The 70044-nt window shown below is 51.2% G+C and overlaps 2 protein-coding genes across 12 annotated transcripts in view; one reads left to right on the forward strand and one right to left on the reverse strand.

Moving 5' to 3' along the window:
- Positions 1-19335: 19335 nt before the first annotated feature.
- TCF7 (transcription factor 7) lies at positions 19336-52852 on the forward strand. 11 transcript variants are annotated; one of them, XM_054488563.2, is made up of 12 exons: positions 19336-19795; positions 19961-20027; positions 20549-20673; positions 42694-42799; positions 43586-43673; positions 45423-45515; positions 46812-46931; positions 47347-47509; positions 47619-47726; positions 48219-48267; positions 49426-49498; positions 50370-52852. In XM_054488563.2, the coding sequence occupies exons 1-12, from the start codon at positions 19532-19534 to the stop codon at positions 50401-50403; spliced, it is 1290 nt and encodes a 429-aa protein (XP_054344538.1). In that variant the 5' UTR covers positions 19336-19531; the 3' UTR covers positions 50404-52852. The 11 variants fall into 11 exon arrangements, with proteins under 11 accessions (XP_054344538.1, XP_054344536.1, XP_054344541.1 ...); XM_054488561.2 differs by having other exon boundaries at positions 50830-52852; XM_054488566.2 differs by having other exon boundaries at positions 50807-50943.
- Positions 52853-60938: 8086 nt separating this feature from the next.
- The window catches only part of SKP1 (S-phase kinase associated protein 1), a 21959-nt gene continuing 12853 nt past the window's right edge, over positions 60939-70044 (reverse strand). The window contains exons 5-7 of the mRNA XM_054488574.2: positions 65530-65673; positions 63002-63142; positions 60939-62326 (exon numbers count right to left, since the gene is read on the reverse strand). Of these exons, the coding sequence (XP_054344549.1) occupies positions 62291-62326; positions 63002-63142; positions 65530-65673 (321 nt within the window). The 3' untranslated portion in view covers positions 60939-62290. The remainder of the gene's footprint in view (positions 62327-63001; positions 63143-65529; positions 65674-70044) is intronic.

A 70044-nucleotide genomic window follows, 5' to 3' on the forward strand; every position in this document is an offset into this window, starting at 1 on the left:
ACCCCATCTCTACAAAAAAATTTTAAAATTAGCCGGGTGTGTTGGCACGTGCCTATAGTCCCTACTACTCAGGAGGCTGAGGTGGGGTGATTGCTTGAGCCCAGAAGATTGAGCCTGCAGTGAGCTATGATTGCATCACTGCCCCCCAGCCTGGGCAGCAGAGTGAGACTCTGTCTCAGTAAATAAATAAATAAATAAATAAATAAATAAATAAATAAATCCAAGAGGAAGACAGAGTGGACTGTTTGCCAGATGTAATCTAACTTTTTCTCATAGACTATCAAAAGACTGGGGTTTATTGGAATCCTTGGGTGGCCTTCCTCTATACCTAACGCTGCCATCCCCTCCCACTGCCCAATGATCCTAGTGAGCTGGGAGAGGCGAGCTGAGGCGCAGGACTCTAGGACTGCACTGCCCAGTTTAGCAGCCACCAGCCACACGTGGCTATTTACATTTAAATTCACTGCAACTAAATCAAATGTAAAGTGCAGTTCCTCGGTCACACCAGCCCCACTGTAAATGCTCAATGGCCACATGTGGCTAGTGGCTACTGTACTGGACAACACAGAGAACATTTCCGTCACTGCAGAAAGTTCTGGAGGAATGGTGCTCGTCTAGCTTCTAGAGAGGCTGGGAGACAAGCCCAGAGCCATAGAAAAATTCTAGGAAAGAGCCAGACCAGCTTCACCCTCCCGCTCTCGGCTCCAGAATCTGAGAACCAAGCTCCCTTGAGACCGATAAGCCATGGGTGCCAGCCACCCAGTCAGACTCTACCCCGTGCGCCAGAGGAGTTTTACTGAAACTGCAAGGAAGTACGTGTTTCCTTTCCCCAGGGCCCGGGATTGTGAGGGGCAGCCCTGACTCCCCCACCTCGGTTCCCTCCTAGGGGCTTCCTCCTCAGCCCTCCCCAGGCCCCACTGACACTGCCGAGGGCAGTGAGTCCTGGAAGAGGGAAGGGAGGGGTTGCGCTCCTCTCTCCAGTGCTCCTTTGTGGAGTCCCAGTCCCAGAGTACCCTCACGCTCCATGCAAGGTGACAAGGCATCTAAAAGATTGCCTCTGCCCCCAGCCAGGGACCGGGCCCACAGCTTGACTGAGCAGCCCCGGCTGCAGGATTTGGGACAGCTTCTAGGAGCTGTCTCTGCCAGGGCTCTCGGCATTATCCAATCCCAGTCTTGGGGAAGGGGGCTGTGGGCCACACAATCTCTCCTTTATCTAGCCAACTAAGGATGATCTGCTCCCACACCCCTGCCTTCCTCCTTTCTATGCTTATCTATATTTTCTTTTCTTTTCTCTTCTTCTTCTTTTTTTATTTTTATTTTTATTTTTTGAGACAGGGTCTCACTCTGTCACCCAGGCTGGAGTGCAGTGGTGTGATCAACCTTCACCTCCTGGGCTCAAGCGATCCTCCCACCTCAGCCTCCCAAGTAGCTGGGATTACAGGCGTGTGCCACCACATCTGGCTAATTTTTGTATTTTATGTAGAGAGAGGGTTTTTCATGTTGCCCAGGCTGGTTTTGAACTCCTGCGTTCAATCTGCCTGCCTCTGCCTCCTAAAGTGCTGGAATTACAGGCATACACCACCGCACCAGCCCCATCTTTAGATGGACAGTTATGGGCTCTCCAGCAGGCAAACTAAGGCCTAGCTAAGGGTATTGCAGCCCCCTCTGGGGAAGCTGTGGATTTCCTGGGACTTAGCCTATTGCTAGAGACTCGTGGTCCCGGCGCACATCCTTACCAGCGTCTCCAGTGTTGCCTCTCTCAAACACGTGCCTGTCTCATAAAAAGAGATCAGCATTAGTGCTATCAGGACCCTTCACATCACTGCAATTAATGAACGCCACAGTCTCATACATCCTGTTTCCAACATTTTGATAATAGCATCCTGTTTTCTTTTGGAAGGAAACCCAGGTTGGATTGATTAACAAATACAATCATTATTTAACCTCAGAACTTGGTTTTGAAATTAATTTACAATAAAAGAAAAAGTCCTCACTAAATAATCTGTCTAATTACATGTTAAGGACTCAGAATGGAAAACATTCAGGAACACAAAAGACCCAACCAAGCTCATTAGCTCTGTTTGCCTCTAACTTATCTCTATGGAAACTCACAGAGGGTCCAGGGAAAAAAAGGTTTTTAAAATTAGATCATCAAGAACTTCATCCAGAACAGCCACAACACAAAACTCTTTCAAAAAGCCTTTGGTTGTTGAAATGGTGAGGGCATGTTTCCTGATCACAGATGAGCACAGGCAGAGGGGAGCCTCTTCCTGGAAGCCCTCGGCCACCTCGGTTCACCCTGTAGAGGTCATTTCAATGGCTGGAAGGTGCTTGGTCCCGCAGCCCACACCCACGGTGGAGGGGCTGCTGGTGAAGGTGGTGAAAATGCTCGTTTGGACGTGGCAGGGAGAATAGGAGAGTGTGTGTTTTCTCAAAATGAGGCCCACAGACATAGAAGGAGCCAGACGTCTAATTTTGCCTGCAACTGCAGCTCAAGATTCTGAAGGTTTTTGCACTGGGACCCTCACAGGACAAGTCTTGCCAACACAAGGATTCCTTTTTTCTTTTTCTTTCTTTCTTTTTTTTTTTTTTTTTTTTGAGATGGAGTTTCACTCTAGTTGCCTAGCTGGAGTGCAATGACAAGATCTCGGCTCACTGCAACCTCCGCCTCCCAGGTTCAAGCGATTCTCCAGCCTCAACTTCCCGAGTAGCTGGGATTACAGGCACCTGCCAGCACGCCTGACTAATTTTTGTATTTGTAGTAGAGAACAGGGTTTGACCATTTTGCCTACGCTGGTCTCAAACTCCTGACCTCAGGTGATCCGCTAGCCTCAGCCTCCCAAAGTGCTCGGATTACAGGTGTGAGCTACCATGCTCTGCTTATTATTATTATTATTATTATTATTATTATTATTTTGAGACAGAGTCTTGCTCTGTCACCCAGGCTGCAGTGCAGTGGCATGATCTCAGCTCATTGCAACCTCCATTACCTCTCGGGTTCAAGCAATTCTCCTGCCTCAGCCTTCCAAATAGCTGGGATTACAGGTGCCCACCACCATGCTGGGATTACAGGCACCCACCACCATGACCGGCTAATTTTTATATTTTTGGTAGAGACAGGGTTTCACCATATTGGCCAGGCTGGTCTCAAGCTCCTGACTTCGGGTGATCCGCCTGCCTCAGCCTCCCAAAGTGCTGGGATTACAGGCGTGAGCCACCGCGGCCGGCCAAGGATTCCTTTCTTTCGGACCAGTCCTCTGCTAACCTCTGACAATGCTCCCCTCTCAACCTCCTGGACAGGTGGTGGTGTCCTGGTGGCCCTGACCACCAGCTCCATCTTTATAACATGAAGACCCTTGGCCCCAGGCCTCTGAGGCCTTCTGCATGAGCTGGGCCTGATCTTTTCCTTGGGGCTGTCTGCAGCCTGCACAAGTGAGGGGACTAAGGCCACGGTGACCAGGGCAAGCCCAGCTCCTACTCCTACCCTGAGGGGCCCTCCCAGAGGGCTGAGTCACTTGGGGAGGGAGCAAAGTGCAAAAGGTCCAAGTTCTAGTCCACAATGGGTAGGAAAACAAACCAGCTCAGCTGCACCAGATCCAAAGTCATGTTTGAAGGCCTGTAATTTTGAAGGCCAAACCTGATCAGGAGCAGTGGGCAAGCCAGGCTGGACTCCAGGCTCTGATCCTGAAGGAGCAATGAGAAGGGAGACCAGGTGCCGCTGGGGCTGCACAAATACTGGGTAAAATTCTGACACAGAGGAGAAACGGAGACTCATAGAGAGACACTGTAGGAGAGAAGGAAGGCGGGCAGAGAGGCAGACAGGCAGGAAAGGCAGAACTCATTGAAACTTACCAGCTCACAGCCTGTGTGCTTCAGGTCGAGCACAGCCTCTTAGAAGTAGGGCTTTGGGTGGACTGTGATTTAGGCCATCAAAAAAAGCCAGCATCTGGTTGGGTCTGGCTTGGGGAGGGTGGCTCTGGCTTAAGCTCTGTCGCTGCAGAACTGCCCTTCAATGGGACCAGGCTTTTACATTCCCAGAAAGCCCCTCTGCTTCTCAGGGCCCTAAAGGTGCCATTTGGGGATGCTAGAGGAGGCTGGAGCCCATGGGGTCCCTCTCACCCCCTCCCTTTCCACTTCCTCCTCTGGCTCATGCTCCTTATCTGACCAGCCTGGCACAGTCCGGCACAGCTGCAGAGGGTCAGAGCATCACGTCTGGGGAGTGATGATGAACATGCTGCACGGCCTCCTGGAGGCAGCCTTTCTCACCTTTCTCAACCACCTTCTTTTTTTAACTTTTACTTTTTGAGACAGGATCTTGCTCTGTCACTCAGGCTAGAGGGCAGTGGTGCAATCACAACATGCAGCAGGCTTGACCTCTTTGGCTTAAGCAATCCTCCCAGCTCAGCCTCCCAAGTAGCTGGACTACAGGCGTATGCCATCATCCCCAGCTAATTTTGTTTTTATTTTTTGTAGAGACAGGGTCTCCCTAAATTGCCCAGGCTGGTCTCAAACTCCTGGGCTCAAATGATCCTCCAGTCTCGGCCTCCCAAAGTGCTGGGATTGTGGGTGTGAGCCACCACGCCTGGCCCCAACTACCTTCTTTATCTCCCCAGAATCTGTTGTCCAGGCCCAGGGTTGAGACAGAGTGGGAAGGGGTCCATCCCACATTCCCCAGGCCTCGCTGGTACAGCCTGGCCCCTTGGCTGGTATGCGGTCAATCCAAACATGCCCTGTGAGCCCAGTCTTATGTGGCTGGCCCTGTGCATAGGCACAGGCAGAGAAAACAGAAGCAGCAGGATGTTTTTTATTTGTTAATCTAGCTTTGATGCCTCACCTCCTTCTCACAAGGAGTGGAGGCCCCTCAGGGAGTACTAAGTGCCAGGAGTATAGACCCTAGCAGTGGCCTGGGCTGGTCTCCAGGAGGAGGAGGCAGTCAGGGCTCTCCCTGAAAGCAAGCTGGGGTTAAATATTTTTAGGGCAGAGGAGGCACAAACCAGCTAGAAGTACCTTCCTTTCTAAACTTACCCAGCCATTAAGCTTTGAGAGTATCCCCCTCATTTACATACATTCACATTTGATTTGCATATGATGTAAAGAATGGAAAATTCCCCCAGTGCTTAGCCCCAAGATTACAGTCTCTAATACTTTATTCCCACAGCTGCGGCACCCCGTGACAGACAGGGGGTCCTGCCTGTGATCTAGATCTGGGCTCCCTGCAGCCTGGGACCCAGCCTGCGGCCTCCTGCCTAGAGGTAGCAGCTCCTGTGAAGGGGGTGGCAGCAGCAGACACAGGCCTAGCAAAACAAGGTACTTTCACATGTGACTCACACCAAGGACCAGAAGCAGAATTACAGTGTGAAAAACCAGAGCCGGCTGAGACTCCATCGGGGAATCCCCTCCAGCACCCTCTCTGTTTCACTCCTTTAAAAAGCCCTGGCCATGGCCCAGCACTCTAGAACCCTCCAAGAAAGTGCTGTGCCTCCCATCCAGGATGGGCAGGGGCCATGGCACTTCAGCCAGGCCCCTTGACTTTCTCTCTGGGTTCTTGGGCTCAGAAATTACATCTAAGCAGAGAAAGAGGCAGAAGTGGATTCATCCCAGGGGCAGAGCTGGAACTGGACCTGGGAGCAGTTGCTGCCTTGCAGGCCCCAGGGCTCCATGCTCATATTTTTCTTGGCCTGGCTTCCTCCTTCTGATCCATTCTCTGAGCTACCCATACACATGCAGCAAACTATTCTGCAAGACCATCAGAGCTGATTTCTGTTGCTTGCAAGGAGTAATCCCAACAGAAACCAGACATTCTCTGCGATGGCAGGATGCCCCGAAGTCCTTGACAAAGGCCACCTTCAGCTCCTGACACATGTCTGGATTTTCTGCCACCCTCAAGGGACCAGCATGGCTTCAAATCCTGCTCCTCTCAGTTTCCAGGGGCCTGACCTTGGGCACTTCCTTTCTCCGAGCCCCTAATTCTCTCACCTAGAAGATGATGCTGTTAATTAAGAAACACAGGATTGGCCAGGCACGGTGGCTCATGCCTGTAATCCCAGCACTCTGGGAGGCCGAGGCAGGCAGATCACCCGAGGTCAGTAGTTCGAGACCAGCCTGGCCAACAAGGTGAAACCTCATGTCTATTAAAAATACAAAAAAATTAGCCGGGCATGGTGGTGCATGCCTGTGGTCCCAGCTACTCAGGAGGCTGAGGTTGCAGTGAGCCGAGATCCACCACCGCACTCCAGCCTGGGCGACCGAGCGAGACTCTGTCTCAAAGAAAAAAAAAAAGAGTCCTGGCCTGTGAGCTGTTGTGAGCTTCACCAGTGTCAGCACAGGAGGTAATCCGTAAATGTGAGTTAACGTTGTTCCTGTCACCATTGTTATTGCTATTATCCCACCAGCCTGAGTACCTGAGTCAGGGTAGGGTCGGGACTCCTGACTGCTGGATCACTCTCAGGGACACCTTGTGCCATCCCTCACGGGGGTCCTCGTCAGCTGTGTGTCACAGCTGTCACCAACACTGACATGGGGCTCCAGCAGGAGTTTCAGAACTGCTGAACAGCTGCCAGGGCTCAGATGCAGCCTGGCCCTCCCATTAGGCCCCGCGTTAGCGACTTCATTCCAAGACACCCTTTTAGGAGTCATGGGAACCAACATGCTGGCCACTAGGCCAGCTTCGGAGTCCAGGCGAGAACGCTGTAGCAGCTCCCTGGTGACTAGAACGAGACCGCGTGCCCATCCTCCACTATTCAGCGGCAGCAGCTGTGATGGGAGGCACAGGGAAGCGGTTTCCTTTTGAGGGTCCCCGGCTGCAAACATCACCCTCGTTACTTCCCACTCCTGCAGTTGAGAGGCACGGCCCCTTCCAAATCCAGCCACCAGGGGGGGTCTGTGAGCAGCCCCCGCCGCTCTGGGGGGACTCTGGGCCTCACCTGGGCTGAGAGGGGAGGAGGCTGAGGAACGGGCCACGGAGTCATCGGGGGCCAGTGCAGTGAGTGCACTGGTGGTGTGAATGGAGCAGACTCCCCAGCCCATCCCCCCACCCCAAAGCTTTTATTTCCACCTGCATTTTAAAAATATTAGGCCTGGCGCGGTGGTTCACGCCTGTTATCCCAGCACTCTGGGAGGCCGAGGTGGGCGGATCACCTGAGGTCGGGAGTTCGAGACCAGCCTGACCAACGTGGAGAAACCCCGTCTCTACTAAAAATACAAAATCAGCCAGGCGTGGTGGCGCATGCCTGTAATCCCAGCTACTCGGAAGGCTGAGGCAGGAGAATCGCTTGAACCCGGGAGGCGGAGGTTGCAGTGAGCTGAGATCATGCCGTTGCACTCTAGCTTGGGCAACAAAAGTGAAACTCTGCCTCAAAAAAATAAAATAAAATAAAAACATTAAATAATATATTTTTAATTCCAAATCAACTCATGGTCAATTCATGACGTGGGTGCTCTGGGTTTTCTGGTTTGTTTTACTTAGCTGCATGTTTCAAGATTTCCTGAGTTTGTGCTATGGGGCAAAGGAGGGTCCCTGCCTCTGGGCCTCAGTTTCCCCTGGGTGCATGTCTGGAGGTCCTAGTGTTCTCTTGAGTCTCCCTGAGTTCTCAGGGAGTTCTTAGAGTCTCTTTCTTTGGTGTTCAAGGCTGGTCCCAGAGAAGGTGGGACAGGGAGGACCAAACTTCAGCCTCTGCTCCCAAGGCTTCTGCCCCTCCCACAGGAGCCCTCACTGTCCTCCCTCCCCTCTGAGGGCCGGCTCAGCTCAGAGTCTCTGCTATTTGGGGCATATCATGACCCCATGCCCTGTCCAGATGGTGTCATTCTTTTATTTATTTATTTATTTGAGACAGGGTCTGGCTCTGTCACCCAGGCTGGAGTGCAGTGGTGCAATCTCAGCTAACTGTAGCCTCCACCTCCCAGGCTCAAGCCATCCTCCCACCTCAGCCTCCCGAGTAGCTGGGACTACAGGCATGTACCATCATGCCTGGCTAACTTTTGTATTTTTTGTAGAGATGTGGTTTTGCCATGTTGCCCAGGCTGGTCTCAAACTCCTGGGCTCAAAATGATCCGGCCACCTTGGCCTCCCAAAGTGCTGGTATTACAAGCATGAGCCACTGTGCCAGGCTGGTGTCATTCTTTAACTTCATACCAATTGACACCTTTCTTTCTCTGGGTGCTCTGGCACCTCCCATGGCAGGAGAGATCGACTCCCCTCTGCAAGGGCCTCATAGTTTAGCTCTCCACCAGCCTTCAAGCTGGTGCCCTGAGTACTTCGAGACTTTCTGTGGGCGCAAAGGAAAGGCCCAGACAGCATTTCTCACGCTTGGAAATGCAGACACACTGTGAGCCTGTCTCAGGTATGAGTCCCAGCAGCCAAAGGGTTGTTTTTAAGTGCTTCCCCCTGCAGATTTGAATCTCATCCTCAAACATAAAACGAAATGTTTACCAGCACAGCCACACAAGCGTGAGTAGTTCAGGCACAGGCCAGAACACCACACTGTCTTGTAGCAGGAGGAGCGGGGGCAAAAAGCCTTGGGACTTCTGTCCCTCCCCAATTTGACGTCTTAGGAGCAGGGCTGAGTAAGGGGCACTAGGAGCGCTGCTCGGTTCCTAGGTGGAAGTAGAAAGGCAGGCTCATCTCTGAGGACCTGGGGCTTCCTCAGCTCCTCAGTTCCCACCTTCTCAGAACCAGATGCTAGGCACCAGCCCCAGGAGCAGATTGGAGGGACCCACCCGGCCCACCCTGAGCCCTGGCCTGGGTCCCGAAATCCACCACAATGGGCAAGTTACGTCACTAGGGCCCAGCCTGCTGCAACTGAGGAAACCCCCGCCCCAAACAAGGGGCTGTGAATTTCAGAAGGGGAGTTTTTGGCCACAGAACCAGTCCCACAATGAATCAGGGATGAGCAGAAAGGCCCCATGAAAGCCATTCCCCTCGTCCCTCATCTGTCTCTGCCATGTACCCATTTTCCCAGGCCACTACAAGCCCCAAGAAGGGAGGTGACTTGCTCACAGTCAGCGAGTGCAGGGGTGCTGGCGGCTGCCCACAGTGGGTGGGTGTCCCTGAGCGGGTGAGAATCCCGGAGGGAGGGAGAATGGCTGGATCACTGCACAAAGGGTCTTGTACGTGCAGGGCGAGAGGCACCAAAGCTCCGCATATAACAGGAACAAGAATCTCCAGTTTATAAGGGTGCCCTCTCCCCGAGATGCTGCCCTCTGAGCTAGGTCCACCCTGGGGGCCCCTCAGTCCTGCTGGGGGTAAGGAGAGGGGGGCAAGGGATGCAGGTGGGGTTGCTTTTAACCTCCCTCCCCCACCTACCTCCTGCTTCAGCTTTTTCAAAAACCATGGGCCAGGAGGAGAAAGGGGAGAAAAGGAGAGAAATTCTAAAATTCTAAAAACAAAAGACCAACTTGACCACGATGGGGAAACCCTTTAAGATGTCGGTAATAACAGAGCAGTGAACAAAGACTAAAAACAGCAAAGCTGACAAGGAAAACCACAGGGGCCCACCAGTGACCCCAAAGCGAGGGGATATACTTTCACCACTCACAACGGATGCACTCGGAGGAGCTGCCCTGGCACGCCCAATCCCAGACAGCTCTGAAGTCTGCAGGCATGGGGGCAGGGGGTCCCAAGCAGTTCCTTGATACTGTCTCCCGTAAACAGCATGCTATTCCCTGCAAGTGAGGCAGCACTCTGATGCCCCTGCCTTGGGACAGTGACTTGGACCCATCTAGCTTACCTCCTGAGAGCTCCTGAGAGCGTGGCCCTGTCTAGCCCTGGCACCCAGCAGAGGCTGGGAAAGAACTCTCTCCGTGAATGGATGACCATCAGCAACGCTGAGGTGCCCCACCTCCACCAGAAGCTCTGCAGCCCCAGGCTCTGTCCCTCTGCTGGCTGATAACACCACCCCCATTGATCTCCCAGGAGCTCCTCTGTGTTAAAGGAGGCCAGGGGAGGCCTCCAATAATTTGGGGTTCCTGCTGTCCCCCCACTATCCTCACAAAAGGAACAGGGCAAGCTCTCTGTAGGCTGCAGAACTAGAGTCAGTTTGGAGCCCCAAAACTTTGGAGCCCAAAAGTTTGAGTTGTATGACCTGGGCGAGTCACTTCCGCTCTCTCAGCTGCAGTTTCCACGTCAGTAAAATGGGGTTAAAAGACCTACCTCTCTGGGCTGCTGTGAGGATGAGATGAGATAACACATAGGAAGGTGTTCTCGCTGCATGAGTGTTCCCAGTCATTCTTAGGGCCAAGAGGTATTTACTGGACATCTGCTCTCTGCCAGGCCCTGGCTCTGCCCAGGGGACCCAGTCATGAGCAAGACGGAGGAGTCCTGTTGGGACAAAACTGAAAATGAGAGTGAGCAAAACACCCTAGGCTGCAGCCACCACCCACACCCAGGGAAGCTGCTCGGGCCCCGGGTCTCCCAGCTCCTGTGCCTTGCTCCTGGAGGCCATCTGGGGTGGCCCTGCTCCTTTGGCAGTGCCCCTGCCCAGGCAAACACAGCCAACCCCTTATCTGACTTTGGGAGCTGCCCACACCAGAAACCCTCTTTCTAGGACCCCACGATGGAGCTTACTCAGCTGGAGGGAACAGGGCTGCAGTTTGCCATCGAAGTCACGCAGCAAATTAGTCAGAGGAATCTCTCCGGCCTGAGGGGGAAGGGGCCCTTCTTGGCCCACCCCTCCTCCCTCTGCCGGCTGATGTGTCGTTGGTCAAAAGTGATCCAATAGACGCTTCACCTCCGTAGAGAGGCTGCCAGCCCTGGAATAGGCAGGCCCGAGTGGTGGAGAGCCCCGGTCCTGGAGACAGACCATCCTGAGTTTCAACCTTTGCTCTGCCTTTTACTAGCTGTGTGACCTCAGGCAAGGAACTTGACCTTCTTGGGTCCACTTTCCCTAATAATAGTCATTCCAAGCTCATGTGGCCGTGGTGAAGACCAAACAAGGTAATTGATGTGAAGCCCCTTGCATAATACTAGGCATGAGTGAGCTGGGCATTTAATTTGTATACATTTAACAAACACAGGACCACAAACTCTTCCAACTAGTTAAAAACAGTAACCAGTTTAATCTTTACAAGAATCCAGTGAGACAGGCAGTGTTGTCATCCTATCTTTTTTTTTTTTTTTGAAATGGAGTCTCATCCTGTCACCCAGGCTGGAGTGCAGTGGTGCGATCTTGGCTCACTGCAACCTCCGCCTCCTGAGTTCAAGCGATTCTCCTGCCTCAGCCTCCTGAGTATCTGGGATTACAGGCGGGCGCCTCCATGCCCAGCTAAATTTTTGTATTTTTAGTAGAGATGGAGTTTCACCATGTTGGCCAGGCTGGTCTCAAACTCCTGACCTCGTGATCCACCCACCTCGGCCTCCCAAAGTGCTGGGATTACAGGCGTGAGCCACCGCGCCCGGCCCGTCATCCCATCTTACAGATGATACCAAAGAGGGTAAGTGACAAAGAGGGTAAGTGACTTACGAACCCAAAAAGGGTAAGTGACCTGCCAAAGCCACAGAGCTACCAAGTGGCGGGAGCAAAATGGAAACCCAGGCTCTCTTCTCTCCTGTTTCTTCCCATCTTTCTCCTTCCAGTTCCTGGTTTTAGAAAAAGTTGAAGCCTGTGAGGGGTGGCTGGCTTAAGAATAATCCCTCCCTCTGGTCTCTGTCCTCCCTGGCCCCAGAAGGCCTAAGGTTACCAGCCACTCCACTAGGCTGCCTCTCCAAAAAGAAGGTGATGTTGTTGGTATGAGGCCCCCTCGAGATCAGACTCTTACAGAGACCACCCCTGCTCCAGCCTCCAGCCCCACTTTGGAGCCAGAGGTGTCCAAACCTTTGCCCTCACACTCACCTCAGAGCCTGCAGCTGGTCAGATGCCTGCAGTAGGCTCAACCGGGCCAAGCGATGGGCAGTGCCACAGAGGAAGTAAAAGGGACTGCTCACAGCCTCAGAGGGGCCAGGAGGGCAGACAGCCCCTCCATGGCTTCCCTCCCTAGAGAGCCCCCAGCCTCTGCTCATACACCTCTGGTGACAGGGAGCTCACTGCCTCTGCTGCAGCCCGGGCGGGCCATGGCTGGCCAGCTCTGACTGCTAGACGTGCTTCCTCAAGCCGAGATGAAATCTCTCTGTGTAATTTCCTCCCATTAGTCCTGTTTCTGCCCCCAGGCCCCTACCTGGCCAGCTGGCTCCTCCAACCTGCAGACATCTGGAGATGGCCATCTCTTGGCAAGAGGAGTCACCACTCAGGCTGAACATCCTGGCAGCCTCAGCCTGGCCTCAGAAAGCAGGATTCCTGGTGCCCTCCCCACCCTAGTCCCCACTCTCCACCCGTGACCCCTGCAAGATTGCAGGATTGCAAAGGCAGCTGCTTGCTCAGGCAACAGATGCTAAGCACCATGACAGACCTGGTCCTGAGCTCAGTCCTGCTGCCTGGGAACAATAATTATAAGTGACAACAGTCACCACTCAGCAAGTATCTACTCTGCTCTACACATTGGGCTAAGTACTCTACAAGCAGAAACTCATCCCATCTTCCCAGCTCTTTGAGACAAGTATTACTCTTACCCCCACTTAACAGATGAGAAAAAGAAGGCTCCAGGAAGGAGGTGGCTTGCCCAAGGTCCCGCTCACACTGAGTAAGTGGAGAAGCTGATTTCACAGCCAGGCTGTGAGTTTCAAGCTCAGCTCTTGACCAACAGAAAACAAAGACACAGCAGCAGAGGGACAGGAGACTCACTCACAGGAAACAGAGGCCAACAGCTCAGGATATGATGGTGGCTTCAATTCTAAAGGCAATGGGACTCCTGAAAGGAGAAAGGAGCTCTGCAGACCTGGAGAGGTGGGGAGGCTTCCTGGATTAGGGAGAGACCAGGAATGTGCCTCAAAAAGAAAAAGACGCCTCAGACTGCAGAATGCCCAGCTAACAAACGAACTGGAAACCGGTCCGTCCCCACTCCCAACCCCCACCCTGGGAGCCTGAGGAAACACACTGGACCATTATGCAACAGCCCCATCCCCTGGGCAGAAAGCATTTATTAAGTGCCACAGTATGCTTGGCCCATGTTCGTATTCAGCAAGACCACAGATGAAGCTGCCATGATCCCAAGAAGGGAGAATCCATTTGGGCAGGCAGGAGGCCTGGTTAGAGCTGTGGTGAGCAGTGACTACAGGATCTGGTACAGGTCCTCTGGGCTGGAGAGGGGTGAATATGGACTAAGAGGGTGAGCTTTCCCTGGGGCACTGAGCCAGGAAAGTCTTGAAGCCCCATGCAAGGCAGTGGGTCATATACTGGGAGGCAGTCTATTCTAGGAGAGAGGGCAGACAGGGAGAGCCAGTGTCCTGGGGAGGGAATACTTGGAGGAATTGTCCCAGGTGGCAGGGGTTGGAGGACTGCAGGAACTGAGACATGAAAAGGTGCCATTCTAGGCAAGGCTCAATGGACGGCCAAACTCTCCCCCAGGACCTAGTTCACCTAGGTCCCAGGGACCCTATGGGGTCAAAGTCCACCATCACCCAGAGTGTGGCTTACTGCCCCACCTGGAAAAGGCCACATCCTCTTTAATCCCTCTTCTCTCCTAAGCTGACCTAGGACCTTCTTCCTCCAGGAAGCCCTCCCTAACTGCCATGTTGTGTGCCATGACATTCATAAAACAGCCAGGAGGGTTTCTGAACCCCTGGCTCCCAGAGCCTCTTTTGCACCTGATGTCTTCCACAAGATGGTGAGTTGCCTGACGGCAGGTATGGGGCCTGCTAACTACTCCCTGGATTCTAAGTGATCACTGCTATGGATGATCCATCCTTCCATTCAGCCATCCATCCAAAAACTTCTGAGCACTGCAGGTTGCCAGTTCTGTGCCAGGCCCTAGGGATAAGCAACAAAGCCCTGTATAGCCCTGTCTCAAAAAGCAATATTGAATAGTTCTTTCTCAATAAGACACTCCTCTCTCAATGTGTCTGAGGCTGTCTCCCCAGGCCGCATAGCATTTAGTGCGGGCGCATTCCTCTGTGAAGCTGCAGGTGACTCCCAGGTGAATACCACACCTTGGTGTGCTCCACCCTCTGCTGCATTTGTGACACCTCTTGTCTCTCACCTCTGGTCTCAAGGCCATAAGCTCTTCATGGCATCCTTAGAACCTAGAGGCACCTGGCCGGGCGTGGTGGCTCACACCTGTAATCCCAGCACTTTGGGAGGCTGAGGCCGGTTGAATCAGCTGAGGTCAGGAGTTCAAGACCAGCATGGCCAACATGGTGAAATCCCATCTCTACCAAAAATACAAAAATTAGCTGAGCGTGGTGGCGGGCGCCTGTAATCCCAGCTACTGGGTAGGCTGAGGCAGGAGAATTGCTTGAACCTGGGAGGCAGAGGTTGCAGTGAGCTGAGATCGTGACACTGCCCTCCAGCCTAGGCAATAAGAGCGAGGCTCCATCTCAAAAAAAAAAAAAAGAACTTAGTGGCACCTGCAGCTTCCAGGTGAATTTCGGCCCAAAGAAGGCAGAGGACTGACTTGACTTCACTCGGCAAGCCTGTGTTGGGTCAGGGATTAGGACATAGGCTGGCACTCCCAACCCCTTGGACAACTGGTACACCTGGCAGCCTAGGGCCTGGCACACAGTGGCCACTCCACGTTTGCCTTTGCTGTCGCCACCTTGGTGTCTCTGACTCTAGACCCCTTCCTGGGGAAATTCAAGCCTAATGTTTCCTTCTGGTGAGGGAACCCCAATCCCATTCATCAGGAACAATGGCTGGCACAATGTGGGAAAAATAACCCATGGGAAATAGTCCTAACAAGCCCTGTGAAGCTCTGGGGCAGCTCTTCTCATAATTTGCCCATCACCTCTCAAGCCAATTTGGCCAAATTTCCTTAGGATTTCATCAGGAAATATGAACTGCCAATTTTGTTATTAAGTCTTTATTTTAATAACAATTCTTGGTTATCGTATGAAGTCTAAGGGATGGAGCAGGATGGGGAGAACCCACAGAAGAATCCTTCCTTCCTTATGAAGAAATAACTGACCCCAAAGCCCCCTTGCTTCATTTTAAGGGCACCTGCCTGGTACCTGATGCAGAGTAGCAGCATCCCAGCAATTGTGTGTGCTTGCCTTTCTGTAGGTCACAACCACCTACATGCACACACATGGACACACACGCCTCAACAAACAGTGAAACTACACAGAGTTTCCAGAAAGCAAACTGTGTTTCTAGTAACAAACCACAGTCTACCTCTAGGACCTGTGACCGGGTTTTGCCCTGAGAGGATGCTCCATGGGAAGTGCTCCTGCCCAGAGCCAGCAGCCCAGCCTCCAGGCTGCTTTGGGCAAGCCCCAACAGGATGCCAGGCCGGCTGGTGAGCAGGAAGAGATGCCGCTCACAACCTCTCCTTGCTGTAATTTACTAAATCCATCTGGGGCTCCTTTGAGACGTTTTCTGGAAATGCCACATTTCAAGGGGCTCCCTGTTAGAAAAGGTCAGAGTTCACGCGGGCCTTTCATGTTAAAGGAGCTTGAAAGAAAAGGAAAGGAAATGTATATTTTCAGCTTTAGCCATGATTAAGTGGGCTCAGGCCATGAGAACATTCAGATGATTTACATGACGTTACATGAAGAGCCAATTAGCCTAACAACTTCCGAAAAATATCTCGTTAAAGAGCACCCATTAGACACTTGGAATGCACCAGGCTGCTGTTCTAAGCTCTTCACTAGGGTACAGTGATTCCTCTCGACTGCACTCCAACAGAGCAGGGCAGGCCCGCGTATGACACCCATTTAACCTATGGGGAGACAGAGGCTCAGAGAGGGTCAGCAATCTGCCTGGGGTCCCACAGCTAGTAAATGGCAGGGCAGAGATGGAAACTTAACACTGCCCAAAGCTAAAGCTGGAGCTCTCTTGCTCCAACAACCCTCAAGCCTTGGGAGTCCTGACTTAGTCCTGTTTCCAGCATCTGAGTACTGCAAGTTCATTTGCATGAAGATGAAGCCTTATTAAATCACCAGCCCTGGCCTCGTCTGGATGAATCCAGAAGACTCTGAGGCCTCCTTGCAGCTGGTCCTGGTCCTGAAACTCCCTGGTCACCTCCAGGGGGGCAACCACAGCAGATTGCACTCACTACCCTGTGAAAGAATCCCAGTGTCTATCATCTCTGTATGTGATCTGAGCCAATTCCCAGAACAGGTGGCCTCGGGTGGGCTCAGGAGAGAGATGGTACACACTGAGATCCGTCTGGCTCAAGGGAGAGATTCTAGGCCCTCTCTGCCAGCAAAGGTCTTGGGCTCCCTATACAGACCACCAAGATGATTCCCTAATCCTGTTGATGGCCCCCTTCATGCAACATGAGCCACCCAGAAAGTCAGGGTTCCAGATTAGTGACAGCTCATTTGTCAGCATTTGTCTGCCAAGACCACAAAGCAAATAAGGACTTCCTCTGGAATTTTATAATGGAACACTAGAGTGTGATAGTTAGGATGTGGGCTCAGGAATCAGACTGCCTGGGTTTCAAATTCTGACACCTTCATTTTCAAGCTGTGAGAACTTAGGTGACTTCATCTCTCTGAGCTTTAGTTTCCTCATTAGTCAAATGGGGATGCGAGTCCCTATGTCACAGGGTTGGTGTGATGATTAAATGAGATAATGTGTGTGAAGCTCTTGACAGGATGCCTGGCACATAGTAATCACTCAGTATATGAGGTTGGTCATTGTGTAGACGATGGTGAAGGAATCAGTGCTGACTAGACCAGGGGCTCCTGTGGGGATGCACCAACTTCTAGGGAACTAATCAGAGCTCTTGTTCCTTTCCAGCTTTCCAAACCCTCCTAAGCCATCCAGGCCCACATGAAATCTACCTCCTTCAGGAAGCCACCCTGACTACTCTAGTCCACATTGATCTCACTATATCTGAGCTCTTTCTGTCCATTATCTGTATAGACTACTCTAGCACCTAAATCGGCTCTAATAACTCTTCAGCTTCTCAAAGCAGCCAATGGCTCCTGGAAGGCAGACACCTCTAGCCCTTCCCTCTCCACAGCCTGAGCCGGGGCTAGGTACACAGTAGATGATCCCTTAGCAAGCCTTCAGACTGATTTCAGTGTGGCTGTGGATGCCTGTGACTCAGCCCTTCTCTCCCTCACTCCTCCTCACAGTCCCACTCTCCCTACTCACCCACCCTCTCCTCTGGTTCCAGCCAGCAGGGTGGGGAGTTGGAGCTATGACCCTGTAGGACAGTTGTTCCCAGACTATAAAATGTCCAAAGAAACTTGAGGGTGGGGGAGTTAACAGATGGGGAAAAAAATGTTCCTTATGTTCCTTCACCAAATAAAGACATGAAAAAAAACACTTGTCCCACCACCATTTTAGTAAAGAAAGGATGTTTTCACACCAATAAAGCAGTAAGGGCATAATCCTTGATTAAAGGCTAATACGAAGCTGGAAAGTTTTAACCTTATTGAGAAAACAAAACAAAACAAAAAGAACCTCACTGTTGTTCTGACTTTTCTCCTTTCTCCAAGGGCTGGAGAACACTTCAGCCTCCACTGATCTGCGTCGGGGGAACTCATGGGTCTGGGGACAGCTATTCTGGAGGAGGTTCCTGCTGAACCAGGGTTCCCTACAAACACATGAGGACCCCTAAAGCCATTGGGTTGGGCAGATCCGGATTCCCTTTCAGCTGCCCCAGAGGAGGCTCACCCCGAGCCAGACCCTACCTGTAACCTCAGAAGCTGAGGTGGCGGAGGCTCTGAACTCCTGCCCCTGTGCCTCTCCCCTCCGGGTAGGGCCGGGCCCCCCCTTCCCCGCCAATCCGGAGCAGATGAGGCGAGACTGAGCGGCAAGCCCACCCTGGGAGGAGGCTGGGGAGACCTAATGGGCAGGGTACCCCTCATCTCCATCACCAAGCTGAGCACTTGTGCCCATGCCACCCCCAGCCCCAGCCTGGGGAAAGGAGGAAAAGTGGGCACCCTAGCCCGGAGGTGGCAGGGGAGGGGGCTGTGGGGGCTGGTGTCCGAGGCACCCCGCTGGGCGGGCACAGATAGGATCTGAACACAGGGAAGCATGCCCTAGCTCTTTGATCCGCAGCCAGCCACGCCGGGCCTGGACCCGGAGGGAGGCACGGCTGTCTTCCGGCCCGGCTTTGCACCGCTCCCAGGGGTCCTGTGGGGCCCTCAGCGGGAGAGGCGTCCAATACCCGGCCCTCCCCCAAATACCCTCTATCCCAGCTGCTCTCAGAAGAGGCGTGAGCGTCTACAGTGAATCCAGCACAGAAACCTGCTGGAGGGGCTGTTGTTGACTGCATCGCGATCCAAAGGACTAGCGTCTTTTTTAGATGCAGGGGCTGAGCCAGGCCAAGCGTGCCGTGGAGGCCCGCGTGGACGCAGACCCGGGTGCCATACAGATGCGCTGGAATCCAGGCACTTTCCCGCGCTTCGCAAATCTAGATGTTTCAGCCTGGATCGAGCGAGGGTTAGAGGGTTCGTCAGGCCAGGGTCAACTTCAGAGTCATGGGCTCCCTAAATGCGACTTCTAGGGTTGAGTTGCTGTGGACGAGGGACCCATGTCGGAATCCTGCGCCCACGTGGCTGACCAAAGTTCCGAGTCTCCGGGCTGCAGATTCTAGTCACGGAACTGAGTTGGGAGAGTCATAGGGGCTGGGACTTGGAGGATCGGCTGAGGTCCGGTGCTCTTGGCTGTGTTCGCGGCTCGGAGCCGTCGCCTGGCTGAGGGGCCCCTCACAGATGTGTGATGTATAAGCTCTGCACGCAACAGGAGCTCAACAAACGTGCGAAGGGGGATACGCTTATGTTCGCGCCGTAGGCAGGCGGCCTAGAAGGAAGTCCCTGATTGGCACAGGGATGGAGGATGGGGCTAGAGCCGCGACAGCGCCGCGGAGTTCCAACGCTGCCGGTTCCCTGGGGTACGAGCACAGCCTCAAGCAGCCTCAAGCTCTAGGAAGCCCCCAGTTCAAAGCACAGGGCGCACTGGAGCCTGGGCACGATACAGTTCACACCATGGCTGCGATGGTAAGCCACGCCCAAGTCCCAAGGGCCTAGGGGACCCCCGCCCTCCACAGCCGGAGAAGAAACCTGGGCGCAGGAAGCAGGGGGAATATCTGGTTGTAGGTGAGTAAGCAGGGTCAGGAGTTCCCTTTAGAGTCTCTGCGTTTCGGGAGAAGGGTGATCATTCTCAGGCTTGTCCGACGTCTCGCTCAGGGTGCGCTCCGGAAGAGCGAGCCCTTTAAGGCTATGCCGAGTGGGCGCGTCCGGCCTCTCCCGGGAGAGGAGGGGCGGGGCGGACATGTGTCCCGCCCCCGGCCGGGCCCGCCCCCAGTGCCTGCCCCGCCCCCGGCACTCGACCGGCGGCGCGTTTGATGTTCGGACCCGCCAGCTCGCGGAGCCGCTCTGCCTCGCGCCCTAGCCCGCGCCTGCAGCCCGCCCAGGTGGGGTCAGCCCGCGCTCCGCCCGCCGCGATTCGGGCTCGGAGGTTCGGACTCCGGGCTCGCCGCCCCCCGGGCCGGCTCCGCGCCCCGCACTCCCGGCGCCCAGCGCCCCGCGCCCCGGCGGGCGGAGCGCACCATGCCGCAGCTGGACTCCGGCGGGGGCGGCGCGGGCGGCGGCGGCGACGACCTCGGCGCGCCGGACGAGCTGCTGGCCTTCCAGGATGAGGGCGAGGAGCAGGACGACAAGAACCGCGACAGCGCCGCCGGTCCCGAGCGCGACCTGGCCGAGCTCAAGTCGTCGCTCGTGAACGAGTCCGAGGGCGCGGCCGGCGGCGCAGGGATCCCGGGGGTCCCAGGGGCAGGCGCCGGGGCCCGCGGCGAGGCCGAGGTCCGGGCCGAGGTGAGCTCCCGCCGGCGCCAGCTCCTCCCCCTCGGTCGCCGCGCCCCGCCGCCCCAGCTGCGCGCGGCCCTCGGGGTCTCCAGCGCGCAGAGCGTCCTTGCCCCGGCGTCGGTCCCGACCCCCGCGGTCCCACCGCCCCTCACTCCCCTCCGGTTCTCCCTCCAGGCTCTCGGGCGGGAACACGCTGCGCAGAGACTCTTCCCGGACAAACTTCCAGAGCCCCTGGAGGACGGTGAGTTTCTGCCCGGCCCGGCTTCTCTTCCTCGCGCTCAGGCCCTGGCCTCGGTGGGACGGGGACGCCGAGGACCGCGGGGAGCCGGGTGCCTCCCCCACCGCAGCTCAGGAGGCGGCAGAACCCAGGGGTGGGGAGTGGGGGACGGGCTTCCCGGGCGCCGCCGGGTCGAGTCACTTCCGGTGCCCTGACCTTTATAGGAGTAAACAGACCCCCACCATCCCCGCCTCCCCTCCTCCCCAGGTGACTGACTAATCCGCCGTCTTCAGGAGACAGAATTGGCCAAGGTTTCTTGGTTGGAGGGCGGGGGGTGGGAAGTCAAGTAGGGGCCACCTCGGGGAGGCCTGCACTCCAGGTCCTTCCCCTAAAACTTGGCACTGCGGATACTCCCAGCCCGTTCTTTCCCAAGTCAGGAACTTGCAGGGGACCCCTTGGCAATTCTTTTTCTCTCAAAAGCAGACAGCCTTCTGTCCCAGCCGCTGCCAGGGCTGGTGTGTCTGACCCAGCTGTGGTTTTTCCAGGCCTGAAGGCCCCGGAGTGCACCAGCGGCATGTACAAAGAGACCGTCTACTCCGCCTTCAATCTGCTCATGCACTACCCACCCGCCTCGGGAGCAGGGCAGCACCCCCAGCCGCAGCCCCCGCTGGTAAGTGGACCCCGCAGCCAGTGCCGCCCTGTGCTTGCAGCCTCCTTGACCACGTAGGTGAGGCACCGGCAAGAGACTTCTGCCTGGAACAAAATAGACGAGACTCCTGTGCTGGTCTTTTTTCCCATACACACCCAGTGGGATCTGAACCAAAAGGAGAACTTTGCTGAAGGAAGGAGGGGCCGTCCAGGGGCACCCCCCTGCCCTCTGGCTCTTGGCTTTTGTCTTCCCAGCTTGCTCATAAGCAGGTGCAGGCTCTGTCCTGGTGCTGGGTGATGCCAGGGTGGGGTCTTCTTAGAGAACTTTTGAGCCGAGACCACTCTTGCTCCTCGCTGCTCTGATCTGAGCTCAGAGCTTTGCAATTAACTTTCTAACTAGCCCAGGAAACCCTGAGTCTCCTTGGCGCTTGGAGGAATGGGCAGGAAAGCTGATCTGTTCAGGTCCCCTGGTTGTGCACGAGAAACGTGCTGTGTTCGGTCGGCTGTGTCCTTACGGGCGTGAGTGTACCCTTGCCAAAGAAGGACCCTGAACACCATGTGTGGAAAGTGGGTTCTTAGGAAACCGGCTTGGTCTCAGACATACCAGGAAGGGTTGGCAAAGGTGCTACAAATCAGTGATGTTGAGAAGGGACCAGTTTAATTAATTCGTGAATTAAATATTTTTAAGTCCCAGTGCTTTGAAAAGATTTCATGATCTTTACAAACCATGCCCATTGGTACAGATGACCTAAAGTGTGAAGAGCCTATTCTGAGTGCTTTGGAGCAGTACAGCTGTGCTTTTAAAGAAATTCCTATCCGTGTTTCACACTCTTCTCAGTTGGTCCAAGTTGGGGTGAAGATACGTGGAAGGTTTGGAGGACTGTGGTAAGCGAGTGTTGGGTGTGAATGTAAGCCCAGTGCAGGTGGGGCTGGCAGGCTGGAGGCTCACATGGCTATGGTGGGGTTACCAGCGGGAGGAGAGTAACTGCTAGGCTGTTTCAGACCAGGAGTGAAGAGGGTGGTTCTGAGAGCTGCTGCATGCCAAGCCGGTGGGAATGAGAAGACGTACAGGCTTCTTTCCAGAAGCCCAGGCTGGAAAACCTATTCTATGGCCAGCTCTAGAAATGAGCTCCTTGCCTTTTGGGCCCCTATTTCCTCGTCTGTAAAATGAGTGTGTTTTCCGAGTAGTCTCTGTATCCGACTTTCTGCTCTGGGGTCGCTTGGTATATGAGGTGGTTCACTTCCTTCCAAGTCTGTGAGATGGGGGGGTGTGCCCCCCAGCATTCCCCCGCTGATGTAGTGACTGTATCCAGAGAACTCACCCTGTGTGAGCCCATGCTTAACAAAGATGCATTTTGGATCCCTACAAGATGTAAATAAACCCTTAGATTTGGGACCAGGTTGACATAACCCACCAGTGCCAAACTTCCAACAGGTGTGCCACTTGCATAGGGGCTGGGGTCACTGTGGAACCATGATTAGACAAAAGGCCTAGGCCCAAGGCTTTACTCCAGCCTCCCGGGGCTCCACAGCAGCACAGGGAAAAGGCCTCCTTTCAGAGGTCATCTCGTGGTGTGGGCAAGTGCTGGGAGAGTATCTGGAGCAGGGAGGGCTTTGTTCTGCTGTCAGGGTATGGGTGATGGGACCATTTGGTGTCCTTTGGCCCACATGGTTTAAGAGTAGGTTCTAACAGGACAGTGGGGGAGGCACACCACCACTGGCCTGGGTCATTTATTTTTCACCTTTCAGTCTTTCTCAAGCTACAGCAGATACATTTCTATGTATCGCACCTGCTCCTATAGGTACAAATCCCCTTGCCCTCCTCCCCACGCAGCCACAGTCTCCACTGTCTGGCTTCTGGCCACACAGGAGGAGGAGAAGGACGGGCTGTGACACTGGCTCTCTGTGCCCTGGCCTCAGCTGCTCTGTGGGGCTGCAGAAAAGGACAGAGGCAGAGGTGTAAGTTGGAGTGACACTAGGTGAGGAAGGTGTATGTGAATGTAGGAGAACCTCTTTTAAGCAAACCTGCCGGTTATAAACACATAGCAAGTCAGAGTATTTGCTTGCATTACCTGAAGACGTGTGGGCATTGAAAATGTGGTTGGGTTTTACCACGCAAAGTGAATCCACCCCCACATTTTAGAAGCATATTTATTATTGGATTCAGGGTTCATGTGTCTGGAACCAGGAATGATCTTCTTTTCTTGGGTCAGGAGCCCCTTGCAAGGGCCCTGAGGAAAAACTGCCTTTGGAAGATTTTTCCAAAGCTGGTCACTTTCCCAAGCCCATCTTTAAAGGACAGACAGCTTGCTGCTCGGGCCCTGGCACAGGCCTTAGATCCAGGCCCCCTTGCCCTTTGCCCAGCCCTCTCTGAGGGCCCCATGTGGTCAACACTTACGCTGAGAGGCTTGAGGCCAGACATTGCACCTCCCTCAAGAGCAGGGAAAGCCTATACCAGGGACCTGCTCTGCCCATGTGTGGGTGGGATGCCCATGTGGCTACTGTGTTAGAGACCTCAAAACAGGCCAGCTTGAACCTTGCCGGGAGCAATAGGCAGAATGACCACCCCACAGCCAACTGCCACAGGACACATTTTTTTTTTTCCTTCCAAAAAGGTTCCTTCTTTTTGGTAGTTGGCTTCTTTTAAGCTTGTTTGAGGAAGAAAAAATTAGGTCAAAGTTTATTCCATGAACACCGTCAGGCACCTGATGTAGGCTTGCAGGCAGTTACTGGCCTAGACCAGTAACCAGGGTTTTTTTGTTTTGTTTTGTGTTTGTGTTTGTGTTTTTTTAGAGACAAGGTCTCACTCTGTTGCCCAGGCTGGAGTGCAGTGGTGTGATCTTGGCTCACTGCAGCCTCAAACTCCTGGGCTCAAGCGATCCTCCCACCTCAGCCTCCTGAGTAGCTGGGACTACAGGTATGCACTACAATGCCCGGCTAAGTTTCTTTTTGTTTCTGTAGCGATGGGTCTCACTGTGTTGCCTGGACTTTGGTTTGGTTTTCTCTGCTCTGCTCTGAGATCTGAAAGTAGGTGGAGGTGGTAAGTGGGGAGATAGTGAGCTGATCTTAGGCTGTACTTTGGGGGGATTCTGGGATGAGTAAGGCATCATTCCTTAGGCAAACTCAGGCTCAAACTCAGTGTAGTCAGTCTTGTCATATCCAAAATTGATATGAGGCTGCGTTGAGCTGTGGCTTCTTCTATGAGCTCCACTTGGAGTCTGTAGCTTAGACAGATGCCGAGCCTTTTGCCATTTTGATGAAATATCCAGAATAGACACATCCATAGAGACAGAAAGAGGATTAGTGCTTGCCAGGGGCTGACGGAAGAGGGGCCCAGGGAGCGACTGCTAATGGGTATGGGGATACTTTCTGGGGTGATGAATAGGTTCTGGAATTAGATCGTGGTGGCAGCTGCACAATGTTAGGAATATACTAAAAGCCACTGAATTATATACCCTTTAAAACGGTGTATTTTATGATATGTGAATTACATCTCCATTTAAATAAAAAGGCTGAGGCCTTTGGCTGTTGCAGACTTGGGGCCATGTGTCCCTGTCCCTGATCTCCACAGTTGTCCAGGTGCCTGGGGATGCCCCAAGCCAGGGGGTCAGGCGTCAGGTGTCAGGTCCAGCAGAAGGAGCCTCACTGAGGCAGTGGACTCATGTTGGGGCTCCCGGCAGGTCCAGAGCGTGCCTGGGGGAGCAGGAGGTGAGGGTATGAGCAAGGCTCCAGCAGAGGAAGGAAGTGCTGCTGATGCACGGCCAGCCTGTCCGAGGAGCTTTGCAGAGATGAGTAGGTGCAGGAGCACCCACCGGCCTCCACACGCCCCAGAGCGAGCTGTGGGCCTTGCTGGGAAGCGTCTGTTGGTGTTGAGCACCACCCTGGTTGCAGTGAAGCCTATTAGGAGAGAATTTGGCACCAAGCTTGGTACCAGGTACTGGGCCCCCAGACTGGAACCAGGCTCTATCCCGGGAGTGCCCGGCTGAGCCGAGGAGACAGATAGAGACCTGAAGCAGAGCTGGCGAGAGGAGCGCTGTCACTGAGGTGTCCCGGGCAGAGCCAGCCTCAGCCCTGGCTGTGAGGGAGGGCCCACTGAGCAGCAGTCTGAAGGCCATAGGGCGTCCAACAGATGAAGACAGATTAGGGACTGGCAGGCCCCAGGCTTCCCTTTGAACACTTCCCAAACCTCCCCACTTCTCTGCAGTCAGCACCCGAAGCCCCAGTCGTCGCCATCTGTCACCCAGACAGCAGCAACAGCTTCCAGGGGACCTCTCCCTCACCCCCTAACCCCCATCCTAACCCACCGTCCAGGCTTCATGCAGAAGCCAAAGGGGTCCTTTAAAAACAGAATCAGATCACATCTCTCACCTGATTAAACCCCGCATTAGCTTCCCATTGCTCTTGGAGTAAAGTCCAAGCCACTCATCACAGCTGAGTGCCTGGGTGGCCCCCGCCAGCCGCCCCTCATCACCTGCACCAGCCTCTTGCTGTCTCCCTGACAGCAGTCCCCTCCCTGTCCGAGGGGGTCTTACAGCCAGCAACTTCTTTCAACCCCAGGACTCTTGCACTAATTCCCTCCGATCGGAAGTTTCTTCTCCAGCCCTGCACATAGCTGCCACCTTCTCATTCCTCACTCAGGGCTCAATTCAGATGTCTCTGCCTCAGGGAGCCTCCTCTGACCATTCCCAGTAGGACCCTCCTCATCCCTCAGCTCCAGCTGCCTTGCCCGCCCTGGCAACTCTTCGGGCTCAAACAGTTGGCACTGCTTTACAATGCACTCACCATGCTTAACCCTAAGAAAGCCCGGCTGTTCGTTTCCTCCTCTGCACAATGGGAGTGGTGAGCCCTCCTCCCAGATTTGGAGTGAGGACCAGCAGCAGTGCCAGGGAGGGGCCCAGGGAGGTGCCAGTGCGGCCTGGCCAGGGGGAGTCAGCCATGACTGAACCCTTGTCCCTTGCTGGCCTGGCTCCCCTGGGGCCAGTGGTGGCTCAGTTGTGGGCCCCACGTGGACTTGGGCACAGAGGGGTCTGGAGGTCTGAACCCTGGGACTGGGGACTCAGGTGTACACGCCCCCTACTCACTGCCCTGCCTGACCCAGGATTCTTAGGAGGGGAAAGTGCTATCCCTAGGGCCAGGCAGGGAGCCACAGCCACTCACTCCTTCCTCAGAATTCTCTCCTACCACCCCAAAGATTGACCTGAAAGAGACTCCCGTTCCTCAGTCATGTAGAAGTCCTTTACATGAGATGTTAGAAGCTTAAGCTGTTTTGTTTCAAAAAAAAAAAAAAAGATTGGCTGGGCGCGGTGGCTCATGCCTGTAATCCCAGCGCTTTGGGAGGTCAAGGTGGGTGGATCACTTGAGGTTAGGAGTTCAAGACCAGCCTGGCCAACATGGTGAAACCTGGTCTCTACTAAAAATACAAAAATTAGCCGGGCATGGTGGCACACGCCTGTAATCCCAGCTACTCTACTCAGGAGGCTGAGGCAGGAGAATTGCTTGAACCCGGGAGGTGGAGGTTGCAGTGAGCCAAGATCGCGCCACTGCACTCCAGCCTGGGCAACAGAGCCAGACTCCTTCTCAAAAAAAAAAAAAAAAAAGCAAAAAACCCTCATGGCCATCAGCCTGGGAAGCCGTGGCCACCCTGTGCGTGCCCCTCATTCTTGCCACGATGCCACAGGTGTGGGCAGCCTCCTTGCTCGCAGCCTCCTCTGTGGCTCTGGCTTGCTCCCGGGCTGCCTTCTTTCCCAGTGTGAATGATGTTCTGTACACATCACTCTTTCGTTTCCACCTTGACTATTTTCCTGAAGCATAATACCCAAACAGAGTTATGGGGTCAAGAGGCAGGAAGACTCGAGGCGTTTTGCTTCCCTGGTGCCCCAGTGCGCTGTAGGTTCTGAGCTGTGAGTGTCCCATGCTTACAGTGGCTCAGCACAGCTGATACGGAGTTCTGCCTTTGTTGCTCTGCATTGAATAGGTTTGTGGTGGGCAGTGCGACTGTGAGCTATTTTGAATTATCTTTCTTTCCTTGGAAGGCTGCGTAGTATTGGCTATCATAACATTTGGAAAATCTGCAGCCTCTTCTCCGCTGCTTCCAAGGTGGGACTTTGAGGGTGGCTCCCTCAAAGCCTTGATGCCTTTCAAAGCCAGGAGAGCACCATGAAGGGGGCCGATCCTGCACACCCCTGGTTAGAGCCAGGCTTCCTGCCCCACCCTGTCCTGGGGTCAGGGAGGGATGGCTGGGAATTTAGGGCGGCTTGCCCTTCCTCTGGAAAGTCAGGGTGAGTACTAGCTCAGCAGGGTAGAAAAGACCTTCCCAAGGCCCAGGGCTGGCAAAGAGCCCTGGATTGGTTGCTGAGACCTGGGATCCTTCCCCCAGCTCTACCAGGTTCCACCAAGCCAGTGTCCACGGCAGCACACGGGAATATTCATACCAGCACTGCCACCTCCTCAGCTACTCTGAGACTCAAGTGAGTGGGGCTGAGGCAGATGAGGGTGGCCCCCTTTCTGGGTCTCTGGAGACCATACCCCATCCCCAGCCCCTCCAAGGAGGGAGGTTTAGCTGAGCTTAAGCAGGGCTCCGGGGGTGCTGTTTAAAGTCGCACAACTGCTGAGGTCAGGCGGGTCAGGGGTGGGCCCAGAGCCTCCTGGAGGTGCAAGGCAAGCCGCAGCCCCCCTGAGCCTCCGCAGGCTGTTGCGGTCCCAAAGCCATACAGTCACACCCCTCACACCTTGTGACTGGTGCTTCCTGCTGCTGTGTACAAACAAGGCTCTGGTGGAGGAAACAGGTGTTTTATCAGGTCACAGGGGCCCCCACCCCCAATGGTACAGTGCACAGATCCTCCTGCTGCAGGTGGGGACAGGGAGGCCAGATCAGGGAAGGGACTTATCCAAGGCCCCTTAGAGGAGTGGTCAGAGGGAAGGCGTTGAGTCTGTACGATGCACCCTCTGACACTGTATCTGCCATTCTTTGGCTGGGTGGCCCTGGGTGAGTTACTTAGCCCTCTGGGCCTTAGTTTCCTTATCTAAAACTGAGGATGACGAGGGTTCTCACCTGTATGGGTCAGTGTGGAATGGAAAGAGACAGTGTATGTGAAACACCCAGCACACAGTAGGTGCCTCCTGAGTGGCAGCAGTGGTAGAGGGAAGGCCTCTACCAGGAGTGTGAGTGCTCCAAAAGCTGAGGTGGGCTGGGGCCTTGGCTGCACTTTCCCTTCCCAGCTCCCCCGGGGCAGTGCCCTCTGGCCTACCCTACCCTTGGGCCCTCAGCCTGTCTATAGACTACACATTCTCTGCTGCAATCTTGGGTCCACACCCCGACTGAGCCTCTTCTCTATACTTGGCCTGGCTCAGCATGTGGCAGGCTCCCTCTGCCCTTCCAGAGCTCAGTCCTGGGAGACAAAGAGACTTTCATTGGGAGCCTCTAAATCGGCTCTGAGGTTCTGCTGGAGTTGGAAAAAGGACACAGAGGAGGGAGAGGCCAGTGGGGGCAGCAGGGGAGGCTCCTGAGAGAAGGGCCTGCACAGGTGGGAGGGTGGGGGCCCCACTGGAACAAAGGAGGAGAGAGGCAGAGGCTGGCATGCTCCATCAGCAGAGGGACAGACAGAGGCCCAGGGTCTATAAGGGATGTGCGGTGAGGCTGGAGAAGAAGGTCCCAGCCTGTGACCTTGGTGCTGGGGCAGCGCTGGTTCCAGAGCCTGGGAGAGGCTGATGGGCACATGCAGCATGTTGGCATCATGGTAGGGCAAGGTGGTACCCACCCTCAGATGGTGTGAATTGGACATGGCGGACAAAGGCGGGGAGATCCAGCTGCTGGGACAGGGTGGATGCCAGGAGGCATGGGGATCATGGGAGGAACTCGAGCAGAGCCAACGGAGGGGCAGGCTTTGGGTGGAGAAGACCCAAGGGTGTTGGGCAGTGCGAGGCAGGGGTACCTCAGAGATGAGAAGTTTCCATTTTCCTATCCTTCCATGTGATCCTCATGCTCTCTCGGGGTTCGGGATCCTAGGGTCTGGCTCCCTGATTACTGAGGGGAACTCTACCCCAGAGGTCAGTGGCTCGCTCAGGTCCCAAGGCCCATTGGTGACTCAGCCAGGGTGTGGAGAGCATCTCTGACCAGCTCTGTCTCTAGCAGAACTCCAAGGTCCCAGGGGCTTTGGCAGGGGTGGAGGGTGGGCATCTCTGAGAAACCAGGACATTTTCAGCTTCTTGGTTCAGGCAGTTTGCTGCCCTGTTTCGCAGACCTGTCATGCTTGGGGTCTGGACCTGGGAAACCGCCTTCCTCCCTTAAAAATGTGTGGCCTGCTTCTGCTGCTGCACACAAGCTGTCTACAGCCTGGGTGGGCTTGTCCTCCTCAGAGGGTTCCCCCTTCCCCTGCTTTCTGCTGGAACATGGGACTCCTTTTGGCCAGTTCCCCAGGGAGTAGAGGGGCTCTGTCCCTTGCTGGATAGGGACTCTGGCCTGGGGTATAGCTGAGGTGAGCCTGAGTCTGGCCCTCTCCTGGGAGGTCACCTGCCTGGGCTCTGCTAGCAGACTACCCTAGAGCCGGAGCAAGCCTGGGGACACGTAGCCATCACTCCGCAGCCCCGACGCCACAGCTAGAACTCCCTGGAGATCAGAGGAGCAGACACTGCCAAATAAGCTTCCTCCCAACCCCCCGCCCTGCCCCCCATTAAAACCACCAGCTTGCTCTTCAAGGGCAGGAAAGCTGTCTGGGCCCCACACCATGTGCTTCCAAATGATGAATGTGCGGCAGAGGCTCCAGGCATGGATGGGCAGGACGTGGCCCCAGGGAACGGTGGGTGTGGACTTTGGGGGTTTACACGGTTAGGGCTGCCCCCACTCCACCATGTCTGAGCTGGTTTGGGTGCCAGTGGTGGCAAATCACCTCCTCCCAGGAAACCCAGTTTTCCCATGAGGGCAGGGAGCTGTGATGAGAAGGAAGCCATCCCTCCCCCCGCTGTGTGACCTCATGCAAATCTGTGAACCTCTCTAGGTCTCAGTTTCTTAAATGGGGTGGGAATCCCTGGCCACGCAGAGGCCTGTGTGCTGGGTGGGCCTCAGCCAGGGTCTGCTGGGCAGCTCCTTGCAAGCACTGCTCCAGAGCCAGCCCCCCCACCAGGCAAGAAGGGGTCATGGGGACGGAGGGACAGGTGATGGGAGTCTAGGCCGAGGGATTCTGACTAACTCTGACCTGGCTCTGGTGGCAGCGGGCCCAGCCTCCTGGCCTGCTGGGCCGCCATCTGAAACGCATTACTGATGCTTTGTAAACTCCACATCATTTGGCCACATGAAAGCCTGGGACTTAAAAATAGCTGCTCCCAGAGGACGCCCCGCATTGGTGGGGCTCAGCTGACCTCTGCACGCACACCCACCCACCACCAGGCCACCTCCCTTGCCAGGGAGCCCCGACTGGCAGGGCCCCACCCACTCACCCTCCCAGTGTGGGCAGCCACTGCCTGGAGCCAATTTATCTGGGCACAGGTCTCACTCAGCTGGTCAAAGCTTCAGGCCCTGTGGCTGTACCCAGGGCAGAATGTCTGGGAGAGCCAGGAGGAGGCTGCTGAGGGTGAGGTGGTGGTCTCAGGACCCTTCCCCAGACTTGTCATGCCTGAAATGCTGGTAGGAACCTTATTGGAAAGCTAGTGGAACCATCTTACAGAAGAGGACACAGCAGCCCCAAGGAGGGGGAGCACTGGGAGGGTGCTAGTCTGATGTTTACTTGGCCACTGTCCAATGTTGGACGAGAAAGTCACTGCCAACATGCTTGTGAGAGTTAGGGCAGGGCCTGCCCGGGAGACCCCGGTGTCCGGTGGAAAACCCGCCAAGCAGGAGGCAGGGCAGCACGGCCTCTGAGCTGCTAGGGTTGACTCTTTGCCCTGCTGTCTGTGGGTTCCCTCTCCTTACGGACTCTATGACCAACTGCAAACCACTCTTTTCCCTAAAAATAAACATGCTTATGGGATTGGGGGAAGCTTTGTAGCTATCAAAGGAAATAATAGGGTGTTTTAGAAAATTACATTGTGTTTTAAATAACCAGCATGAAAGTCATTAAGTTTGAAGTTTCATTCAAATCAGATGGCTCTGTGGCTGGTGTGGTGGCCAGGCAGGCAGAGGTGGGTGGGCCCTCTGAGATGCCGAGAGGCAGCCTGTGGAGAGCCTTGCGGCAGTGGCAGCAGTGAGGTCTCTGCTGGCTGCGTACAGCCAAGGTCCAGGCGGGCTGGCCACCGAGTGCGTGCCTGGCTGCAGCAGCCACCCCAGAGCTCGCTGGCAGCCTTTGAGGCAGTGGGCAGCCCCATGGGCGGGGGTGTGGGGACAGATGAACCTGGGAGAGCTAAGGCCACAGGGTTGATGGCCATGTTGCAGGGGGTGGTGTTAGGGATGGAGTTGGGATCAGAAAGGGCCAGAGAGGATCTGAGCGGCCCAGGCCACATCTGTTCATTTCACCACTGGGTTCTCAGTGCCCACCCTAGGGCCTGGCACACAGTAGGTGCTCAGTAAGCAGTTGTTGAAAGAATAACAACAACTAGGGTAGTTCATGTGTCAAGCACTTCCCAACCGCCAGGCCTGTGCCAGGGGCTTTTACTCATATCAAGATTGTACAAGTCGGTAGGGCGCAGTGCCTCACGCCTGTAATCCCAGTACTTTGGGAGGCCGAGGCAGGTGGATCACGAGGTCAGGAGTTCGAGACCAGCCTGACCAACATGGTGACACCCTGTCTCCACTAAAAATACAAAAATTAGCTGGGCGCGGTGGCACACACCTGTAATCCCAGCTACTCAGGAGGCTGAGGCAGGAGAATCACATGAACCTGGGAGGTGGAGGTCGCAGTGAGCCAAGATTGCGCCACTGCACTCCAGCCTGGGTGACAGAGCTAGACTCTGTCTCAAAAAAAAATAAAATAAAATAAAAAGATTGTACAAGCCAAGAAAGTAGGTACTATTGTGTATTGTGGCCTCCCTTTTGCAGATGGGGAAACTGAGGCTCAGAGAGGATAAGGAATGTGCTAATACCTGGCAGAGTCACGATTTGAACTTTGGTCTGTTTTACCCTGAAACCCATGCTCCTCCCTGCTGTATCCCATTTGCTATACAATGTGTAGATATGGGGGCACTGCAGGCCAAGAAGCTGGGTGGTACCCCCAGCACACTGCCAGGTTCATAAACTGGACCCAGCTGGATTCCTCTGACCCCAGAGAAAGGCCATAGTCCTCTCACTGCCTCTCCAGGGGCACCTCATAGCTCTGGGCCTGGGTCAGGGATGACCCCCTTCCTCCCCATAAACCTGGCAAGTTCAGGGCTCCCAGGGCCAAAAGGGCTGTCTTTCTTACTTGAAAGGCAGGTGCCCAGGGCTTCCAGAAGAAATGTTACATGGAAAAGTATCCGTAAATGACATTAGGATTGATTCCGATTTGGTGCGTGATGGAAGGACAGTTAAGACCTGTCTACAGGTGGATCACTTCCTCTTTCTAGTGTTGGTCCTGATGCAGCTCAGTGCCTGCTGTTGGACTCCTGGGCCAGGCACCCTCCTCTGTGTAGTCCCAGGCTGGGCTAGGGGGCTTCCTAGGCTCTGAGTCATGGGAAATGGCTGGACTGAGGCAGCTGAGGGAGTCTCAGGGTATGGGTGCGCCCGCCCACCTTATTCCCCCATGGGAAAGCCGCTTAGGAACCAGAGCTGCTGCCAGCCCCACTGGGGCACCTTGAGGGCAGTTTCTTCTTCTTTCGCTGCCCCGCCGCCTCCCATCCTCTCTGGTCATTGCGGGCCAGCCAGGAGCTCAGTGATCTGGACTGACAGGAATCAGGCAGTGGTCCAGAGGAAATCAAGGGCTGGCGGCCCCAACCTGGCACAATGCTGGCGTTCCTGAAAAGCCTTTGTCTTGGGACATACTTGCTTTTAATTGTTTTCCTTTTGTTTCATTTTGTTCTTAAATAAAAAAGGAATATTAAGAAAAAAAAGCACAAATATTAATTCATCTAATCCTCACAGCAACCCCATGAGACCTGGACGTTTTACAGTGGAGACCCCCAGGCATAGAGAGACTTGCGCCTAGTGGGTACTGGAGGAGGGATTTGAGCCCAGACATCTGACTTGGCGTTCGCTGTCCCTCCCCTTACACTCCGTTGAGTCTTTGGCCGCGCACATGTGTGTTGCAGCCACAGCTGGGTGCCTGGCTCCCCCGTCCCATCCCTTCCCACTCCTCAACCCCAGGAGTTTGGTATTTCACTCTCTGCCCTGTTTGCGTAATGCTACACCCAGGTGTGTTTCTGAGAGTTGTCTGGGGCAGTTTTGTGTGACCCTCCCTCACTCGCCTCATGAAGGGCTCTCCTGAGGCTCCCATGCAGTTGGCACTGCCCAGCCTCCTCCCTCTGCTCACACTGGGTGTGAGGGCTCGGGCAGCAGCACCCCAGGGCCTGGTGCCTCCAGGAGCTCCTTTCCACGCCTTGTTTCCCTTTGGATAAATGGCTAGACAGTCCAGACAGAGCCCCAGGGGCCTTGACTGGCCATAGCTAGGGGAGTGAGCGCTTCATGACCGTGGCCTCAGGGCAGGACTGTCATCCTAGGGCTGGTGCAGGCTGCGGGACAGAACACATGACTCGGAGACCCCTGTCTTGTCTTTGCTCCTCAGAGGCTACTAGATTAAATTGGGGCAAGAATGCAGGGCCAAGGCTGGGGAGGTGATCTCCAAGGCTCTCTCCCTCCGCCCTTGAGCCCCTGCCTTTCTGGGCCTTGCCTGGGCTCTCAGCTCTCACTCTCGGGCTTGGAGCTGGACAAGCTGTGGCGAGAGCACCCCAGCCTCCGGTGGCTGTCCCACCCCTCCACACACATGGGGCCAGGGAGCACCAGCCAGACCCGGTGGGAAGGATGACCTCTTGCTTTTCTTTTGGTCATTTATGACAGAATCAAAATCACCTCCTTCAAGGACAGAGTGCCCTCACCTAGGGCCAGGGGGAGGTCAGAGCCACACTGCTAGCCAATTTGTTTCAAGAAAGATTCTTGGCAGGCTGCTGCCAGCAGAAGTGCTGCCTGTTGAGGCCTGTCACTGAATGGTAAAGATCTGTGGCCAAGAACCCCAAAGGGCCAGATTCTAACCCAGATCCATCACTGCTTGCTGTGAGACCTCAGGCAAGATTCTTAGCTTCTCTGTGCTTCACTTTCCTCGTCTGCAAAGTCTGTATGCACAGCACAAAGTGGTTGGGAAGACTGGTGGGATTCCAGCAGGGGTGGAGCTCTGCAGACTGCGAGCCACTCAGTTGGCTGTTACTAGTGGGAGCTGCCATCTCTAAATCTGCACCTCTGGTATTTTCCTGCCTTTTCTGCAAAGCCCCCAGGGAAACAGCCTCAGAACTCCTCAAACACCTCCCTCCCCAGATCCCTGTTTTCCATTCCCTACTGCCAAAGACAGCGGAGCTATGAGGTTGTGCCTTGCCTCGGTCCACGGTGGGCTCCTGGACGGCTGGGCACTGATGAGGAGCTGCATGAGTAACTGCCTGGGCTGGGGGTTGCCCAGTCTCAGGGCTGCTGTGCAGTCTCCATGTTATATTGGTAGCATCATCTAGCAGCTCAGTTGCAGCAGCTCCCGGAAGCTTATATTTTCCTCTAAAAACATCCTGTCCTGAGGGGCGTTCACCTCAAAGTGGAGGAAGGAAAACGCAAGTAAACGAATGCATAGAAACCACTGGAGGCCATGGGCCACGCCACTCGGCTAAGTGGGGCTCAGTGAGTTCCGAGGGTGCCTCGGGCCGGGCTGGGCCTAGAGCAGGCCTGTGGTTTGCCAAGGCTGCATGCAGGGACTCTAGTCCCCACCTCCGCTGTGGCAGGCCCCTTTATCTGATGTCAAGGCCAGGCGGTGGGTGGACTGGCCACACGCACCTAGCAGAGCTCTGTGCAACTGTGGCAACAGCCTTGTGCCAGCAGGTGAGACTGAAGCCTCTTGGTCCAGGAGGGTGTGGCCTTGCCATCCCCCACCCCTTCCAGCTCAGGTGGCCACGCAGCCACACTCTGTGCTTTTCTGTGCTTTGTGGTGGGCGTCTGGCACAGGGCATCCAGCACGCTGTGGGCAGGGAGCTTGCGGGCCGTCCTTTGGAGAGCACTGTGTCCTGGGCAGTGGTGCCTGGAGCGGGGGCTAGGGATAAAAGGGCATGAGAGGGGTGCCTCCAGCCTGGCTGGCACTCTCGGCCCTACTGGAGTATATCTGCAGAGATGGGGTCTGCAGAAGCCCACAAATCGAGGCCTGGTCCATATGCAGGCAAGCCCCGTCCCGCCCCCCAGAAAGTTGATTCTTATAGTCTGAGGGCTTGAGGGGCATCCTGCTCAGTAACTGGGCAGACTCCTCGGCACTAAAGCGCCATTGGTGCTGGACAGTGGGGCCCTAGCTCTAGACACAGATGCCTAGGGAGCTGTGGGGCTGACTGGTGGGCCCTAGCAGTGCAAAGAAGGAAAGTGAGAACCGGAGGGGCTGTGCCAGGGGGAGCTGGGCCAAGGGCTGAGACCAGCCTGCACTGTGCTTCCCAAGCCACTGCCCTGGCATGGCATGGCCCGGGTGTCTGTCCAGAAGAAGGGGTGCTTTTTCTAATTAGCACAAATGCCCCATGTGAATTAGTGGCAGCCCTGATGTTGACTGGTCATTCTGACTCCCAAAGTATTGCAGGCAGGAGAGGACAGGGGTAGGAGGAGGCCAAAGGGTCTTAGGTACCAGGTAGGATGTCCTGAGTCCAAGTAGTGGCCCCGGCTCCTCCCACCTTCCTAACCTGTACGCTGCAGTGACCCTGTGCCCAGTACCAGCCAGGGTGCCTTATTTAGTGCAGCCACATTTTCCCTAAACACTGGCTCACACACGCCTCCCACCCCACCTGCACTGGACTCAACTTCAAGGGCCCAGCTCTAATACATTCAATATAAATAACTCAGGGCACAATCCCAGACCACAGGAAGGACAGGACAGATAACAGTCAACTATAGCACAGTGGATCGGTGCTACAGGAGTTGGGGATGAGGACATGGCAAGGGATCCCTCCTCAGATGAGGAGGGTAGGATAGACTTCTAGGAGGAAGTCTCATTTATGTGAGTCCTGAAAGATGGATAGGAGTTTGCCAAGCCAAGTGGTGGAAGAGTGCTCCAAGCAGAGGGAATCATGGCCGTCAGAGCCAGTGATGTGGCTGGAGCACAGAGTGAGAAGAGGAGGACGAGGCTGGCACCACTGAAGACCTGGAGAGCCCATAAAGGGCCCTGGCACTGACCTGGTGGAGGAAGGGCTGTGGGGCCATGACTGACTTTCTCACCTTACAGAGCCTTGCTTCCCACATGTGCGAAATGGGAAGAATATATCATGCCCGCCTCAAGTGGGTTGTCACACGTGGCATTTAGTTACTCAGTGTCACCTCTGTGTGCTTGGCAAACAGAACAGTAACCATAGCAATAGCCCACCTTTCTGTCTGGTCAGCCTCTGCTCTGGAGGCAACACAAGGCTCAAGGTGGGGATCTGCCCTTCCTTCCATGGGCTTTTCCCCAAGGCCTCTCCCAGCTCCAGACCAGGCTTCAGGAGCAGCCCTCTGCTTGAGGGACCTGAGGGAAGAAGTCACAGCCCTGTGGCTGAGGAGGGAGGCATGCACAGGTTCTGGAGGCACTGGGATTCTAGAGGCCTTCATGCAACAAGCCTGCTGGGTGCAGAGCCCAGACAGATGACTAACCAGCAGACCCTGCCTTCCAGGACCCCCAGGCCAACCTCCGCCAGCTAGGCTGGTGGCACCCCAAGCCAGGCCACAGGCCTTTCCACAAGGTGACCCTTAGACTGAGGTCAGGATGAGAGTGGGCCAGCCTGGCCCAGAGCAGGAGGAAGTATGGAACATTGCAGAGGGAAGGCACCTGGGCCGGAGGAGCAGGCCGGCATGGCTGTGGCCTTGGGGCCATGCTCAACTACTGCCACCAGGCAGGCTGCCAGTGTAGCCAGAACTCCCATCCCAGGGGTCCTAAAACTTGGAGCATTTTTCGGGTTAGGGAAGCACTGGTTCACATCACCCTGACCAGCCAGGCTGGGAAAGGGAGAGACTGTGTTTAGAACTGGGACAGTGTCCTGTGCACAATAACCATAGGCCCTTTGCAGTGTCGTGGGTGTCATCCCAGCTCTGCCACTTACTAGCTGTGTGACCTTGTGCCTCAGCTTCCCCATCTGCCAGGTAGGCATAAGTAGTTGTACCTAATATCATAGGTCTGTGTTAGGAGTATCTGAGTTGAACTCTGCACGGTGTTCAGAACTCTGCCTCACACATGGGAAACACTCCGCTCACATTAGCACATGCTTTTCTCTAGGCCTGAAGCATTTTTTTGCCTGGCACATAATAGGAGCTCATAAATACACCCTGACCGAATGGTACCAGTAGTGACCAGCTGAGCATCCTGATCTCTTGGGGGGCTGTTTCTGCTGGCACAGTCCCCTGCCACTGGGAGGCGTTCTTGGGAGGGCCTGAACAGGCCTCACCTATCCCCTACCCCCACAGGCTTGAGGCCAGAGGAAACAGCAACTTTCTTCGCTGGGAAAGTGTTGTGGGGCTCAAGCATTTGGGGGTTTTCAGAGTCAACCGTCAGAGGCGAGGGAGTTTCTCTGCTGGCGGTGGCAAGGGCTGTCAGCGTGCACACAGCCTGCGAGCAGACCGCTGCGGTCTGCAGGGAAAATGCCGACTGTGTTTATTTTTCACCTGAGCCTGCAGGAAGTTGGGGGGGAGCGAGTTGGGGGGTGGTGGTGAAGGGGGATGCCAAGCCAGGCCCAAGCTTGACTTCAGAACAGAGGAGAACTACCTCAGGAGTCTCCGTTTCCATCTCCTTCTGCCTGGCCCTGCCTGGCTCTCTTCTGGGCTCCTGTCTGGTAAACAAGAAGGCACACTGGAGCACCCGAATGAGGAATTCCTAGCCATGGGCTAAGGAAATAGTCCAGAAGGGCAAGGAGCCCCTGTGGGACAGTGGACTGGAGTGGCCTGAGGAAGTCTTTGAGCAGTAAGAGCAAGCAGTGGCAGGAAGGACCACTTTTGCTGGGAGTGAGCCCTGTCACCAGGCATCCAGTAGAAGGCTGGACAGGCACTGGTGGGACAGAGATGACTCTCAGGGTAGCCCTGGGGTGTCTGGGATGGTAGGGGAGACAGAGGGGCTCAGGCAAAGGCAAAAAGCATGGGTCTGGGGTTTGCTGATCAAGCAGTATGGACTGCTGGTGAGGCATCAATGCATTTAAACATCCCAGCATGCTTTGAGCACTTACTGTGCATCCAGCTCTAGGTTTGGTACTCTGCCCTCAGAGGGTGAGGGCAAGAGAGATGAAGGCGTGCCATTGAAATGCTCAGGGCCTGGTGGGGACAATCACCCTAGGCCTGCCTCTTTCCGTTGAGGGCTGGGCACAGTCACCATCAGGGAAAGCAGGGGAGGGGGGCTTCAGTCACCGGGCTTCCCATATACATGCCAGGCCCCAGGTGACCCCACCCTGTTGTCTAGGCAGCCTGGCCCTGAGACAGCCTTGTGCTGAGGCCCTGGAGTGGGACGTTCCACTGGGCGAGGGGGACATGGGTGCCAGGCCCTGTGCTAGACGGTTTCCCCTGGCTCCTACCACCGGGCGCAAAGTGGGCTGGGGATTGAGGCTAAGAGGCAGCCTGCATGAATGTGGGAGGGACTGGCCAGGCCCTTAATGCTCTGCCCTGGAGCCCTGGCCACCCCAGGACCTCCAGCTGCCAGTGAGTTCTCTGCCCCACCCCTGCCCATCCAGCATTTCTCCTGTGGTCTGACAGCAGACTCCTGTTTAGTACGTTTTTTCCCAGTTTCCAAGGAAGGCTGGTAGACAGAATGAGCCCACAGCCTGCCAGGCAACACCCCACAGCACTGCCCATCACATGCATATGTACCAGGCCAGCAGCTGTAGACTGGGCTGGATTCTTTTGGAGGTTTCCTGGGCCCAGCCTGAGCTGTGCTGCAACCTGGGGCTCAGGTGGCAAAGCTGGACCTGGGCCAGGCCCAGCATGGCCAAGGAGGGTCAGCTCTGGCCTCCCCGCTCCTGGCAGGAGGGCTCTCCATGGCTTCCTGGCCAAAACTCCTGTGGGTAGTTTCTCAGTAAACCACCTACTCCCAGGGGAAGGGTAGTTTACTGAGAAACTCACCATGGAGCCATGCTCTCACTACCTTGGAGCAGAGCCCCAACTCTGGGCAGAGCAGAGACTCTGGGACTGTCTTCCAAGAGCTGGCACCGTGGACCCCTGGCTCAGCTCCTTAGGCTTCCCTGCCTATTCTGCTAGCCAGGCGCTCGGTCCATCCCAGGGGTCAAAGAGCCAGAGCCAAGGCTGGATGGCAAGGCCTCCTCTGAAGCAGGAGCTTAGACTCGAAAGCCCCCCATGCTCCAGGCATTTGTGCCCTAAGGTGGTGAATGGTGGAATGCTTTCTGGCAGGATCCAATGTTCCTGAAGGAGTAGGCCCTGAGGCTCAGTCTCCGTCAGGAGGCCTGGTCAGGGCTGATGTTGTCTGGCTGGCTGGTGCTATTCTAGGAACCTGTTAGGATAAAAACACCCCAGGGGTTTCCAGCAAACTTCCTACTTTAACAGGCCCTTGGCTTCTTCTCCCTGGAACTTTAGGACAGAGCAGAACTTTTGCATCTGTGACCAATGAGGTGAGTAGGACTAGTATTCTCATCTCCATTTTACAAGGGGAGAAAATGCAGCCCCAGAGAAGGATGAGACTGGCCCAGGATCCTCCAGTAAAAGGTCAGTGAAAAGGTCAGCAAGCCTAGAGAGCCAGGCTTCCCAACCTACCTCACATCATGGTACACTTTCAGCATTATCACTGGAGTAAATGAAGAAGGATGCTGGAGGCTAAAGCGCCCATGGGAAGCCCAGGCATTGTGAACAAGGAAGAGAGTAGAAGGTGCTGGGGTTACAGAGGGAGCAGGGGCCAGATCACGTAGAGCTTTACTTATTTGAGACAGCATCTCACTCTGTTACCCAGGCTGGAGTGCAGTGGCACAATCACGGCTCACTGCAGACTCGATCTCCAGAGCTCCAATGATCCTCCTCCCTCAACCTTCTGAGTAGCTGGGGCTACAGGCATGCACCACCATGCCCAGCTAGTTATTTTTATTTTATTTTTAGTAGAGACAAAGTCTTGCTATGTTGCCCAGGCTGGTCTTGAACTCCTGACCTAAAGCAGTCCTCCTCCCTCAGCCTCCCAAAGTGCTGCGATTAAAGGCATGAAGCCACTGCGCTCAGCCCACAGATAACTTTGTAGGCCCCAGGTCAGGAGATACCGTGGGAAGCCACTGGAAGCTTTAGGCAGAACTGACACGATCTGATTCCTGTTGCTGCTGGATTGAGGACTGGCGGAGGGGCAGGAGAGAAGCACGGGTCTAAGGAGGGGGGCTGCTGCAGTCATCCAGGTGCAAACTGATGGTGGCTTGGATTGGGTGGGGGCAAGGAGGAAGTGGTGGGATTCTAGATACATTTTGAAGATAGAGCATAAGGATTTGCTGACAAATTGGATATGGAGTATCAGAAAAAAAGGAGTCAAGGATGACTCCAAGATCTTTAGTCTGAGCAGCTGAAAGGATGGAGTTACCATTAACTGAGGAGGAAGACAGGGAGGAGCGTTTGCGGCAGGAAGTCAGAGGTTCCGATCTGGATATGTTGAGTTTAGGGGGCATTTCAGACCACCAAGTAGAGTTGAGTAAGCATTTGGAAAGTAGAGTTCCTAGAAGTGGGGCTGGAGAAGAAATGTGGAGTCATCACATGAAGATGTTTAAAGCTGTAAACCCAGATGAGAGGAAGATGGGAGCCAGAAACAAGGTCAGGAAGGAGTGGCCCATGAAGCTGGAGGAATATCAGGCAGTGTGGCATTCTGCAAGCCAAGTGAAGAAACTCTTTCAAGGAAGTGGGAGAAACCAGTTGTGTCTGATGCTGCAGAGAGGTTGGGTAAAATGAAGACTGAGAATTGACCATTGAGTTCAGGATTGTGGAAGTCACTGGGACTTTGACAAGAGTCATCTGGTGGAGGGATGGGGCAAGAGACTGGCTGGCTGGGTTGAAGGGAGAATGAGGGCTGAGAACTAGGGGCAGTGAATGGGGACAGGTCTGCCGAGGTTTCTGTAAAACGGAGTGAGACAGGAGGTGGTAGCTGGGGGAGGATTTAGAGATGGGAGAAATGGCAGCCTGTTTGTACCCTGATGGGAATGAGACAGGGTTTACAAAGTGCATAACACAGTCCCTGGCATGTGGCAGGTACCAGATACCTGAAGGAGTGCACATGTATCCACACACCCTGCAGCTGCCCCAGCCTCTCCTCTTCCTTGCTAGCTACCTATAGGGACATCAGCCCCGTCTCCCTGAGGAAAGGAGGAAGCCTATGAAGCCCTGTTGTGTAAGGCTCCTCCCGGTGGGCAGATGGATGAGCAGGGCCCTGACAGGTGGTAGTGTCAGCACCTTCCCCAAGACCTGAGGGGAAGGGTGAAGGCTGTAGCCCGGAGGCAGGAATGTGAGGAAAGATGCCAGCAACAGGGCTGTTGCTGGCAGTTGTGGGAGCCTGTGCCCACCTGGGAGCTTCATGCCTTGGCTACAGTGGGGCTCATACCTAGCCTTCCATCTAGGCTTGCCCTGGGCTTCCAATAACCCAGTGCCAAGGGACTGTGACAGGCCTCCTCACCATGAGCCACCCTTCTCCAGGCCTGGTAATAAAGGGGCCATGAACCCTATTCACTACTAGGAGAGACGCCTGAAGCTCTTAAGGAGTCTGGCTAAATTCACCCAGTCAGGAATTGCACTCACAGAGTGGGGAGGAACCCAGGCCACAGCCCCTCATTACTGACCTGCTCCAAAGATGTCCCGTTTCCTCTGTGCCAGGAGTCAGACAGAGATCACTCATCCATGCTCCCAGCCAACAGCATCCCTGCAGATGGGCTTTTCAAAGTGGGAAGTTGAACTTTGGTTGCAGATGATGTCTCCAGGGCCCTGACCCGTGCAGATGTGCACTAAGAATACTATAGAGCTGGGCCTTGGCCCTGGCAGTGACTCCCTGCAGCCAGGTCTTCCTGGGGAGCCCCTCCTTCTAGCCTGCTGACTGAATCATCTCTTGATAGAGCAATGCAACTAGTGTTGAGTCTTGGCTGGGTGCAGTTGGCTCACGCCTGTCATCCCAGCACTTTGGGAGGCCGAGGCAGGTGGATCACTTGAGGTCAGGAGTTTGAGACCAGCCTGGCCAACATGGCGAAACCCCATCTCTACTAAAAATACAAAAATTAGCCGGGTGTGGTGGCGGGTGCCTGTAATCCCAGCTACTCGGGAGGCTGAGGCAGGAGAATCGCTTAAACTCCCAGGAGGCAGAGGTTGCAGTGAGCCGAGATCGCGCCACTGTACACCAGCCTGGGCCACAGAGTGAGACTCTGCCTCAAAAAAAAAAAAAAAAAAAAAAAAAAAAAAAAAAAAAAAAAAGAAAGTAAGAGTCCTGTGGTGCTGAGGAAACAGGAAGTACGGGGGCTGGGCAAGGATGGCCCTGGAGGAAGCCAGGCCCCATCTCCCCTGAGTTAGGGGATTGAGGATGGCCCTTCCCTGTGTCAGAAAATCCTGTTAGGCCTGAGCTAAGACAAATGGTCAGACTCAGAATCCCCAGATTGGGGGCTAGAAGAGGAGGAAAGATAACTGTGCTTCTTCTTGGGTGTGCTGGGGTAGGCCTGGGTCCTCAGGCCATGCCCTGCTTTAGGGGGCTGGAGGCTGTAAGCAACCCCCCAGACAAGCCAAACCTGAGATGAGAAGGCCAAGAAGGGTTTTCTGTACAGGGGAGACGCACTTCCAGGAATTGAGTGCCCAGAAAGACCAAGAGGCTTTCTAGGGGGTGGGACTGCTTGGGCAAAGTCTTGGGGGCTAGTGGGCAGGGGTACTGGACACTGTGACTTGAGTGGTACCCCCTTCGCTGAGGCCTGTGGTTTTGGCCACCACGACTTTTCTTTGACAGCTGGGCTTCCTGTACACCCTCATCCCAGTGCCTTCCTCCCTCAGTACTCCCCACACTCACCCACCCTCCTTCTCATTTTTCAGCACAAGGCCAATCAGCCCCCCCACGGTGTCCCCCAACTCTCTCTCTACGAACATTTCAACAGCCCACATCCCACCCCTGCACCTGCGGACATCAGCCAGAAGCAAGGTACAAGCCTGGGATGGGGAGGGGCCCAGTGAAACCAGAGCCTAAGGGCCAAGACCCCAGCTTCTGAGACCAGGTAGCTGGGTACATTTTATAACTGGAGAACCTGGGGCTGTGCAAACTAAGGGCCCAAAGGAAATTCCAGAAAGATGGACTGGGGGTATGAGGGCATCAGAAAACTGGAAAAGGGGGTGCTAGGTCAAAATGTGAAGGCTTCAGGTTGAAGCCTAAATCCCATGGGTGACTCTGCTGCCAGTATGGCAGCATTGCTGAGAACCGTAAAACTGTAGCCCTTCCTCCTCTCAGTGAGAAAATGGAAAGTGGTGGTTGTGATGGCTGATTCACCTCAGCCTCAGGCAAAGTCATTCTGAAATCCCTCATTGTCAGCTGTGGGAAACCTGCTGACTCAACCCTGGGGGGCAGGTGGAGTCTTGGCTCACCAGGCTGGGCTCCCCTAGACCAGGGACCTGCCTCCTGCCCAGAAAGCTAGGTTGGAGTCCCCCGAGCAGAGATGCCCCAATGCCTCCATGCCTGAGTAACTTCAGCTCTGCCTACTAGCCCCCTAATGTCTTAGGCAAGTCACCCCAGCCCTCTGCCCTGGGTTCCCTTGTCTGTCAAAGGGGCACTATTATCACACTAGGATCCTCCTGAATAAACTAGTTTATGTCTGGTCCTCTAGCAAAGCTGGTGGGATCTTAAGGCCCCTGTAGGAGGCTCTAGGATGCAGTAACTGCTGATGTGGCCTGCCAGGTCAGGCTAGCCCACTCACTCAGCCTCTCTCCTCTGCAGTTCACAGGCCTCTACAGACCCCTGACCTCTCTGGCTTCTACTCCCTGACCTCAGGCAGCATGGGGCAGCTCCCCCACACTGTGAGCTGGTAAGTGTGGGCCCATTGGGAAAGGGGTACCGTGTGCTGGTCGGACCAAGACCTGCCTGCCCTTCCATTTCCTCCTCCATCCCTCTTGGCTGGCCACCCTGCTGCCAGCTGTGTTTAGATGCCAGGGGCTGGCCAGCAACTCTGGCCTAACCTGGCTCTGAGCTAGGGGTCCTCATGTACCCCGGCCTGCATTCCCCAGGAAGCCTGACATACTCCCTTTGGGGAGGCAGGAGAGCTGGTCCCTGGTCCCAGCCCTGTCTCCCTCAGTGTCCAAGAGATCCCCTTGGATAGGAGAACTCTGGGCTGCTAAGGGACCTCCAGGGCCATATGAGTAAGTGAGGAAGAAAGGTGGGCCCGAGCAGGGAGGGGACAGCATGAGTGGCTACCAGAGAGGCTGCTGCTTCTCAGCTCACTGGCCTCAGTGCCTACCGCTTTTGGTCCTTTCCTTGGCTGAGCTGCTTGAGGGGCAGTGTCCCTCCCTGCCCCTGTGGTGACTGCTTGAGCCCAAGCCTCTGACCAGCCTGCTTGGAGATTCTTAAGGCTGGGCCAGGAAAAGGAAGCCTGGCCCCCTAAGCCAGTAGGCCTGACTATGGGCCAAAGGGCCTGTCCTCAGCTGGAGTTGGGCCTTGGCAGGCTACTTGGCCCTTTACTCAACAACAGTGTGAGCTACGCAGGTCTCTAGCCTATTTCAGAGAGCTGGGCTGTGGCAGTCACCCAACAGCAGGAAAACTTGGCTCCCCAAGCAGATGGGGCAGGCCAGAGGCCCAACCTGTGGCCCACTTGCCCTTTATCCATGGTCAGCACCCTCCTCTGTTCCAGCTTCTCCTTGGACAATCCATTCTGAATACAAATTAAGACTACTCCCATGAATACCCCTAGGATCAAAGTGTGGCAAGATGCTCAAGAGCCTTACTGGACTAGACCAGGGTTCCATGGATGCAAATCTGTAGGCCAGCCTTTCAAAAGCATCCCCTAGGCCAGCAGTGCTGAAGACCAAGACTTGAGCCTACAGCAGATTTTACCCACCAAGGCTGTAAGGAGGGGACCTCAGGCAGCCCTGTGCTCTCGGCTTCCACCCAGTGGCACCTGGCTGTGAGGAAAGAAGTAGGGGTATTTAAGCCATCTCTCCACTGAGCCCTACTGTGTGCCGGGCAGGGTTCTGGGCACCAGGGAAGTTGGCACTGCTGAAGCCAACTGATCGTTAGGTCCCTGCCCTCTCAGAACTCAGTCTACCTAGTGGGCAACCCAGGCAAAAAACCAGACAGTTACAGGGTACTGTTGGTAGTGCTCTGGTTAGGGACTGTAGGAGCCCAGAGAGAGGTACCTCATCCAGCTTGGAATCTCAGGGATTTGAGGAGAAAGGGTCACTTAGCCAAGGAAGACCTGAAGGATGACCAGGAGTTGAAGCAGGCAAAGTGGTGCAAAACAATCCAGTGTTAACAGTGGCTGTAATGGCCCCAGGACAGATATCAGCCCTATACTGTCAAAGAAGCAGAAGCAGGCTGGAGGGGGCCAGGGGCCTGCTAAGCTGGGTCCCAGGAGAAGGATACCGTTTCCATCCCTCAAGCACCCATACAAGTTTATAGAGGGAAACAGCACAAGCTGCCCTCTGGTGGCAGATGCTTGAAATTCCAGCAGAGGCCCATCTGTCTCACAGGATGGGTCAAGGCCTGTCTAGGAAGGCAGGGAAGTCTTTTCTCGTGTCTGGCCAGCAGCCAGACTGCTAACAGCTATCTCTCCCAACCACAGGCCCAGCCCTCCTCTCTACCCCCTGTCCCCTTCCTGCGGATATAGACAGCACTTCCCTGCCCCCACTGCAGCCCCTGGCGCCCCCTACCCCAGGTGAGTCCCCTACACTGCAGCTAGGCTCCTGCTTCCTGTTGCCCAGGCTTCAGTGCCCACACAAGGCCGTGCCCGGGCCAGTGCTTGCCCTGTGTTAGTCGTTTGTCCATCTGTCCGTCTGTCATTTTGCAGCCCCCTGCTGTCCTGTGCCTCAGAATGAAGCTAGTGCAAGTGCCAAGAGGCCTCAGCCTGGGCCACACCGTGCAGCAGAGCACCACAGAGGCCAGGACAGTACATGCATATGTGGCTCAGCCCGTGTGCAGATGTGTGTGCACTCACCTCTCTTCTTCATCCCTACTTCGGAGGACTCGCCTGGGCACCCCCTGAGCTTTGCCCAAGCTGAGACAGCACCTTTTACATAAGTCCCCAACCTCTGACCCTTAGGGGCTGCTGGCTCAGGGATAACACCTGTGCAAGCAGTAAGGGGCAGAATGGTCTCCACAGAATAGCAAGAAAGTGAAGTGGGAGGTGTGTATACATGGATCCCCTTCGCTTAGGTCACTCCCTCAGTGACAGACTCAGTGCCAAATATGCAATGGCAGGGGATTCCACAGACATTTCCTGCCCACTGGAGCTCACAGCCCAGTATAGCAAGTGTAGACATGGCACCAGCAGCTTAATGGGCCAGCTGAGTGATGGGAAAGCCCCAAGGAGACCTCACCAGGCCTGATGGGTCAGGGAGAGCTTTGCGGAAAGAGTAATAGATCTTTTGCGAGAGGAAAACAAGGGAACAGCCATAACTGGGGCTGACGGGGAATGGAGAGGGACAGGAAGCAGAGGGGAAGAGAAGGGGCTAGCAACAGCAGCAGGATGCTCATATGCAGGGCTGTGCAGGCCCTTGGGAGCAGCCTGGGTTCTATTCTTTGGACGCTGGGGGAATTTCAGCCGGAGCAGGCCAGGAACATTCAGGTGTCTTTAATGGTCACTCTGGCTATTGTGTGGAGAGAAGCCTGGAAGGGTCAAGCAGGAGAGGGATGAGGCCTCACAGGGCAGCCACAGGCTCCTGAGGCTGGGTTGGTAGGGGAAGGACGTGAAAAGGGGACAGATTCAAAAGCTACTTGGGACCTATGTAGTAACCACCTGAATGGCAATCTATGTAGATTTTTGCAGTGTGTCTGTGTAGTGTGCTGGGAGCAGGTATTTGTATTTATCTCTGTGTACTTATGTCTAGGCCAGTAGGATAGGGTATCTGTTCACCTGTGTCCTCAAGTTATGTACTATGCAGGGGCCTCCGTGTGTGTCCAAAGGTCTGGCCCATAATTCTTGGCTCAGTGTTAACTTTCTTCCTGTCTCCAGGTTCACCCACCCATCCTTGATGCTAGGTTCTGGTGTACCTGGTCACCCAGCAGCCATCCCCCACCCGGCAATTGTGCCCCCCTCAGGGAAGCAGGAGCTGCAGCCCTTCGACCGCAACCTGTGAGTGAAAAGACAATGATGGCAGGGGGTGCGTCAGTCAGGATACACATGCCTCCCCCACCAGCCCTGAGGACTGCCACAAGGTCCCTGGCTAAGCTGTTTTGTGCCTCTGGCTATGTGTTTTTGATCCTCAGAAGTAGGAGGGGCTGGGTGGGATGGGGAACAAGGATTTTCCTGAGCCAACAGAGGAGGGGCTCAGAAGTCCTTAACACATGCTTTTCCCACTTGGCTGTAGTGTTCCTACAAGGAACAGTTACTTAGCTGTCTGCTCACCCATTTGGGGGCAGCTAGAAAAGATTCCACTTAGAAAACTCTGGTGTCATACACTTACACTCTAGGCCCACACTAGAGGAGGAGGCTGCCATTAGGTGGGCACTCGGGGGGCTCCTGAACAATCCGGATTTGTGCCCCTCAGGAAGACACAAGCAGAGTCCAAGGCAGAGAAGGAGGCGAAGAAGCCAACCATCAAGAAGCCCCTCAATGCCTTCATGCTGTACATGAAGGAGATGAGAGCCAAGGTCATTGCAGAGTGCACACTTAAGGAGAGCGCTGCCATCAACCAGATCCTGGGCCGCAGGGTGAGACCATGGGCAGGTGGGCTGGCAGGGATGCTCCCCGACCATCTTCAGCCTGGTGCAGCCTGCTGACTCCCTGATGCACCCCACCTGCCCCCCTTCCCTGTTGCAGTGGCACGCGCTGTCGCGAGAAGAGCAGGCCAAGTACTATGAGCTGGCCCGCAAGGAGAGGCAGCTGCACATGCAGCTATACCCAGGCTGGTCGGCGCGGGACAACTACGTGAGTGCCTAGTGACACACAGCAGGGGTGGGCAGGGGACCCTTCGAGATACCATGCCCCAGGCCACAATCTCGGCAAGGAACGCAGAACTACTGTCCTGAAGGCACCGATGAGGAAGGGCACAGAGGGTCCAAGGCCTCCCATGGCTGCCTCAGAAGAGGACAAGCCCACATCCTATTCTCCACTCCAGAATATGCTCACACATGGGCTGTTACCCAACATTTGATTGGGCCACATGGGCAGAAGGGGAGAAAGGGGTCTGGAAGTCACCTCCTTCCATTCAAATTGGAGACCAGATTGGGGTGAGGGAAGAGCTTCTAAATGCACTCCATAGCAGCCTAGCAAGAACAGCAATCAAGAAACACCAGCATCCCCAAGGTAGGAGGGGCCTGTACACCCAGAATCCCAGGGTTACCCAAGCTAGGCAGCAGGCTGTGGGTATCCCAGTGTCTGCCTCCCAGATCTGAGCATCCCTCCTTTTGTTCCCTGCAGGGGAAGAAGAAGAGGCGGTCGAGGGAAAAGCACCAAGAATCCACCACAGGTGAGACCTCCTCTCAGCAGCAGTGGAGGCTCCTCTCCATGTCCCCATTTCAAGAGCAGCCCTCCTCTGACCCAAAGGGAGGAACATGGTACCCAGCCAGGAGCCTTCAGAGCCTGGGGCCTATGAAAATAAGGCCTGCGTCTCACAAGTCAAATTCCCATGCAAGAAACAGCTATATTATACTAAGTCCCAGGGAAACCCAGCAGAACTGGCTTCTGCTGGGTAGAATTGGGGTAGATGGTATGTTCCTCTGCCTTGCACCCACTACCTTTGCTAGCTCCACTCACCAGAGAAACTAACAAAAAACTGACTGTATGGTTTGATGCTTAGCCCAAACAATGTCCTGGCTAGTTCTGCTGAGACTGGAAGAGACTGAGCTAGGCCCCATGACTAGGCCCACTAGACAACACAGCCTTCTGCCTGGAGCCTGGCAATTTATCACCCCTACTTCAACATTTTTCATGGCAGTGCAAAGTGCTCTATGTAGAGAAGCCCACACCCTGCTGCAGGCCTCCTTCCTGTGGGTGAATTCTTGCCTCTCTGGTAATTTAGACTCCACATCCCTGACCACCTCAGCCATGCTGTCCCCACACAGGGAAGCTGGAGGCTAGGACTGGGACAGAGCAGGGCAGAGTTCCTAGCCCTTTTTCCAAGGCAAAGAATAGGCCCTTCCTTCCATCTGCAAGTGTGTAGAACAGGCATAAGGTATAGCCTTCAGCCTTATCCCTTGAAGGAATGTAGGTCAAGAATGAAGAAAAACTGGATAAAATGGGTAGGGAGTTGGGGAGGAGGTGGGTGGCCCTAGGGCAGAAGAGGCTGGATCTCCATGGTCTTCCTTGGGTCCCTCTGCAGCCTCCATGCTGCAAGGGCCCCGCAAGCCACAGAGATGAGCCAGACTGACAGGACTTCCTCCCTCCCATTCTTCCCACTGCCTCTACTGCGTAGCTGGGTGCCCACCTTTCCTGATATCTTGGCTCTGGGCTCTTGGGCTCCCACTGGGGCTGGCTGTGCCATGGAGAGGCCCACTCTGCCTATGGGGGCTGTAGGGTGTCTATAACTGGCTAACACTGATGTTACCTCTTCTTTCTGGGCCCTGCTCTGCCCTGCTGCCTGCTCGCCCTCTGCCCTGCTCTGCCCCTCTGGCATGGCTGTGAGCAGACCCTGGCTCGCCTAAGAAATGCCGTGCTCGCTTTGGCCTCAACCAGCAGACGGATTGGTGTGGTCCGTGCAGGTGGGTTTGTCCCCACCATCGTTCTCCCTTTGCTTTAAGCTGCTTCCCTGACTCTGCACATGTTCCACTGGGCCTGCAGCCCATTCCTTTGGCCCCTCAGCCCACTAGCATACTCAGCAGATTGGGAGCCCAGGCCTCCTGAGAATAGTAGTAAATACTGAACACAACGTGTGGAGAAGACCACTTGGGTCTAAGTGCAGGAGGATTGGAGAGAAAGACACAGAATGTTCCAGAAAGGAAGGACAGACTCAAGAAGGTAGCTCTGATGCCAGTGGGCCTAGCAAGTCCTCAGCAAACAGACAGCTCAACCACCACTAAGGGGGCCTGGAGCCCATTCTCCCAGGCCTCAAAGTCATTATGGCCCATGGGCTCCCTCACTTCTTCAAGATGGGATCCCTGCCTATACCATCCTGAGCCCTTAATCTGAAAAAAACAAAGTGACAACAACACAGAACCATCTGGTTGCCAGGTAGCCTTATGACTTGCTATCTTGTACCTACTGAGATCAAAGGGCTGGAGAGGCTGGGGGAGAGGAGCCAGGATACCCTGGGCTGTCTGAGGGAAAGGGCTCATATGTTTCACCATACAACAGAGAAATACTTGTGGGTGTGACAAGGTTTACCCAACAAGTGGTTAAAGTTTCCTCAGTCAGTTTCAGGCCAGGCCTGGCAGGGCTAAGATGGAGGGTACTCCAGGCAGTAAGGCCACTCACTGGCTCTAAGGAACACTTGTCCAGCCTCTCAGTGTACCCACCACACTCCCTGTCCAAGGGCAAGGAGGAGTTTGGGGTGTGTCTGTGTATCCACATACACAGACACAGTGGGAAACAACCCTGTCTTCAGGGGAAGTTCTATTCCATTCATTCCATCAGAGACAAACTGGCCCAGAGAACTCAAGGATGGTAATGGACAAGAAGAGTCACTGTCCACGTCTTCTTCCTCTAGCCCAGCCTGAGGACTGGGATGGCTGGGCAAGGAAGCCATAGGCATTGTGGCCCCTTGCCTTGGTGCAGATCTGAGTCCCACAAACACACCTGGAGAAGCTCAAAGGCCGGGACTGGGAGATGACTCCCTTGGAAGACAGGTGACGGCCCACAGGCCTAGTGACAAAAGGCCCCTTTGCCACCTTGTGGCTGTTCTGGGAACTGCACCTGTCCTAGGTCTGGGCCAGACCAAGCAGAGTGGCAGTCTGAGGACACTTGACTTACCACCCAAGTCCTGGGAAGAGAGGACAAGAAATCAACCAGGCCTATGCAAAGGCAGCATTTTTTGGTTGTGGTGTATGACTGAATTCACCCTCTGTTTACAGATAACTCTCTTCACTATTCCTAGGAGGAAAAAGAAATGCATTCGGTACTTACCCGGAGAAGGCCGCTGCCCCAGCCCCGTTCCTTCCGATGACAGTGCTCTAGGCTGCCCCGGGTCCCCAGCTCCCCAGGACTCACCCTCATACCATCTGCTGCCCCGCTTCCCCACAGAACTGCTTACTAGCCCTGCGGAGCCGGCACCTACATCCCCAGGTCTCTCCACTGCTCTCAGCCTCCCAGCCCCAGGACCCCCACAGGCCCCCCGCAGCACCCTGCAGAGCACACAGGTACAGCAACAGGAATCTCAGAGACAGGTGGCCTAGCAGGCACAGGACATCTGGCTGCCTCCAGGAGCCTACCCCTGAGAGAAAGCGACAGAGACCCAGATCTCATGGAAACTGGCCAGGGGTCCTGTTAACGTCATCTCAGGGTCCAGACCCTGAAGATTTCAGAGGCTGCAGAACTTCTGCCTGAACCTGGGGCCATCGATTCAAATTGCTCCAAGTGGTGGGAATCAGATCTGTGTTGATGTGTCATCTAATTAAGGGAATCCCTTGTACCTATGGCTGCCTGCATCTATTCTTTGTACCATCTGCCTTGCCAGCCAGAAGCCTCTGCCTTCCTAGCTTTTCTGCTATAGGTCAGAGATGGGCTGAACTGAGCCTAGCTACCTTCTCTACCCATCTCCCCCATCCCCCACTGCCACACCCTCCCCATTCAGACACTTCATGGACCAAGAATGAGCTGGTTTGTCAAACATGTGAGCATGGTCACAACCACAAAGCTCAAGATGACAACTCTTCTCTTTTAAGGAAATGGAGAAGCTCTGTTTATAAAAACAAAAACAAAACCAGCTGCTACTCATAAGTTGGACCAGAGGAAGCCCCTTACTATGATCTCAGGAGCTTGCAAGAAGCAGGAAGGGGAATGGAATAGGTTAAGTTAGGCCTATCAACCTAAGCAGCAGAAATAATCTGACACTACCTTATCAGGCAAATTGGGGGAGGGGAGGGTGTATCTAGCTCTAGTTCAAATTATTTGGAAGTGTTCCCTGAGAAACTCACCAGCCTAAGAAGCTCTGATACCAAGGCCCCAGGCTCGTCACTAGCAGCTGCAGTCAATAGTTCAAAGAAGTCATGGCCCAAATCCAGTGTGCACCCCTCCCCATTCACAGAGCCTTTTTCACAATTCCATTTCCAGTTCATCTATGGCAGTCCAGCCAGCTCCTGGGCAGCTGTGAGATGGCAAACCCAAAACCTCATGACAGCCAGAGCCTGTCTTCCAGCATTCAATCCAGGCCGGCTCCAGTTTCCCCATGGGGCTGCGGGACAGAGGACCATTACAACTAGATCAAGGAGCCCAGAAAACCTCCAGTAGTGGACAACAGGTTTTCACCATAGCCTACATTAACCCATTTTTGAGCCAAGCTTCAACCCTGAGCCTTGAAAAACAAGTCGTTTTTTTAATTTAATTTTTGTTTTTTGCCTCCTCACATAGCCTAAATCCAAAGAAAAAGGGCTGTCGGGCCAGGCGCGGTGGCTCACACCTGTAATCCCAGCACTTTGGCAGGCCGAGGCAGGTGTAGCACCTGAGGTCAGCAGTTTGAGACCAGCCTGGCCAACATGGTGAAACCCTGTATCTACTAAAAATACAAAAATTAGCCAGACGTGGTGGTGCGTGCGTGTAATCCCAGCTACTTGGGAGGCTGAGGCAGGAGAATCGCTTGAACCCGGGAGGCGGAGGTTCCAGTGAGCCGAGATGGCGCTACTGCACTCCAGTCTGGGTAACAGGGAGACTGCATCTCAAAAGAAAAAAAAAAAGGCTGTCCATTTACTCACACACCTTTCAAAAAAAAGGCTTTAGTTCCTACTTTAGCCACTGGTTTCTCAGAATCCAAAGATCACATATTCTAGTGTAACACTGCAAGAAGTCTTGAGAAAAAGATTATTGTAGTGTTCAAAATATTTTTGTATTGTTAATGCATCATCATAGAAAAACTTTTTTAAACATGAGAATAAAGATACTTTTTACTGGGTTTGTTTTTCAAAGCCTGACCCTGAGGAATAAGCTGTTTCAGTAACAGAGCATGATATTCTTTCCTTTTCTTCTCCACAGTCAGGAAACTTGGAGTTTGTTTCCTATGGTACATATGTTCCCAAACCTCCAGCCTGCAGAAACCAGGGTTTACACTTGTCATCTCCCCTAAAGGGGTGTGGGCCCTGCCTGCCTCACCTGAGAGCTACGCCTGTACTCCCAATTCCAAGCTTTGCTCTTAACCCCCAATCCCTCTGACCCCACAATGATGCAGGCCAGCCTGTTCCCCAGTGCTCATATAAGAATAAATGAGTCGCCAACTGCCGTCCATAAAGGCTGAAAAGACAATCCAACCTGAAATAGGTACACATGACCACTAGGCTCCATTTTCCTCTGAGGGCAGAGAGAAAAGAAAACATTCCACAAGTGCATATCCTATTTCAAGGAAAACAAGAGCAAACAGGAATCTTTTATAACCTATTAGCACCACAAAATCCTAAAGGAGGATTTTTTAATAGCACCCTTTCCTCCCAAAGACTGCATCTGTTAAGACACAAAGTATTTTTCGTATTTTCACACAAGCCTTCAAGTTTGATAAATCTATTACCCACTTTTTAAAAAGTCACATACGCTGTCGGTGGACACGACAGCCACCATATCCACTTTATTTTTAGATTATTTGTATACATTTAGGGGTACAAGTGCAGCTGTGTTACATGAATATATTGTGTAGCGGTGAGGTCCGGGCTTTTAGTGTGCCCCTCACCTGAACAGTGTACTGTGCACGTAAGTAGTGCACATTGTACTCAACAGGGTAGGATTTCATACCTCATCCCCCTTTCATCTCCCACCTTTTGAAGTCTCCAATGTCTGTTATTCCATTCTGTATCCATATACCATGTGTACTCACTGTTTAGCTCCCTACAACCCACTTTTTACATGACAGTTTCCACCAAGTACACTGCTGTCTTCCTGAGACCTATCATGAATGTAAAAGGTGTCATGAAGGCACCTCAATAGGTCAGTCAACAAGTAGATGATAAATGTCAGGCAAGAAGTATTTCACATGGGACAGCCACTGGGCCACCATCATGCATTGTCACTGTCATTCCACTGAGTTCTGTTTTTTGGATTTTGTGTTTAAAGATATTTATAAAGAAAGTCATTTTCCAGAGCAGCGTCTATTTAAAGTAGGCCACTGGAAGTTGTAACCCCAGACTTGCTTTTGCTTCTGAGAGAGTGCTAGAGGACACTAGCCATTCTCTGGACATCTGTCCCATTTTAAAGAATTCTGTTCTGGCTACTGGCCTAGTTGTTTAAAAAAAAACACCTATATTCTAACCAGGGCTTATGTAAGACCAGGTTGCTGCATCTGATTTGGTGTCTCACTTAGAGTACACAGGGTACATGAACAATGCAGTCTTTGTGTATTGGCGGGGAAGCCTTTGGCAACTCTGTTTAAATCAGATCAGCTTTTTTTTAAAAAAAATCTGACTGCAGAAAGGAAACTCAGGTCCTCCCAAATCATCCTGGTGCATTCCTGTGAGGCCAGAGGGTGACTTGAGATTGCAACCTCAAGTTCAACTTCTAATACCACACCAGTCCCCCTTCACTGCCAGCTGAGAACCAACCCTGTTTCCTGAGACATCATAAGACAAGATAGCTTAGCCTCCCTTGAACATTTCCAGACAACTAGCAGACTTGCAACTTGGGTGAAAGACGTTCATCCCTCCCCTGGTACAGCTGCTCCCCATTTTGTTCTCAGTGGATATGGTGAGGGTTCAGCCCAGCAAGCAGACAAAGCCTACGTCTCCCAATCTGAAGGTGTCTACTTTAACAGAACCCCATGGATGGACTCTCTTCTGACATGTAATTATCTTTTGAATGGCTCCTGTTGTCTCCCATTCCTTCTGGCTGTGGACCCCCAACAGCTAGCTCAGAAGCACTGCACCCTAGCTTTGTTCAGTGTACAGTAAGCCTGGCCAGGAAGGCCACAAGTAAAGGGAAGCAGAAGGGTTCTTTATATCCTGTTCCAGAGAGGAAGAAAGGGAATAAGTTCCTGCATCCGTTTCTCAGAAAACAGCACAGAACAGAAGGGGTACGGGTAACAATAACAAGGCCATGTTAAACTACTTCTTAGGCCTATATGTCAAAGTAGAATTTAAGGCCCAAATCTAGTTAATTGTATAAAAAGGCTAAGTTGGCTTTTCTTTGAGGTTCTTTGAGAGTCATTAAGTGTGACTCTCAGATCTCTTCAGAGCTTTTTTTAAGCTCTTCAGGGCTTTAAGAGTTCACCAAGGGTTTCTGAAACAGCTGCCCACCCAAGCAGACCCTGGTTGTGTCAACTCCCCCAATCCCAACTTATTGTGATAACCTTGTTCCAAATCTCAAATCACCCTGTGGGCATCTTTCAAATTCTGACTCCTGAGCTCTTCTCTAATGGTCTGGAGCTACTAACAAACCATTACTGGCAGTGAGCATCTGAAAATACTCAAACGGCACGGAATTTGAAAACAGGAAACATAGATGGTGGGGATGTTCGCACACACAGTCCCTTAAAATAAAAGCCTAGCTCAGGTCAGGAAGGATTTTCAAGCTCTTAAACATAACATGGGATTAGGCATGTTAACTGGAAAGGGAAAACTTATGTCCTGGGGGTGGGAACTATCCTATCACAAGCAGTCCTCACAAGTTAGGTCACTATTGGTAAGGGATGTTTCACTTCTGAAGACAAGATAGCAGCTGTGAATTATGCGGGAGATAGTCCAGGCCACACTTCTTTCATATTCACCAGGGGCTCTGGACCAAGTCTTCCTTTTTCATTCAAGTGTTCTCATTCTTTTATCTGAAGCCTTGTTCTTTCAGGCATGTGCAATGTCAGGAAGCGGGGTGGAGAACTTGGGGAGGGAATAGGAAAAGCCAGGTTCCACTCACCAAAAAAAAATAAATAAATAAAAAATAAAAATAAAAAAAGCCACTCTGGAAACCCTGCTTGAGTACTTGAGGGTACAGAGTACAGCTTCTCTATTTTCCCACCCCTTTCTGTAAGCTTCCTGGAACAGAAAAATCTGCAAAGCAATTGAAGAAGGCAGAGTTAAAGGCTGTGAAATGGTACATTCAGGAAAGAAAGGACAAATAAGAATTTTCACCAGCTAGGTGGGAGGTATTCAAAGTGAGAGCACTTTAAGGAATTAAGCTGATCCTCAGTGTGCAATAAGAGGCTGCTATATAGCAGGTTGAAAATTTGAAGTTAAGAGATATCAGAAGGTCTGAATATACTTAAATACTTCCAGAAAATTTAAAGTTGACAGATATCAGAAGGTCACAAGAACTACAGATGTGGAAGCAGACACTGTTATGAGCAACTACATTCCTCCCATAGAATGCTGCTCAATACTAGCACACAGACCAGAGGTAGCCAGCAGTACACAAGACTTGCAAGGCAACAAGTACATTATCAATGAATTAGACATCTATCACTCAAACTATGTCCCGCATTGGAAGTGTGTCAAGCAAGAGCACCTTCGACAACACTTTTCGGCCACCACTAATGATCATCTCCACTGATGCCTCAGCAGAAAGGATAACATTCAGCCAATCCTGCTTAGATGTCCAAACGGCTCAATCTTGGGCCAAAGGACATGCTCTGAAATATTTCTTACACCATACTTCATCTTGATATGCACAGCCAGTTCTCTTACTCACTCTCTGTGACCATTGGAGGTAGTGATTTTTAACAACAGTAAACAAGAAAAAGTCATCAGGACTCTAACTGTAAAACCCCCAACATTCAAAAGACTGGTTTAGTTGAACAGCAAAAAAATAAAATAAAAATTTAAAAAATTAGAATTTAGCTCAAACACTCAAAAATTGCCCTGCCTAATGTGGGTCTGATGAATAAATGCTGATAAAATACTACTGAGTGTCAGCAAAGTACTGTGACTAATCCTGCCCTAATTTCTCTTTAATCTATATTCTCAGGGAAATGTACCAACACCCAACCTTCTGCTGTTAGGTCCTGACTGTGCACTGCTTTTTCCTCACTTTGGCATCTCTCCACCCCCAAACAAATCCAACTCGATTCTTGAAACCAAATTAGTTTCACTTTACAGAACGTTTCGTAGCACCTTTCAGCTCTGTAGCCCCCCATTGGCTCATTAAGCTTGTTCTGTCCAGAAACTTTTTTTTTTTTTTTGAAACGGAGTCTCGTTCTGTCGCCAGGCTGGATTGCAGTCAGTGGCATGATCTTGGCTCACTGCAACTTCCGCCTCCCGAGTTCAAGCAGTTCTCCTGCCTCAGCCTCCCGAGTTGCTGGGACTACAGGCATGTGCCACCACGCCCAGCTAATTTTTGTATTTTTAGTAGAGATGAGGTTTCACCATGTTGGCCAGGATGGTCTCGATCTCTTGACCTCGTGATCTGCACACCTCAGCCTCTGAAAATGTTGGGATTACAGGCGTGAGCCACCGCGCCCAGCCCAGGAACATTTTTATTAGAGTTATCCACTCCCTCCCAGCAGTATTTATGCCTTCTCTCCTGAACTACACCAAAAGCTCCCAGCTCCCAAGAGGGAAACCATGTCTAATGCTTCCTACCAAGGAGAAGCCAGGAGCTACACTCTAAGGATTCAGCCATTTTGTAAGCTTTCCCTTTGCTTGCAATCTTCTTATTCTTGACTTCTTCCTAGCTTAAAAAGTTATACACTGGTTTCAAATCCAGATAATTGAAGATTAACTTTTCAAATCCTCAAACAACTTTGTAGGGAGAACATTTACTTGGTTGATTCCTTCCTACCAGAATGTACACTGAGCTTTAGAAAAGGAAAAATTGGTGGGTGCTGTGGCTCACATCTATAATCCCAGCACTTTGGGAGGTTGAGGCAGGAGGATCTTGAGCCCAGGAATTCAAAAACAGCCTGGGCAACATAAGGAGACCTCATCTCTATAAAAATCAATTTAAAAATACAAAAACTAGCAAGGCATGGTAGCGCACACATGTAGTCCTAGCTATTCAGGAGGCTGAGGAAGGAGGACTGTTGGAGCCCAAGAGTTCGAGGCTGCAGTGAGCTGTGATCACATCACTGCGCTCCAGCCTGGGCGGCAGAGGTGAGACCTTGTCTCTTAAAAGAAGAATCAAAAAGCTCTTCGGGCTACTCTGGGCACACTGCCTATGGGGTAATCCTGCTCTGCGAAGAGCAATTAAAAAAAATCTTCAAAAGGTAATGGTGGCAAGCAAAAGTTAAGCTTGTAAAGGGTGCTTAGAGCGAGAGGTCTGCTGCTCTCTCAATTTTCTCTTTTCTGGTGGAAACCACTTTATATTCCCAAACTGCCTTATTGAGAGCCTAGGCAAATTAATTTAAATAAAATTTATGTTGGGATCAGAACACAGCCCATAGGATTGGCCAATTTTTATGTAAACTGAAAGATGATGTGATTTGGAATATCTGCCTGCCCTAAGTCAGATGCCCACAGTGACTCACTGTTACTATCCTCCCTCCCCAGCTAGTTTTAAGATAAGGTCAGCATTACTATGATGTCATGTTACAAGGCTGCAGTTACCTGTCCAACCAAGTCACAATATAGCTCTTGCTTAATTCTAGGAGCTGGTGTATTCTGACAGTTGTACAGTAAAAAGTCACAGCTATAATCCCACATAGGGAGCAACAGGATGATTTTGTGAATCCTTGAGAAAATATAAGAACTGTAAAGCAGTATCTATTTTGTATATCAAGAATAGATTAAGGCAAGCTAACACATGGCACTTCAAAAGAGTAACTTGCTTCTACAACTTAAGAATTATTAGGGCCATGTGCGGTGGGTCACACCTGTAACCTCAGCACTTTCGGAGGCTAAGGCGGGCAGATCACAAGGTCAGGAGTTCAAGACCAGCCTGGCCAATATGGTAAAACTCCATCTCTAATAAAAACACAAAAAAATTAGCCAGGCATGGTGGCATGTGCCTGTAATCCCAGCTACTCGGGAGGCTGAGGCAGGAGAATCACTTGAACCCAGGAGGCGGAGGTTGCAGTGAGCTGAGATCGCACCACTGCCTTCCAGCCTAGGTGACAGAGTGAGCCTGTCTCAAAAAAAAAAAAAAAAAAAATTATTAGAATTTGAGGGGGCACATCTTTAGCCTATGACAATGTTAGGGAGAAAGTAATAAGCTAACATTCAGGAAGGTTTTGGTTTACTTTTAGATCACAAGTGACATAATCAATGAAAAGGTGAGAAGCCAAAGGACTGTCATGGAGTCCTTCAAAGGACTTCATCATTAAAAGCAGCACACTGCAGAAAGCAGCATCTTGTTTACAGAGGAAACTGACAAACATCCTTCAATCACCCAAATCTGCCAAATACCTTCTTCCTCTCATTCTTTCCTGGTGAAATAAAAGGCATTTCCTAATTAATCCCTAAGGTTACTTTATCAACAAGGGTTTTCTTTCCTTTACTACTATAACAGTAATTAGAGAAAGTCTTCATAATTCATCAGTAACCACTCTCCAAACCAAGGCTATTACATCAAGCTCTCCCCTCTCATGCATTAAAACTGCTCTTCTTGTTTTCATTATGCCCTGTACCTGCATTTCACAAGGACTTTTCACTTATGTTACTTATACTGAAATTCATGGAGTAGTGCTGCTAAATACAAGTTAAATCCTGCTGTCAAGTGACTTCCAATGAAGTCCTGGAACTAATATAAAGCAGACTGCACTAGATCTATAAAACCGTAGTACCTATTTCCAACTTGCCCAAGGCCATGCAGACACTAAAACTCCAGCCTCAAGGTATGACTTAATGCCACGATATTAGTTTAGAAGAATGGTTGGGAAGTGAGAGTAGCCAGAAATGAGTGGAGTTTTGAAGACTGAGGTTTGGCTACTGTGATAATGAGAAAGGACCACTCACTCCACGTGAAAGCCTAGAAAAGTTCTAGTAGATATATTAAAGAAATAGTGGGCATACAGTAGGGAACAGGAAAAAGAAAGGTAGGAAAAGAATACTGCAACCAGACTGAAAAGGGCTTCTTAATACCACGTCTATGATTTATTTGGGTCCACAATGGTCACAAATGGCTTATTTTCTCTTGGATTTCTATTAATGTAAAAGTTTAAGATTACTAGGATTTTTTGTTGTTTGTTTAGGGACTACAGAAAGTCAAGAAACAAAAATTTAAATTACTACTATATTGTCTGTCCATCCAATCTTTCTGAAAGATCCCATTATCCTTTAAATATGGATAGTGACGTTATTTACTCATATAATTCTAACTACTCCTGAGTATTATACAGATTAAGTGGTAATAACAAGCTCCAGTTTCTTAGAAGGTGATACTTCCTTTACAAGTTAAACATGGCATATGGCAGTAATCCTAGATTTGTTTGTCATAATACTGCTAAGGATACTTTTGGTTTGTTTTTGAGACAAGGTCTCGCTCTATTGCCTAGACTGGAGTGCAGTGGTGCAATGCCAGCTCACTGCAGCCTCGACTTCTCAGGCTCAAGCAATCTTCCCACCTCAGCCTCTCAAGTAGTTGGGATCATAGGCATGCACCATATGACTGCTAATTTTTTTTTTTTTTTTTTGGAGAGACAGGGACTTCCTGTGTTGCCCAGGCTGGTCTTGAACTCCTGGGCTCAAACAATCCTCCTGTCTTGTCCTCCGAAAATGTTGAGATTACAGGCATAAGCCACCATGCCCAGCTGCCAAGGATACTTGAGGTGGATAAGGTTTTTGCAGAAGTTGATCTTATAATAGCAGGAATTGGTAGATGAGACAATTCAGCTAGGACTATACACCGCTACCTTCCCCACTAAAACCAGGACAAACAGAAAACAAGCTTATGTCCTAAGAGTAAAGGGAACCAAGAATCCAAAAGTAGTCACAGGGGTTGGCAAACATTTTCTGTTAAATGCCAGATAGTAAAATATGTTAGGCTTTTTGGTCAAATACAGTTTCTGGTGAGTGTGTGTGTGTGTATTTTAAATAACTCTTTACAACGTAAAAACCATTTTTTGCTCAAAGACTACAAAAACAGGCTATGGGCCTCATTTGACCCACACACGTTATAGTTTCTATCTTTGGTACAGACAACAAATTGGAATTAAGTGAGACAACATATGGGACTTTATTAAATAAGGTGAATTTGGGACAAATGAAAGGTGAGATGAAGGCAAACTACTGTCAAGGGATGATCTGAGCCTGAACAACTCAGTGGATGTGAAGAGAAAACAAGATTACATGTGAATATAGATGTTAACTGGAAAAGGAAGGAGAAAAAAAGGGAGCACAAGGAAGAAAAAAAAATCAAAATTTGTGAGCCATCTCAAGCCATCAAAAAAACTTCATTCTATTGTAGGAGGGAAGCTGGAAACAATGGCAGAGTAATTTTGTGTTAAGAATTAAAGTACTAGCTCCAGTTAGGCATATAAATGACAATTAGAAGGGACAGAAGTTATGGTTATGTCAGCAGCCTCCAGTGAGCTAGGACATAAACTAAGTCTTTTCAAGCTGAACAAATATATACACGTTCAACCCATTTAAGTGAAGAGACACATTTAAGTCCACAAAAGCAAACTTAACTACCTACTATATAACTTACTTTTTATTGAAAGTATCTTGCATTCATGATGGATGCTTTCTGGGTTTTACTACATATTTTAATGTTAAAAGTTAAATTATTTTTTTACATGCAAGTAGTGTGAATAATTTTCTCCACATGGGAACACTAATTATAAAAAGATGACATCCCACATGGGTTAAGTGTCTTTTTAATTGAAAAGCTAACAAACTGTCCAGTTACATTTCTCCCAAAAAACCACAAACTGGGTAGTAACTGAGTCTCTAGGCAAGATATTTAAAACTAAGAGGATTAAAAATAAAATTAAAAAGAAAACAAGTCCTCAGATGCAATGAAGGGAGCCCTGCTACATACAGGCTAATCAATACAGTAGTGGTACTCCTTGACTGCAGGAGGCTGGAAGACATCCTAGTAACTCCACTCAGAACATTTACTTCAAGAAGCCTTTTTCCAGTTTCCAACTCATGAATAAAGATAATATTTTGTTAATTCTATTCCAGAAAACTTTTTTGCAAGTTGTTTTATTTACAATGCCAACTTTTAAAAGGTCACTAAAGTTAACTGGACAATAAACTAGGCAGACATTGCTTTACAAAAAAGAGGGAAAGCCCAAAATGCCACTTATAGAGAACCCACAGTTCAGTTTTATTCAGAGCAAAGAAAAAAGAAACTTTCCATCATACTAGAAGAAACTCGGCCATAAGATTTGGAATCTGTGCTCAAACTACACATGCAATGAGGACAATATTCTGCTAATACAATTGACTTGCTGCTGCATTTGTCTACTGTTTGTCTAATATTAACAATTATAAACAGAGCAGTGCAACTAGTATTTGGAACAATCCTTACAGTGTTACAGTGTCAGGCACAACATTTCACTTCTCTTCACACCACTGGTTCTCTTTGCGTACCTAAAAGAGATGGATATAGGGAAGTACCTTAACTTGAGTAGTCTTTCCTAAGACTTATAAATACTACCTACTGATTCATCGATAGCCAGTGAGTTGAGTCAGAAGAACAGATGGAAAATTAGAACAACACCAGGTTAAGACTATATTTCCGGATTTCCTTTCTTTGCCTCCCATGGTTTTTATTCTGCCCTGCTGAAATTATGAACAAAGGCAATGGGCAATTTACTAAAGTTGACAGAGCAAATTCAGTTAATTCATTCACATTATTTCAGTCTGTAGTCATGTCAACAAAATCATTCTGATCTATTCTTTCATTTCCTCCCCTCATTAAGTTGCTCTAAAGTACCCTAGCATATACTTCTCTCTAGGGCCTGCTTTTCTGATGTCAGATATGTATGGTCTATACAGAAAGTTGCAGGTGCCAAAACTAGTAACTGTTAATACATTAACAAGAGCTCTTCTCATTGAAAACTAATTGTTCTTATGCTTAAAATGCAGTATCATCTAAGTGTTCAGATTCATAAAGACAGAACAGTATGTTTAAGACACATAAAGTACATATTATCCCTAAAGTATCAAGACTACTTGATACAGTCACCTCTTTTCCTGGCATGTTATAGGTGTTAGTCCCTTTTTAAGAGCATGTGATCAAAGACAAAAATGCATGCTACCTACCTGGGCTTCCTCCTCTTCAGTAAAGTCATTTTTGATATTGAAGGTCTTGCGAATCTCCTCAGGAGTTTTCCCCTTGATCATATTGGCAACAGTCTTGCATGTAACATCAAGCAAACCTTTGATGTCTAAGTAGTTTGCAGCCTGTAAAGAGACAGTTGTTTTCCTTAAAGTATACTTGATGTTTTAAACTAAATCCAAAGTTAATGGTTGACACTCCATATCTAATAAAGCTTAAAATGCTAATTTTAAGAAATTAAAAGGAGAAGAATAAATCACTCATAAGTTCTTCTGTGAAAGACTTTTATGTGACCTTCTTTGTTATACCTCTATAATGTTGAATGCTTCTGCTTCCTTAACCAAACTATACTAGCTCAAATGTGAAATAACGGCCACTACTGTTGTATATGTGTGTACACATGCACACAAATACCACATCAGGTCTTGGCAAAAATATTTGTCCACACTTAAAAGAGTTCAAACATAAGCAGTTATAGCACTACACTTTATTGATCTCATTTTAAAAAACAGGTTTTGGTTTCATTGACTTTATTGTTTACTTGTTTTCTATTTCATTGATTTCTGCCCTTTAATATTCTCATTCTTCTGTTTACTTTGTATTTAATTTCATCTTTTACTAGTTTCTTAAGGTGGAAGCTTAGATCACCGATTTGAAACTTTTCTTCTAATAATATAGGTATTTCATTCCATCAATTTCCCTCTAAGTACTTCTTTAGCTGCATCTCACAGATTTTTCATGTGTTTTACTTCCACTCAGCTCAAAATACTTTCTATTTCTTCTCTGACCCATAGGTTACTTGCAAATGTGTTAGTTTAAAAGTAGTTGCAGATTTTTCCAGATACCTTTCTGTTTATGATTTCTAATTCCATTGCAGTCAGAAGACATACTTTGTATGACCTGAATCCTTTTACAATGGAGACTCTTTTTTTAAGACACCGTCTCACTCTGTCACCCAGGCTGGAATTCAGTGGCGTGATCTCGGCTCACTGCAATCTCTACCTCCCAGGTTCAGCCGATTCTCTTGCTTCAGTCTCCCAAGTAGCTGGGATTACAGGTGGGTGCCACCTCACCCAACTAATTTTTTTTTTGAGACGAAGTCTCGCTCTGTCGCCCAGGCTGGAGGGCAGTGGTGCGATATCAGCTCACTGCAAGCTCCACCTCCCAGGTTCATGCCATTCTCCTGCCTCGGCCTCCCGAGTAGCTGAGACTACAGGTTCCTGCCACCACGCCCGGCTAATTTTTTGTATTTTTAGTAGAGATGGGGTTTCACCATGTTAGCCGGGATGGTCTCGATTTCCTGACCTCGTGATCCGCCCACCTCGGCCTCCCAAAGTGCTGGGATTACAGTCGTGAGCCACCGCGCCCGGCCTAATTTTTGTATTTTTAGTAGAGATGGGGTTTCATCATGCTGGCCAGGCTGGTCTCAAACTCCTAGCCTCAAGTGATCCACCCGCCTCGCCCTCCCAAAGTGTTGGGATCACAGGCGTGAGCCACCGCGCCCAGCTGAGACTTGTTTTATGGCCCAGAACATGGTCTATCTTGGTAATATACACTTGAAAAGAATATGTATTCTGCTATCATTACATATAATGTTTTAGGCCAGGCGCGGTGGCTCATGCCTGTAATCCCAACACTTTGGGAGGCATAGGCAGGTGGATCACCTGAGGTCAGGAGTTCAAGACCATCCTGGCCAACATGGTGAAACCCCATCTCTACTAAAAATACAAAAACTTAGCTGGGCATGGTGGCTCATGCCTGTAATCTCAGCTACTCAGGAGGCTGAGGCAGGAGAATCGCTTGAACTTGGGAGGTGGAGGTTGCAGTGAGCCAAAATCATGCCACCGCACCCCAGCCTGTGTGACAGGAGTGAAACTCTGTCTCAAAAATATATATATATAATATTTTATAAATGTCCATTAAGACAATTTGGTCAATAGTGTTATATCAAGTTATCCTGATTTCTGTTTAGTTATATTAATTGAGAGAGGTGCTGAAATCTCTATGATTGTCACTTTGTGGACTTCTTTGAGTTCTATTGGGTTTTGTTTCACTTCTTGGAAGTTCTGCTTCTAGCCAGATAAACATTTATAATTGTTATGTCTTTTTAAAAAACTGATCCCCTTATCAATATGAAATAATCCTCTTTAACCCTGGTAATATTCTTTGCCTCCAAACCTATTTTAATATAGTCACTCCAGCTTTCTTTTGATTCGTGTTAGTGTACTGTATCTTCTTCCATTCTTTAAACCTGGTTCTGTCTATATATTTAAAGTGGGTTTCTTACAGACAGCATAGCTAAGCTTGCTTTTCTGATCTGGTAATTTCTGCCTTTTAACTGTGTTTAGACCATTTACATTTAGTGTGTTACTGATACGTGGATTTAAATATGGCATTACATTTGAATTTAGAGAGTATTAAAATTCAGTGTCAATGAAGTTAGCAAATTTTAAATCTGTAAGAAGTGTTTAAAGGCTCTAGAATAGAGCTATCTTACACATTAAAAACTTACCAGAATGAGTTCAAAAAGTGTTCCTTGGTCAACTTTCAGGAATTCTTGGTCCCAAACAGGAATATCGTCTGTTCGCTTTTCTTTGTTCTCATCATCTTCAGGAGGAGGAGGGTCATCCTTGTGGTGGGTGCACCACTGAATGACCTACAACAACAAAAGTTCATTCCTCTGTGGCACTTTGTCACAAGGTACTCATTCCACTGCTGGGACAACTTATCCCTATATTGGAATAATAACTAGCTAGAGGTTGACTTGAGCCATTAACAGCCAAGCTTGAAAAACAAAAATGAAGCTTGAAGAATGGTTATAACCCTAGAAGGGAGAAGATCTTATTAGATAAAAGTAAGCCATGCAGACAGAGTACTGTACTTGACTACATTAAAAAGCTTCTATGCAAAAAGAAAAGTTAGGACGTGTCTAGAAGATACCTGCAATATGTACAACAATGATTAGCTGAGAGAATATAAAATCTTTCAAAAATCATTAGAGAGAAATGGGTTAATGATATGTACAGCCAATAAATGAAATCTGAACAGCCAAACATAAAGAACGCTCAACTTTACTAGAAGCAAAACTAACACTACAGATACTTCTCTAGATTGAAAAAAAAAATCAAGAAACTGATACTAATGGTTGGGCAATAATGGAAAGGAAACACAAACTCTTCTAGAGAGTATAAATTGGTATAACCCCTTTGAAAGCTAATCCAGCACTCCTCAAAAAAGCTGAGTATGTACATATATTGTAACCAGGAAATTCCAAATACCCCAGACACATGTGTAAGACTATTTGGTGTAGGAACAAAGCAGGAAAAGCCCCAAAATTCCCTTAATAGGAGAATAATTACTTCATAAAGTTTCAGGAAGCTGATTACTTAAGACTATACATACCAGCATAAAGACCAAAATCAATACTGAAAGTGTTTTCAGTTGTAGAATCTAGGCAGTGGCTACATGGGTGTCTACTGTGTAATTCTTTCAATTTTTCTGTATGGCTAAAACTTTTTCATAGCAAAATGTTGGAGGAGTAAACAATGCTAAGAGAAAACGGCAGAGCCAAGAAATTATATTGCCAGGATACAAAAAAAAAAAAAAAAAAGAAGAGTTTCAATAAGGAAAAGCCAAGCAAAGGGTTGTTTGTTTTTGAGACAAGGTCTCACTGTGTCACCCAGGCTAGAATGCAGTGCCGCAATCATGGCTCACTCAACCTCCTGTGCTGAAGCGATCCTCCCACCTCAGCCTCCCAAGTAGCTGCAACTACAGGTGCACGCCACCATGCCTGGCTCATTTTTGTATTTTGTTTTTGTAGAGATAAGGTTTCATCATGTTGCAAACTTCTGAACTCAAGCAATTCACCCACCTTGTCCTCCCAAAGTGTTGGGATTACAGCTATGAGCCACCGTGCCTGGCCAGGAAAAGGTTTTTGTTTTTGTTTTAATTTTGAGACGGAGTTTCACTCTTGTTGCCCAGGCTGGAGTGCAATGGCGCTATCTCGGCTCACTGCAACCTCCACCTCCTGGGTTCAAGCGATTCTCCTGCCTCAGCCTCCTGAGTAGCTGGGATTATAGGTGCCTGCCACAACGCCCAGCTAATTTTTTTTTTATTTTTAGTTGGCCAGGCTGGTCTCGAACTCCTGACCTCAGATGATCCACCCGCCTCTGCTTCCCAAAGTGCTGGAATTACAGGTGTGAGCCACCGCACCCGGCTAAGGGTTTTTAATGAAATAAATAATAGCTTCTTAAGAAGTATTCCAACTATATAAGAAAATTAAAAAACGTCAATTAATATTTGCTTATCCAGGCATTTTAAAAACTCTAAACCTGGGCACAGTGGTTCATACTTGTAATCTCAGCACTTTGGGAGGCTAAGGCAGGACTGCTTAAGGCCAGAAGTTCAAGACTAGCCTGGGCAATATAGAGAGACCCTGTCTCTACAAAAAATGATGATAATAATAATAATAGGCTGGGCACTGTGGCTCACACCTGTAATTCTAGCACTTTGGGAGGCCGAGGTGGGTGACTTACTTGAGGCCCAGAAGTTCAAGACCAGCCTGGGTAACATGGTGAAACCCTGTCTCTATGAAAACTACAAAAATGAGATAGGACTGGTGGTGCACACCTATGATCCCAGCTACTCAGAAGGTTGAGGCAAGAGAATCACTTGAGCCCAGGAGGTTGAGGCTGTAGTGAGCCATGATCGTGCCACTGCACTCCAGCCTGAGCAAGAGAGTGAGATTCTGTCAAAAAAAAAAATAAATAAATAAAAATAATCACTACCACTACTAACAAAAAATAAAAATTTAAAAATAAAAAACTCTTAAAAGGATATATAAAGAAACTAATGCCTAGGTTCACAACGGGTGGTGCCAGTAAAAAAGAAAAACAAAAAAATGCCACATTACTTTGTGGGGGGAGCAGTTTCCAATCAGATAAGAGACAGGGAAAGGAGATTTTATTGTACACTTTCATAGTTTTGGCATCATGTAATTATTCTTCAAAATATGATATATATTCAATACAAACAGGCTTAAAAAAAAAAACTTCTCGGCTGGGTGTGGTGGCTCACACCTATAATCCCAGCACTCTGGGAGGCCAAAGGAGACAGATTGCTTGAGCCCAGGAGTTCCGGACCAGCCTCGGCAACATGGTGAAACTCCATCTCTACAAAAAATACAAAAATTAGCCAATTGTGGTGGCATGTGCTTGTAGTCGCAGCTACTCGGGAGGCTGAGGTGAGAAGATCACCTGAACCCGGGAGGTAGAAGGTGCAGTGACCCATGACTGCACCACTGCACTCCAGCCCAGGCAACACAGTGAGACCCTATCTCAAACAAACAAACCAAACAAACCAAAAAACACCAAAAACCAAACACTTCTCATTCTCAGAAGTGGCCCTACATCACCCAAACCTTTAACTCTGACCTTATCTACTCCCTTCTTGCTCTAGCTTCCACTAAACTCCTTGCCTTTCCTAAAAAGGCAGGGCATGCTCTTGTCTTAAGGTCACTGCACTTGCTCCCAAATCCCAGAATTCTTTTCCCCCAAATATTCACGTCTTTGTTTAAAAGATTATCTTCGGCCAGACACGGTGACTCAAGCCTGTAATCCCAGCACTTTGAGAGGCTGAGGCAGGCGGATCACCTGAGGTCCGGAGTTCGAGACCAGCCTGGCCAACATGGTGAAACCCCAACTCTACTCAAAATACAAAAAATTAGCCGGGCATGGTGGCGCGTGCCTGTAATCCCAGCTACTGAGGCTGAAGCAGGAGAACTGCTTAAACCCCGGAGGCAGAGGCTGCAGTGAGCCAAAGTTGTGCCACTGTACTCCAGCCTGGGCAACAAGAGCAAAACTCCATCCTAAGAAAAAAAAAAAAAAAGATTATCTTCTCAGTAAGACATCTCCTAACCATCTTTATTTTCAAAACAGCTAACTGTTCACCTACTCACCCCTTTAAATTCCCCATTCCCTTCTTTATTCTCCATAGTTTTTCCATTTGATGTATTTCTTATGTTGCATGTTTCCCCACCCCTTCAGATCATAAACTCCATAAGGGCAGAGATTTTGTCTCTTTGGTTCACTGCTATAACCCCAGCTTTTGGATGGCATTTGAATGTACCGGGCATTCGACTACAAGCAAAGATCCTTTTAGAAACATATTTCATTAGTATAAAATAGAATATGTTAATTGCAAGACATATTCAGAAGTCATAAAGAATGAGATCTAACTAGATAAAATAAAGCCTCTAAATCGTAACATGAATTAACGTAAGACAAGCAAACTGGTAGAAACTTTTAAAGAGTTCTTATAAAAAGCCTATTAGATAATACCACTGAATTGTCACTTAAAAATGGTTAAGGTTGTAAATTTTGTTATGTGTATTTTACAATTTTTTAAGCCCATTAGACAACAACATGGATGAATCTTGAAAACATTATGCTAAGTGAAATAAGCCAGATACAAAAGGACTAATATTGTATGATTCCATATATTATGTACCCAGGATAGCTAAATTCAGACACAGAAAGTAGAATAGTGTTTACCTAGGGGGATTTTTTTTTGAGGGGGGAGGGTATACCGAAATAGGAAGTTACAGTTTAATGGGTACAGAGTTTCAGTGTGGGATGATAAAGTTCTGAAAATGCTTAGTGGTGATAGCTGCACAACACTGTGAATGTAATTAATGTCACTGAATGGTGCACTTTCAAAAAGTGAAAATGATCAATGTTATGTATATTTTATCACTATTTTTCTAAGACCATTAGGAAAACAGAGAAATGAAAACAGACAATGCAGAAAATGTAAATGGCCAGTAACACATGTAAAAACATTCACACTTTAGGAGGCCAAAGCAGGCAGATCGCCTGAGGTGAGGAGTTCAAGACCACCCTGGCCAACATGGTGAAACCCCCGTCTCTACAAAAATAAAAAAATTAGCTGGGCATGGTAGCCGGTGTCTGTAATCCCAGCTACTCAAGAGGATGAGGCGGGAGAATCACTTGAACCCAAGGGGCAGAGG

This window comes from Pongo pygmaeus, chromosome 4 (assembly GCF_028885625.2).
Source record: "Pongo pygmaeus isolate AG05252 chromosome 4, NHGRI_mPonPyg2-v2.0_pri, whole genome shotgun sequence".
In the NCBI taxonomy this organism is placed as follows: domain Eukaryota; kingdom Metazoa; phylum Chordata; class Mammalia; order Primates; family Hominidae; genus Pongo; species Pongo pygmaeus.

Bases quoted from the DNA above. Each gene is read 5' to 3' on its own strand.
- TCF7 (XM_054488561.2), top strand. From the start codon at position 19,532: ATGCCGCAGCTGGACTCCGGCGGGGGCGGCGCGGGCGGCGGCGGCGAC. The intron at 43,674-45,422 runs GTAAGTGTGGGC...TCCCAACCACAG, and splicing joins CTCCCCCACACTGTGAGCTG to GCCCAGCCCTCCTCTCTACC. The intron at 47,727-48,218 runs GTGAGTGCCTAG...TGTTCCCTGCAG, and splicing joins GGTCGGCGCGGGACAACTAC to GGGAAGAAGAAGAGGCGGTC.